General features: G+C 34.6%; 3 protein-coding genes across 3 annotated transcripts; 1 reads left to right on the top strand and 2 right to left on the bottom strand.

Moving 5' to 3' along the window:
- Positions 1-5,011: 5,011 nt before the first annotated feature.
- On the bottom strand, positions 5,012-14,415 carry LOC122302634 (tryptophan N-monooxygenase CYP79A68-like). The gene is made up of 3 exons (XM_043114023.1): positions 13,391-14,415; positions 12,620-12,885; positions 5,012-5,403 (listed from the first exon to the last, which is right to left on the bottom strand). Exons 1-3 carry the CDS (start codon positions 14,413-14,415, stop codon positions 5,012-5,014), a joined length of 1,683 nt encoding a protein of 560 aa, XP_042969957.1.
- Positions 14,416-54,622: 40,207 nt separating this feature from the next.
- LOC122309120 (probable serine incorporator) lies at positions 54,623-62,489 on the top strand. Its single transcript, XM_043122488.1, has 7 exons — positions 54,623-54,736; positions 55,287-55,508; positions 57,240-57,479; positions 60,433-60,544; positions 60,653-60,827; positions 61,382-61,622; positions 61,877-62,489. Exons 2-7 carry the CDS (start codon positions 55,325-55,327, stop codon positions 62,167-62,169), a joined length of 1,245 nt encoding a protein of 414 aa, XP_042978422.1. The 5' UTR covers positions 54,623-54,736; positions 55,287-55,324; the 3' UTR covers positions 62,170-62,489.
- Positions 62,490-63,465: 976 nt separating this feature from the next.
- On the bottom strand, positions 63,466-70,267 carry LOC122309101 (ubiquitin receptor RAD23b-like). The gene is made up of 12 exons (XM_043122470.1): positions 70,068-70,267; positions 69,466-69,627; positions 67,480-67,518; positions 67,319-67,395; positions 67,195-67,239; positions 65,065-65,242; positions 64,860-64,991; positions 64,699-64,773; positions 64,277-64,324; positions 64,087-64,196; positions 63,900-63,978; positions 63,466-63,781 (listed from the first exon to the last, which is right to left on the bottom strand). Exons 1-12 carry the CDS (start codon positions 70,131-70,133, stop codon positions 63,665-63,667), a joined length of 1,128 nt encoding a protein of 375 aa, XP_042978404.1. The 5' UTR covers positions 70,134-70,267; the 3' UTR covers positions 63,466-63,664.
- Positions 70,268-72,089: the final 1,822 nt, after the last annotated feature.

Below are 72,089 nucleotides of genomic sequence, written 5' to 3'. Positions count from 1 at the left end.
TATAGAATTCAATTTCGGCCAAATTTTTATAGGATTCTTGTTTACTTTCGTATTTAATTTTCATGTAATAATTTGGATTTTTTCTTTTTAAATTTTTTTTTTCATAATTTTGAATTTTACATCTTATTAAGCCCAACTTGTTGGCTTCATTAAATAATTTTGAATCTTATCATTAATCAATATTTTTCATAAATTTCTCGTTGTTTTGCATTTTTTTTTTAATTTCAATCCTTAATTTATGTTCAATAATTAGCCATCAGAATAGTCCTGACTCTTTCTAGCATTAACAATGAAAAGCATAAAAACCAAAATAAAGAGAAGAATCTTGCTTCCACTACAAGAAATTTTGCTTTTTACCATGATTTTTTTTTTTTCCAAACTCTACATTTGTGGCAAATACTTAGCTTATGACACGAAAACTCTCCGTGTGGAAAAAAATATGCCATTTTCCACAAGATTATGTATGACGAGCAAGAATTTGTGGTTAAAGCAATTTGTTGCGGCGACTTCATGTCGCCGCAAACAAATCAATAAGATTATACACCATATATTAATTATTTGTTGTTTGTGGTGAGTTACTATGAGGTGTTATGGAGATAATAAATCGCCGCAAATAGTTTTAAGTACTAAGACCCACTTTCCCCCCTCATTTCTTTCTTCCCCAACCAGACACCCACTCTCTATTACGCCATCTCCCCCAACCAAAACTTCACAGCTTACCTCCCAACCAAGCCACGCCGCCGACATCAACGGCTCCACCTCCACTGCCACATCACCCAAGTGACCCTCCCATTCCGATCATCCCTCTCTCTATCGTGCTCTGTTTTCTGTCTACCGAAGCTCACTCCCCTTGTATCTCCCTTCTCCCTTGGTTTCTCTCCTCATGGCAAAACGCCACCAGTGGCGCCACATGTTGTCGGTAAACTTCTCTCCCTCCGATGGCCTTCCTCCATCTGCTTTTTTTTTTCTTAATTAAATGAGATGGAAATTTGTGAAATGAAAGGAGATGAAATTTGGGGTATTTTTTCTCAAGTTATTAAAGTGGATTATTTTTTATGTTATGACTCTGCTATCATATGTGTGTATAGATGAATGTAGAAATTGTGTTGAGTGCTGATTGTAAGAAAGGATAGATGTGCGTATGGTTAATGATAATGAATGCAATGAATTAACCAAATGCACAGCAAGTATTTGTAAAAATGAAGCAAAGACTTAACTTCATATGAAGTAGGTAAAGACAAAGTAGTGATGTCCCCTACAATGGGAAATAAGATAAAATTTCAGTTAAGCGGAGAGAAATAGAAGATCTTGTGCATATTGTGGTGGGTTTGATTCAATAAGTATATGCATGTATTTATTTGTTGTAAACTTTATACCATGTGAAAACGTTAGACTTCATTTAATTATCTCGTGTCTAGTCAAAATGAAATCGAGCCAACCACTTCAAAATTAGATAGCTTAAGGTTTTGGATTTAGGATCAACAAGTTTGTGTTTTGTTCCTTTTAATTAGTTTTGATATGTATTTGGTATGCATGCTTTCTTTTTCTCTTCTCTTAAATTCTGGTTTGAAATCTAGCATTGTGTAAAATGATAATATAATGTATGGTATAAACAAGTATTTGTGAAGGTAGAAACAAGAGAAATTAGTTTTCAACCACTACTTGATGAACACATTTCAAAAACGTCATATTATTTAAGGATGATGATATTTTCCTATTCTTCCATTTTCTTCTGGAATTATTTGACTCTGAAATTTCTTTTTCCTCCAATTATAAGACATGTAGCCTAAGAGATATAAGCTAGTACTCAGAACATAGGTTATGCAGGTTTCCTATTTTCCTAAATAAAATCGTCAAAAAAAAAATCTTTTATTTGACAAACTTACTGCTCCATATGATTTGATGAATTTACTATACCTAACATTTGTTTTCTCTCTCATTCTTGAGATATCCCCAATAAAACTTGTATCATATTCATGATTTCATCTGTATTCTCCTTGGACATTTGCTCATGAAGTAATTATTGGTTATAGATCTTTGTTTTTTATTATTTGCACTTCATGCTATGGCTGATATCTCTCTTTCCTGATTTTATTTAGGTTTTTGGTAATGAAAAAATAGCTAAGGAAGTTCTAGTTCAAGCACTTGAGCATGTCCAACTGTCAAAATCAATTCTTGAGGTCTATACTCTCAGTTTGTGAAAATATATGTTAGGGTTGGTACTTCTCATGTCAGGGCACTATACCAAGAAGCAAAGAAAAATACATGCGTTGTTTAAGCTCTTTCTTTCACTATAAGACTTGCGAGTCATTTTCTTTGTAATAGGTCTGGTTATCCAACTGCACTAACAGTCGTATTGAAATTTTGAAGGTATTGGTTGCTAACCTAGATGCATGGTTGGTGCAAAGCTCAACATAGTTGAGCTTGTTGCTATCAATATGATACGTGATGGGAGAACTAAGGTAAATAGTTCTGGAAATAGAAATCTAAAATAGTTCTTTTCCACTTGAATGTTCTCATTAGTGCCAAAGCACTAAACTCTTTATTGCTCTTGGGTTCTCATTAGGAGTTTTTCTTTAAAACATGTTAGCACAATTTTAGTTCTTTTTTTGAAATTGTTATTAGTGTCAATTTGAATTTCCAAGGTTTGTATATAATTTTTTAGCTTATATTAGACAATTTTTTATGATCATTTTTGGCTCAGCCTCATCTATTTTTGCATTTACATTTTTTTTTTTTTATGGAACAATTATTCCATTTGCAACCTTTGCTAGAAATAGGCCATAGAGTAAGTCTATAGCTGACTAATATTATCACAAATACTGACTTATTAGCTTACTAACAGTCTATAGGCCAATGTCTTTATGTTGTATGTAATGAATACATTTTAGAAACTTTAGATAGTTTAAGAATGATGATATTTTACTATTCTTCCATTTTCTTCTGGAATTATTTTACTCTGAAATTTCTTTTTCCTCCAAGTATATTAAACATCCTGTGTATGAACATCTGTTTATTTCTAAGTATATTTTTTCAAACCCATGTGTTTGAACTTTTACAATTCAAACAACTAAGTATATTTCTTTGGTTATCTTTTCATGCTAGTGCCTTTGGAGTGCTCTTTTTTGTTTGTAAGTGAATCCAACTAGTCAACCATTTTTGGAAAGCAAACCTCAACCATTTTTACACGGGAGCATTTGTTGAATCATGTGTTGGGTGCAATGCCCTGCGGACTTGGTCGAGTGGAGTGGCTTAAAGCTTTGCCGCATGCATTGGTTGCTTGAGTTTGTGAAGACTGACAAGGAATTCCAGAGTAGAGGCATGAACTCAAGTGTTATTTATTGTGTTGAACTCTCAAGTGTTATTTGAATAAAATATCTACATTTTGTGTTGGATTGGATTACATGGGCAGCAAGCATGTTGATATGGCTTACAATAAAAGATTTTAAGTTATATATATGGGAGTGTGAAGTGGAATGATATAAATTGGTACTAAATATTGAAGTGATAAGTTGGTTGGGATTATTGTTGGTGTGTATAAAACTTGAAAGAATATTTGTAGATTGATATTAATAGCTGGACAGACTTTGTTGAAAGTGGTTTTATTGCATTTCATTGTTGTGTTGGTTGTTGTGTATTGAATTTTAATGGATGGTAGTTTATTGCATTTCGTGGTTGTATTGGTTTGTATATAATTTTGCGGCAAATACTTTTTTTTTTTTTTTGCCAATAAAAGTTTTTTCCCACAAATATTGTAGCGAGTAATACTAATACCCACCAATACCTCTCACGGTAATTTCTTCCATTCCCACATTACCAAAAATGGACGTGCTTTTGCGACGAGCTTCATTGGCTCTTACCACAAGATGTGTTATAGGAAAACATAGGTATTACCCACGAATTAAACATTTTGTGGGCTATAATACTTTTTACAGCGAGTTTTACACACTAGTTTTCCACGGTAAGATTTTATGGGAAAATGGTTTTTTTATAAAAAGTCTGCTTTTTGCCATGAATTTTGCCTTTGGGGAAATGCCATATTTCTCGTAGAATTCTATTCAAATTTATTCCAAGATTTTAATATAAAGTGGATTTGTTGTAGAGTCTTCTAGAGAGAGCAAAATGAAAGTAACCATTGTTATTTTATTATGTGGTCTACATATTGTACTGATCCCTTTAAGAGGTTATTTGGATAGTGATATGAGATAAGATGGTTTTAGATTAAAATTAAAAGTTAAATAAAATATTATTATAATATTATTTCTTAATATTATTATTATTTTGAGATTTGAAAATGTTGAATTTTTTATTATATTTTGTGTAAGAATTTAAAAAAATTATAATTATAAGATGATATGAGATAAAATGAATTAAGAGTATTTTTCAATCCAAACAGCGTCTAAGTTAGGTCAGCTCTGGTGTCAAGCATTGACAATAATCTTCTCTCTTGCAGATGGAGTAATTGCATGCCTTTGGATTTTCCCAATTCTACTCGTGTTTTATGGCAACCGAAACTTTTGCCTTTATTTCATAATTTTATCACCTAGCTCTAATCAATTTAATGACGTGGGGCATTTAATCAATTTATAGCTCTATTTTAAAAAGTACTCAGTCAAATGATATATATTGATCAACGTGTTTCTCGATCTTGTCTTCCCACGAAACAAGAGGAGTATTTCATAACAAAATTGTGCTCTGTTTTAAAAGCTAAATAATTTATTGGTAAGAGTTATTTTATTGATTACTCCATTATACATTGCAAGTACTTACGTCCGTACAGAAAATTATTGATTAACACAAGACTCAAGAGCCCATGCATAGGCACTCATCAACCCGCCTAGAAGAAACAAGAAATCCAACTGTGTCCTTCAAACTAAAACGTAGAAATTAAGGACCGACCAACTAAAAAGTATGAACACTACTACATAGATACATAGTACTATGTATAGCGTCCATTTCCTAGACGAAATATCTTTTGATCATTTCCTAGACGAAGTATTTTTCTTAATAATTATTCTTCAGCAGGATAAAGTGAAGCTGCCAAACGTGGCTTTGCATGTGCAAGTAAGGGTTTGGCCATGAAAAGTTCATTCGCGGACTCAGAGAGGTCAATCTCCTCTTGGTTCGGCGGCAAACTCCAGGAAAATCCTTGAAGAAGCCTTGCCAAAAGCATCATAGTCATGGCAGAGCCGAGCGCGATGCCCATGCAACCTCGCCTTCCCGTACTGAACGAAATGAAGCGCAGCTCATGCTCTGCAAGTTCCACCTCCCGATCATCGGCCATTGATGATCCATCCTCCTTCTTCAGATGCCGATCTGGTTTGAACCTAAAGGGTTCTTTCCAGACGCGAGGGTTGCGGCCGAGACCATATCGGCTCAAGATGACATGACTTCCTTTCGGGATGAAATTGTAAGAGTTTTATTTAAACTCTATGTCCCACACACCTATCTTAATAGAATTTGAAATAGCTCAAGTCTATCAGATTAAGGATGAGTGATAACGGGATAAGAGAAATCCTAAGAGATAAGATTAAAACTCTATCTCTAGTTATAATCAGATACAAACTCTTAGATTTCTTGATGGTCAGAAATCTATAAATAGCACTGAGGGATTAAAGGGTTCTCACCTACAACATCAGAGTGCCTTTTGCCATCGTGAGACACTTGTGAGGCAAAGTTGCTAGGGTGATCCTTCTCTCATAGTCAGATTTATTCTTCATCAAATTGATGGAGAAAGGTGCGCATTTATTTATTACTGTTTATTATTGTGGATCATATGAAATCGAAAATCCGTTTATTAATGTTCATGTTAAAATATTTAACATGTGGTATCAGAGCTTTAGGTTGTAGATTTTTTATGATCTCAATAAAATATGCAGTAAATATGTGCTTTCGTATTTTATGATTTTACTATATTGCGAAAGACTGAATATATTGATTTTACGATATGAGAAGAGAATTTTTACGATGGGATTACATCTATTCTGTGAAAGACCCAAAGGTCCCAAACAACGAAGATACGCACATCATTTCGGTGTTTTTTTTTTTTTTTTTTTTTACTTTTGCCGAATTGAGTCTGTGCTGGAGGAAGAAAAACTCCCTCACGTTTTTCCTTCCAATCATGCTTAATGCTTTCAGATCACTTTCCTTTGTTAAATCGTGCATTGTTGTAAATTTCTTTGTTTTTTATACTGTGCTGCGATGGGAAGAAATGTTGAGGGGTGGAGAAAGCCGCTGGGTGTAGGGCAGACCACCGTGTATGGTGGCTAATGGTGGCTTAGCACGCCGGCGGTGTGCAGGAGTTGGCCTTGAGAGGCGGCGTAAAGGGGCTGTATAGTCCCGAATGGGCACCGCTCCTGCTTGTTCAAGATTTTCGTCGGAGATGAGGTGTAAGTTGGCGCTGGGAGGAGGAGTTGAGCTCCTAACCGGCGTCCCTATAACGGTGGCAGAGGGCTCTAAAGCCCACTGCCGCAGTGGTTCCGTGGTTTAAAAAAAAAAAAAAAAAAAGAAAGGAGGTGCAGAGGAGGTAGACCTCGACGACGGGTAGAGGCTGAGAATGCCTTGTCGTTCTCCTCCTTGCCCGCGAGGGCCACTGTTAGTTGCCGTGAGAGGTGGAGCTTGGTGATTGTAGACGGAAGGAACTGGTGCGGCGCTGTTTTTCCTAAGAAGAAGAAGAATAGATATAAGGACTGATAAGGCTAGGTTTTATAAAAGGTTTGGGCTGTGGGCCGTGGGCCTTGGCCCAGTCCAAGTGTTTAAATTGGTTTGAATCCAGAAGGGTAAAGTGCTTGAGCTGGAATTCTGGTCCAGCCCGATAGCATAGTAACGGGCCTATGGGCCACTGATGTGGCCCAACCCAAGAAAAGAACAAAAAAAAAAAAAAAAAAAAAAAAAAGAGAGCAATCGGCCTGTACAGTAGCTCCGGCCGAGTCAACACATCCAGTTGACTTGGTTGCGGTCCAGTTTGCTGAACCGGTCCGATTCAGACCCGGACCGGACCGGTCAGATTAAAATATTATTATTTTAATATTAAAAAAAAAATTCCGAATTTTATTTATTTATTTATACATGTTATTATTGTTATTTACATGTATGAAAAGTTTGATTAAATGTTATGTGCATGTTATTATTGTTACATACATGCATTAAATTTTATTAAATGTTATTTGCATGATATTATTGTTAAATACATGTATTACATTTTATTAAATGTCATATGCATATTATTATTACATACATAAAATACATGTATGAATTGGCTCTTATTATCATGTTATATATATAATTATTTATCCAATATGGACAAATAATTTTCATTAAAATTAAAGAAAAACTTGGTTGCCCAAAGGTACAAGATTTTCTTCAATTTTGGTGCACAATCATTAAATTCCATAGTAAGGTGGATATGATAGAGTGAACAATTTTGTGTGTCAAGATCTATTCCCAAAGGAGGGTTTTGATGACACTACTAGTTCATCCATCAAAAGAAAAGTTTGAGGGAACAATTTGTATGTCAGAGTTTACTCCCAAAGGAGAATTCTGATGATACACTTAGTTCATCCACAGAATTTAATATTGGTGAGAACACTTTGTGTATTAAGATCTACTCCCAAAGGAGGGTTTTGATGACACTACTAGTTCATCCATAATTATTTAAATTCTGATTATTATTTATAAGTGTCTAACTCAAAGCATTATGTGACGAATATTTTCTTGCAGTAAATGTACCGACTTCATTACATTCACAAACTTCATCAGTTCCTGTTTTGAATGGCTCTAATTTTTCTGAGTGGGTTGAGCGAGTCAGATTCACCTTAGGGGTCCTTAACCTGGACTCATCCCTTACAAGTCCAAAACCCCACCCCTCACTGAAGAGAGTAATAGGGATGAGAAAGAGTCATTCAAGCAGTGGGAGAGATCAAACAGGCTGAGTCTAATGTTCATGAAAATGATCATATCTGAAAATATTAAAAATTCACTCCCTAGTGTTGAGGATGCCCAAAGTTTTTTGAAAAATACTGAGGAGAGATTTAAGTCTGCAGATAAGTCTTTAGCAGGAACACTGATGGCTAGACTTACCACCATGAAATATGATGGAGCCAAAGGAATGCAAGAGCATATCCTTGAAATGACAAATATTGCCGCTAGATTACAAACCCTGGGAATGAAGGTAGAGGAGTCCTTTATTGTTCAGTTTGTTCTGAACTCATTGCCACCTCAGTATGGTCCATTCCAGATGCATTATAATTCTATTAAGGATAAATGGAATGTGAATGAGCTGGCAAGTATGGTAGTTCAGGAGGAAGTAAGACTGAAACAACAAGGGCATTACTCTGCTAATTTTGTGACCAAAGAAGCTGGAAAGAAAAAGCACCATTATAGTAAAAAGAAACGAATTGGACCACCAAGAGGAAAGGAGCCTGGAAATGTTAATCAGGTTCAACATAGTAGTACCAAATGCTACTGGTGTGGGAAAAATGGACACATGAAATCTGAGTGTCAGAAACGTAAGGCTTGGTTTGAAAAGAAGGGTAAGCCTCTTGCCCTTGTCTGTTTTGAATCAAACCTTGTAAATGTTCCTACTAATTCTTGGTGGCTAGATTCAGGTGCTAATGTTCATGTTTCTATAACCATGCAGGGATACCTTACAAGCCAAACACCAAGCCCCAGTGAGCGATTCATTTTTATGGGAAATGAGAATAAGGCTGAAGTTTTGGCCATAGGGACTTTTCGTTTAGTTTTGAGTACTGGTCATTGTTTAGACCTTCATAACACAGTTTTTGTGCCTTCTGTGAGGCGTAATTTAATTTTCCTTTCTAGATTAGACTCTGATGGTTATTCCTTTTCATTTCACAATGGTAGTTTCAATTTGTTCAGAGACTCTTTATCTATTGGTTCTGGGTTTCTTTCCGATGGTCTTTATCGACTTTGTCTCGATAATACATTTATTCATAATACCTATACCCATAACCATGAAATGTGTATTGGAACTAAAAGAAACATGATGAATGAACATTCTTATGACTTGTGGCATAAGAGATTGGGGCACATCTCCAAAGAAAGGTTAGAGAGATTAGTAAAAGAATGGATACTTCCGCATTTAGATTTTACTAATCTTGAAGTATGTGTGGATTGCATTAAAGGAAAGCAAACCAAACATACTAAGAAAGGTGCCACAAGAAGTAAAGAGTTTCTTGAAATAATTCACACAAATATATGTGGACCATTCTCCACTGAATGTTTTGGTGGAGAAAAGTATTTTATTACCTTTATAGATGATTTTTCACGGTTTGGATATATCTATCTGCTACATGAGAAATCTCAAGCTGTTTCAGTACTTGAGGTATTTCTCATGGAGGTGGAAAGACAGTTAGATAGAAAGGTGAAAATCATCAGGTCGGATCGAGGTGGAGAATACTATGGAAAGTATGACGAATCGGGTCGTAACCCTGGCCCATTCGCCAAACTTCTAGAACAACATGGCATTGTTGCACAGTACACGATGCCAGGGATGCCACAGCAGAACGGTGTTGCTGAAAGGCGTAATCGGACTTTATTGGATATGGTCAGAAGTATGGTAAGCAATTCTACCTTACCCAAATCATTGTGGGGTGAAGCCATTAAGACGGCAACTTATATCTTAAACCGGGTTCCTAGTAAGTCAGTTCCAAAAACTCCTTTCGAGCTATGGATTGGTAGGACACCAAGTTTAAGACACATGCACGTTTGGGGTTGCCCAGCAGAAGCGAGACTTTACAACCCACATGAAAAGAAATTGGATCCCAGAACAGTAAGTGGATACTTTATTGGCTACCCAAAGAGATCCAAATGGGATAGGTTTTACTGTCCTAATCACAGTCCGAGAATAGTGGAAACAGGGAATGCCAAATTCATTGAACTTGGCGAAATCAGTGGAAAAATAGAACCTAGAGATGTGATCATTGAGGAAGTAGGAGTAGATGTCCCCATACCTACATCCTCAGAAAAGATAATGGTTCCTCTAATTAATCATCACAATGATACATTGGAACAAGAAAATGATCACCCATCTCAGAATGATAATATCACTGATGAACCAAGTTTGGAGTTACCAGAACAGATAGTCTTACGCAGATCTCAGAGAGATCGGAGACCTGCTATTTCAGTAGACTATGTGGTATATCTCCAAGAATCTGAATTTGACATTGGGACAAGTGAAGATCCACTAACGTTTTCACAAGCTATAGAGAGATGTGATTCTAGTAAATGGATCGATGCCATGAAAGAAGAGTTGAAATCCATGGATCAAAATCAAGTTTGGGATCTCGTTGAGTTGCCTAAAGGGTGTAAAAGAGTCGGGTGTAAATGGGTCTTTAAGACCAAACGCGACTCTAAAGGCAACGTCGAACGACATAAGGCCAGACTTGTTGCTAAGGGTTTCACCCAGAAAGAAGGCATTGATTACAAAGAGACCTTTTCTCCAGTATCTAAAAAGGACTCATTCAGAATCATTATGGCATTGGTGGCTCATTTTGATTTAGAGTTACACCAGATGGATGTGAAAACAGCTTTTCTAAATGGAAGTTTGGATGAAGTGGTCTACATGGAGCAGCCAGAGGGCTACTCAGAAAAGGGCAAAGATCACCTAGTATGTAAGCTTAAGAAATCAATATACGGGCTTAAACAAGCTTCCCGACAGTGGTACTTAAAGTTCAATGATACCATTACTGCCTTTGGCTTTAAAGAAAACATCGTTGATCGATGTATATACCTAAAGGTCAGTGGGAGCAAGTTTATATTTTTGATCCTGTATGTTGATGATATCTTGTTGGCTAGTAGTGATCTTGGCTTACTTTATGAAACCAAGCGTTTTCTATCTAAGAACTTTGAAATGAAAGATATGGGTGAGGCATCCTTTGTGATCGGAATTGAAATCCTCTGGGATCGAAAACAAGGACTGTTGGGATTGTCTCAGAAAAATTACATAGAAAGAGTTCTTGAGAGATTTGGCATGAAAAGTTGCTCATCACTTTATACTCCGATATCAAAAGGTGGTAAGTTTAGCCTATCACAATGTCCTAAAACTGAGTGGGAGCGTAAAGAGATGGCAAAAATCCCCTATGCTTCGGTTGTGGGGAGCTTGATATATGCACAGATTTGCACGAGACCAGACATCAGTTTTGCAGTTGGCATGCTTGGGCGTTACCAGAGTAACCCAGGGATGTCTCATTGGAAAGCAGCAAAGAGGGTATTGCGATATCTGCAAGGAACTAAGGATTACCAGCTTACCTTTAGGAGAACTGACAACTTAGAGGTAATTGGATACTCAGACTCTGATTTTGCCGGTTGTTCTGATAGTAGGAAATCTACTTCTGGATATGTTTTCCTACTAGCCGGTGGAGCGATCTCATGGAAAAGTATGAAGCAAACTATCACTGCTTCATCAACAATGGAGGCTGAGTTTGTGGCATGCTTTGAGGCCACAGTGCATGGTTTATGGCTGAGGAACTTTATCTCAGGGCTTGGAGTTGTTGACTCTATAGAATGGCCGCTGAGAATTTATTGTGATAATTCCTCTGCAGTGTTTTTCTCCAAAAATGATAGGTATTCTAAAGGTGCTAAACACATGGAGCTCAAATACCTAAGTGTCAAGGAGGAAGTACAGAAACAGACAGTGTCCATAGAACATATTAGTACTACGCTTATGATAGCAGACCCATTAACAAAGGGTCTAGTAGCGAAACAGTTTAAAGAACATGTTGACAGAATGGGTCTTATGATGTAAACATATTATTGAGCTCGTAGATCTTTTATTTTGTTTTGGACACTTAATGATATCTATTATGGTTGTTTGGTTTCTGTTTTCTTGTCTTTCCAATTCTTTGTACATTGAATGGTTTGGAAGAATGGTGACAAGATAATGTCTGCAATAGACATGAATTGGAACCCAAGGCATTACGGTATTAGCCTTAATTATCCCAATTAAAGATCATGTAAAATTGGTTGCTGGTGTTGTGGTACATGGAAGGGAATTTGTTGATTATATAACAAAGGACCACCATGACTCGCATCAGTAGTTGATTTAACATTGATATTACAGAACTCATGTAATGTACTTTGAGCTATGAAAGTTTCAGGAAATGAATTTGCGCAGTATGGTTAATTCCTGTAATAAACCCATGAACGGAAAATATTATTTTATGGGCGTATGGGCCAAGTGGGAGAATGTAAGAGTTTTATTTAAACTCTATGTCCCACACACCCATCTTAATAGAATTTGAAATAGCTCAAGTCTATCAGATTAAGGATGAGTGATAACGGGATAAGAGAAATCCTAAGAGATAAGATTAAAACTCTATCTCTAGTTATAGTCAGATACAAACTCTTAGATTTCTTGATGGTCAGAAATCTATAAATAGCACTGAGGGATTAAAGGGTTCTCACCTACAACATCAGAGTGCATTTTGCCATCGTGAGACACTTGTGAGGCAAAGTTGTTAGGGTGATCCTTCTCTCATAGTTAGATTTATTCTTCATCAAACTGATGGAGAAAGGTGCGCATTTATTTATTACTGTTTATTATTGTGGATCATATGAAATCGAAAATCCGTTTATTAATGTTCATGTTAAAATATTTAACAGAAATAGCCAGCCACAGTCGCGTCTTGCATTGAGACATGAGGGACGTTAAAGGGTGCAACTGGGTGAAGCCGGAAACCTTCCCTTGCACAAGCCTTCACATAATTGAGCTGTGGAATATCGGATTCTTCAACCCATCTCTTCTTTCCAACCACCCTGTCAATTTCTTCTACAGCTTTTTGTAGGAGCTCTGGTTGGTTGAGCATTTCTGCTAGTGTCCACTCTATGCAGTTGGAAGGATTATCCACTGTTGCAAGCATCAGTTCTTGCACGCACATGATTGAAAACAATTCAAGTAAATTATTGATAGATATTAATTATTGAAAACAATCCAATTAAATCTTATTATTAATGGCGTTTTTTTAAGGGGGAAAAAAGCTTCGAGGAATAAGAGTTCAAATTAGATTTATATAAATCATTTAGTTAAATTTAGATATTTTCTACAATACTAATATTAGTGTGGATATTTAAAATAGGAGAGAAAAACACTATTTAGGATTTATGAAAGATGTGAAGTATCTTGCAATGTTATATATTAAAAGAGTAATGCTGTTTATTATCTCAATTATCATCATTTCTAGCCTCTCATCATCTTATGATATGATATTAGATGATTAAAGACAATTTCTTATATTTTACTTATGAACTAATTATTTAATATTATATTTTAGGATGACGAGAGGATGATGAGAAAATAAACGATGAATAAATTTATTGATATTAAAAATGCATGGTATTAGGTATTCTTATTATATTTAATTTTTATCTTACCGTGATTTGAGCTTGGATCTCTTCCACTGAAAAAGCTGCTTTCCCATTCGAATCCTTTGCCAAAATGAAAGCGTCGAGCAAGTCCTCGGCCTCCGTCTTCTCCTCGTCTCTCCATTGCCGTAGTCTGTCATCGACGATCGGATCTTCATAACTAGTAACGATCTTCATAGCCTCACTTACAATCTTCCCATGACCATCTAAATCTAGTGCTGTTAAGCATGGCAAGTAATCTGATAAAGCAAATGCACTAAGATGGATGAGTATGGTGAAAAGTGATTCAATGTGTTCTACTTCCTCAACTCCAGGTCCTCCATCCTTCTTTCCTTTGCCAAAGTACCTTCTGTTGAATATCATCTTCCCAATGACATTTCCACAGTAATGACGTGTAGCAAGTCTCACGTCCACAAGTGAACCACTAATTGACTGATCATCAGCAAGGCTATGATCAATCGCAGCATTCTTACATTGATTATAAATGAAACGAACAAGATTATTAGCTTCTTCGGTCCTCTTATTGAGTAGCCACTGAGTTGTTTTTGAGTTGATTATCTGAGAAGCCACCAACTTTTTCATCTTCTTATATTGATCTCCCCACGGCACCAAAACTGTCGACTTAAAGCCGCGACTAGCATATTTATTCGACAAAAAAAGAGGTCTTGATGCAAACACGATATCGTGCTTTTTCAAGAACTCCCGGGCAAGTTCCGGTGAAGTTACCGGAATAACATGAACACCTCCTAGACGTATACAAGCGATCTCCGTATTGAGTGATTCCAGAAGGCCATGTATCCACCGAAATGCGGGCTTATTCCTCCACATTTCTGGGAGGTTTCCGACTATTGGCCACGGAGTTGGGCCCGGTGGGAGTGCTGGAGTTTGCTTGCAGCTTTTTCCATGGAATTTCCATTTGATCAATATGAGAGGAAAAAGAAAAATGAGCATGGTAAGAAAGGCTGGGATCATGGTTAAACGCATCGGCAACATTTTTTCTGAGGAACCATAACCATGGTTGATCACGTCCCTCATGGTAAAGATCAGCAAGGAAGAAAGCATGGCTTCTTTTCTAGGTATATTGTTTGCGAATGTACATGCTTGGTAGGCTATAAGTTAATGCATACAGGAGATCAAGAGAACCAACTTTATTTGAATGACAACTTTAGGAAAGTGGAGAGCACTAAGCAGAACTCTTTCTCGAGCTGAGGATTATTTTCTGCCCTGACTTATCTCTGAAATCATGGAGACAAAAGGCACGAATTTATAGAGTAGTATTCTTCGAAGTCGTGTGACGAGGTGGTGATCCTAGGCTAACTGCAGGGAGGCAAAGGCATGTAAATCATGGTATGGTACACGTGAAGCATAAGGAGAAGTGTACGGGCAGGTAGCTTGCTAGGGGCGGTGGATGGCCCTAGATTCTAGTTGAAGATTCTAGTTTAAACAAATTTATTTTATTTTTTGACCTTTCTATTTCTAAATATTTTTTAAAAAAAATAAAATTTACAATACCTATAAAAACCACTTACTTAATCACTAAATTTAAATAAAATACAAAACAAAAAAAGTGTTGGCAAAAATGCTCGGCCGTCCTCTAATGTATTTGTACCTTTTTTTCATTTTCTTAATTTTATAATTTTTTAAACTTCTTTAAATATTTTACAATATATATATATACACACACATTAATATTCACTTCCTTAACTATTAAAAAGACTTAAAATGTAGAGGTCAAATCTAAAAGATAAAAATATAGGGCAAACTAGCATTTTTCTTAATTTAAATGTATATGAAATTGAAAAAAAAAAATATAAGAAGTCGTCTTGATCAGGGAAGTGTTAAAAAGACTGAAACTCGGACCCTCATGAACGCTAATCACGAGTACATGCAAGAAGTCTCTCGTGTCCACGTATGAGCCGTACGTTTGGCACTGTATCATGTATGGGAAATACACACAAAGATCAACCATGCACATAAGTAGGTCGGATGAAAAAGATAAAAAGAAAGAGAAAAGCCATTATCAACTGGAAATTATCTCCACCGGACAGTAGTACTAGTACTACTAACACGTTTTTTTAGCTTATAATTGCATTTTGATCTACTTTAAATTTTGGTCCCATCAAATAATTTGATGGGATCAAAGGACGATGTGTGGTCTATTATTACTGTAATAAAAATGATTTTTCATTTCTTTAGATCAAGTGTAATTTATGTTTAGTGTTCATATTATTTAAGATAAAAATTTATTTTTAGAGTCTTAGAATATATAGTTTTTATATTTTTTTTATAAAATAAAGATAAATTTATATAAAAATATATATATTATTTTTTATTAGTGACCCTTACATTTTTTTTTTCAAAAATAAAATATGTATGAACTACACAGTTCAAAACTATATATAATATTATTGTTTTTAACTCTCTCTCTCTTTTCTTTTTTTTTAACCTTGGATCTGTATGAATAGCTCATTTTCTAGATGAGGTAGGACACCGATTTAATTCTAGATACTAATGTATATAATAAGAAAGAAAGGCCCTTATGTAAAAGAGTTGTGCTCAATTTCAAGATTATTTATGATCATTTTTGGCCCAGTCCCATCTGTTTTTACTTTTACAATTATATTTTTGCTAAGAGAATCATTACCACAACTCAAAATAGCTGATGCAAGACAATCAATAGATGGAATATGGGCATCATGCTCAAGTATATACAAATCATGCTCAAGTATAATGTTAGTTATAAGTCTCAAATAGACAACCAAGCGATTTTTACGTAACTTTCCATATTGGAGCGTTCTCTGCTAGGGTATCTGTTTTCTCGTTGCATGGTAGCCGCTGAGGCCTTGCCTTCACAAGTAGGCAGTCCTCAATCATTTGCTAACATGGTTTTACAACTGCCCCTCAGCCCTTACTGGAGGTGGATGTACCTTTTCGGTCCCCAAAAGTAATAGATGGAGAGGTCTGCTTCCTTTTCTCTAAAGAAGAGATAGATCGTTCAGCTGAGCCATTTCGTTTCTCTATGGTTCTGAAGTTTTTGAGGATGCGTCCGTCCATTGACTCTATTAGATCTTTCATTCGTAGCCCCTGGGGCCTTGCTGGGCAGTCTATGGTTTCAACGATGAGGACACCACGTAATGTTTTTGTTATAATGGCATCAAAAGATGATTTTAACAAAGGACTCTCAAGGGAAACCTGTGAGATAGATGGGGTGCAATACCGGGCTTTCATATGGACTCCTTTCTTCAATGAAGAGGAAGAACCTTTTAGAGTTCCCGTGTGGGTGGTCCTTCCTGGGCCCCCACCAAATTTTTGTCATTTATCGCTGCTAAAGACACTTCCTTCACCGATTGGTAAATTTTTTAGAAGGGATAACGCCACAAGTTGTGCGACGAGTACAGATGGAACTAGAGTTTGTTTGGAAATGGATGCATCGCTAGCCCCTTTACATTCATTATGGATTGGGGCGCCAGGACAGTCGACGAGTTAGAAACAAGAAATCGTCTATGAAACTGTGCCTGCCTTCTGTTGTCAATGTAAGAAACAGGGTCATAATGATAAAACATGCAGATTTCAAGGGGGCCTTAAAACAAAATTGCAGAAAGAGTTGAAAACGTTGAAATTGAAAGAAGTGGCTTCACCGGATCAAGATTTGGTCAAGGTGCCAGATATTGAGTCGAAAGGCAAAGAAAAAAATAGGAGAGTTTGAAGACACGACAAGAGATGAGTCGAAAAAGTTGAGTACACTTGAAATGGTACATGCAAAGTTAGGACATATTGAAAAGGAAGATAGACCTGAGGGGAGGATTGAGGATGCTTAGGAAGCGGGTGTTGGTGTGGGGAAAGAAGGCTTAGAGGGAGTGGGATCTGGTGAGGTGATCGTCAAAGAATATGAGGGTGATCCCTCCCATACGATGGTGAATGATGCTATAGAACGAGAAGAAGAGAAGGTAGAATGACACCACTAGTCATGTGGAGATGTTTCCACCTATTATTTTAGAGGCATCGATGGTTGGTGCAGTGAGAGTGGAGGATGAATTTATTTAAGTTGAGTCTCTGCCTCTGGATGAATTTGGTAATGAATTGGTTCAGGAGGATGGTCCGCATTCAGAGAGAGGGGAAGATGATGACAACCCCTTACTGGTTAATCCAAAAGAAATTGTATCAGATTCGAAGGTTGAGGACAAATCTAGGGATGGTAGACGAATAAAGAAAGAGAAAGTAAGGAGTTCAAAAAGGGTGGTGTCTCAGCCTTTAAAACTTAATTTATGATTGGTCCGTATTTTGTATGGAATATATGAGGGATTGGAACTTCGTCGAGAAGATTAAAGAAATTGATTTTGAAATACAAGCCGAAAGTAGTGGCCTTATTTGAGCCTTTTACAGTTACCGGTAGGGTCCATAATTTTCCTCAATGATTTATGTGTGATCAGTTTATTACAAATGAAGTTCATGTGGGGAAGATCTGGGTCATGTGGTGCAATGACGTCGTGGTCCATGTTTCATGGATGAGTAATCAATTTATTAATTTACATGTAATGGATGAGAGTAAAGATTTGATCTTGACATTTGTATATGGCAAATGTAATCAGATGGCTAGAGGGGAGCTGTGGGCTAATTTAGATGGAACTGGCAATTCAGGTCTACCTTGGGTTGTCAGTGGTGACTTTAACATTATTCGCTCGAAGAGTGAACATAGAGGGGGAAGACCACGGTCGTGTGGAGCCATGGATGGTTTCAATGTATGGATTCAAAGTGGCGGTTTGCTTGATATGTATACGGAAAGGAATTGTCTTTCATGGTGTAATGGCCAAGAAGGCTTAGCTCAGAGCTGGGTGAAATTGGATAGGATTTTAATGGATTCTAATTGCTTAATTCAGTTTCTGCAAGCTACTACTCAATACCTCCCCAAGACTACCTTAGACCATTCGCCTATGGTGATTAAACTGGAGGCTAATCAAGAGTTAAGCAGGCCTGCATCTTTTAGATTTCAACAAATGTGGACTGAGCATCCTGAATTTCTTAAGGTGGTAGAGCTGAATTGGCACATTACGTGTGAAGGGTCTGGTCTTTGGAAGTTTGCAGGTAAACTTAAGAGACTTCAAGTGATGCTTCGGGAGTGGAATAAAATGGTTTTTGGCTGTACTCTTAACCACATTCAAGATCTGAAAAATTGAATTGCTAGGTTGGAGGAATCGCTTCAAGCTGATTTTAATGAGGAGATGGAACAAGATCTGATTGTTTCTAGGCTGGAGCTGAATGTTTGGTTGGGTAGAGATAATTTAAGGTTGTTGCATTTGGCTAAGGTTAAATGGTTGAAGGATGGTGACCAAAATTCTAAGTTCTTTCATGCTATCATGAATAAGAAAAAAAAGTTGTGCATATTAGCAATGAGACTACCGAATGGGAACATGCTTAGTACACCCGAAGATACATTTAGGGGCAGTAGATTATTTTCAAGAATTTTTGTGTAAGGAGAGATTTGGCCCACTCCTGAATCTAAGCCAGCTTATTTCTACTGTAGTTCAGGTGGAGGAAAATCAATCTTTGCTTGCTGCGCCTTCTATGAAGGAGGTCAGAGAAGCGATTTGTAGTATTCCTAGCTCAAGCAGTCCTGGACCGGATGGGTTGGGTCTGCATTTTATATAGCCTGCTGGTCGATTATCAAGGAGGACATGCTCGATGCCGTTTCTGAATTTTTTTGGGGTGCTCCTTTTCCATGAGCCTTCACATCCTCTTATTTGGTGATGATTCCAAAGGTGGCCAAACCATCGGGATTTGATAAGTTTTGCCCTATCTCTCTATGTTCAGTTTGTTACAAAGTGTGCTCAAATATCATTGTTTCACACCTGAGTCTTTTACTTCCAAAGATGATTTCCAAAGAACAAGGTGCTTTTATTTTGGGTAAAAGTATCTTCGAAAATATTACCCTCACACAAGAAATGGTTCACTCGATGAATAGAAAAGTTGCGGGTGGAAATGTTTTAGTGAAAATAGATATGGCAAAGGCCTATGATCGTGTGGACTGAGCATTCCTTTTGCATGTTTTGGCATCCTTTGGTTTTTCTTCACAGGTGTGTGATTTGTTTGAAGTATGTATTTCTACTCCATGGTATTCTATTGTGATGTATGGCATGACAAGGGGTTTTTTTCAGGGGAAAAAGGACTCCGTCAAGGTGATCCTTTATCCCCATATCTCTTTATCATTTTGCAAGAAGTGCTATCTTGACTTATTAGTCAAAGTGGTTTGGAAAGGCATATTGGCCAGTTCTCAGAACCTCGTAATACTCATTTGGTTTCTCATCTTATGTATGCTGATGACGTGGTTATTTTTACTAATGGTGCAAAGAAGTCTCTTCGGGGTTTAATGCGAGTGCTCCATACCTAAGAAGTTTGGTAAGGGCAACGAGTTAGCAAGGAAGAAATGGCTATTTATTTCTCCAAAAGCATAAGGGTTGACAGGAAACGAGTTGCTATGAGGAAGACGGATTTTTCAGAAGGCACTTTTCCTTTTAAATACTTGGGTGTTCCTATTGTCACAGGTATGTTAAAGGCTAGAGATTTGAATGAGTTGGTGAACAAAGTGGGGAGCAAAATCGGGGGGTGGAAAATGAAGCTAATTTCTGCTGGGGGTAGACTCACTTTACTCAAACATGTCTTATCTAGTATGCCTTCCCATCTTCTTGCCATGATGCAATTCCCTAAGGTTACTGTACATAGGTTGAACCAAATGTTTAGCTCCTTTTTTTGGGGTGAAATTAATGCGAAAGCTAAGAAAAAATGTTGGCATGGAGTAAAGTATGTATTCTGTTTGAAGAAGAAGGACTTGGGTTGTGAAAATGTGAAGATGTACAAATGGCGTTTAACTCGAAATTTGCACCAAAAATTATGACAGATGACTCACTTTGGGCGCAATTCTTTAGAAGGAAATATGTGGGTGAAGGACACCCCTCTTTGGTTAATCCCAACAAAGGCACCCGATTTTGGAAAGCTGTTCTTAAATGCATTCCAATGGTTCTTGAGCATTCGAAGTGGTTGATTAAAGATGGGGATGTTTCATTTTGGTATGACAAGTGGGTGGATGACAGTCCAATATGTTATGAATTCCCAGTTTCGGCTTATCCTAAGTTGAAAGTCTTGGGTTGTAAAATTGAAAATGAATAGGATATTGATCTGCTGCATCGTCTAGTGGGAGCAAGTAAAGCTGAGGAGTTGTGCTCGTTTTTGGCAAGTCACAGAGCAGGAAAGGATGTACTGGTTTGGACTAAGAGTATGGATGGGTCCTTTTCATCCAAGTGTGCCTAGGACTGTGTGAGAGTAAGAGAACCAGAATCTCGTTGGTCGGATTGGATTTGGCATAACTTCATACCTAAGAAAGCTTCAATTATTATGTGGAAAGCACTAAATGATTTTTTAAGTGTAGATGATTGAATCCGTAGAGTGGGAATTCCTATGGTATGTAGGTGTGATTGCTGTCAGGAAGGGGGCTATGAGGACTTGAATCATGTTCTGTATGCAAGGGAGTTTGCTAAGGACATTTGGCAAATATGTGGTGGTCATTTCAGTGAAGTAGTTAAGCAACTAAATTGGAAAGAGCATGTTCACTACTAGTTTAGAAATGTGTCGCAAACAACACAAACGGGGATGTTGATGGGTGTCTTGCTGATAATTGTTAGCTGGAGACTCTGGTCTCACCGATGTTTGGCTCGCATGGAGGGTAGGTACGAAACAGTGGAGAATGTCTGGACAGACATCAAGTTTTGGCTTTCATTTGTTGCCAATAGCATCAACAAGGTGGATAAATTGACTAATACAGATCTACTTATTCTTTGGGAGATGCATATCCCACCAGTGGTACCAAAACCTAGACGTTTCAGAGCTGTTAAATGGTCAAAACTAAGTGTTGGAAGGTTCAAATTGAATTCAGACAGATGCAGCCTTGGGAATCTAGGTAGTGCAGGTGCAGGAGAGGTGATTCGGGACCATCATGGGAACTTTCGGTTTGCATATTATGTTTCATTGCCTCCAGGTACTAATAACTACTCGAAAATGTTGGGTGTGTTGGAAGGACTTAAACATTGTAAATGGATGGGATTTAAAGATGTGGATATTGAAGTGGACTCCATGGTTTTGCTGAATTGGCTAACAAAAGGTAAATGTGGTGTATGGCATTTGGAAGACTACTGGGACTAAGTATTGTATTTTTTAATTTTTATGAATTATTCATTGTGCCACATTCTTAGGGAAGGTAATGTTCTAGCAGATTTTTTGGCTAAGATAGGAGAGCGCAAGGAGTAACCAATAATTGGAATAATGTGCAAGACCTGCCGGTGTGGATCAGAGGTTGGGTCAGGCTAGATAAAAGTGGGCTTCCATATTTGAGAGTGGATTAATTGATTATGTATTTTGTTTTTATCGGAATGTCCTGTAATCTTGGTATTCCTCTGCCATTGGTGAGGGTTTTATTTTAAATAAACTTGGGGATAGGGTCTCTCTTGGACATGGGACCTCTAAATAAATAAATAAATAAATAAATCATACTCAAGTATATACAAATCACAATCAATAGATGGAATCGCATTTCTAGAATATGGGCACATTGAGGATTTGCATAAATAACAAAGCCAAATTATTTTTCTCATGTACTATGGTCATTAATAATCAACACCGAATCTCAAATAGAATTCTACCATAGCTGCTAGTCATAAACATGCTTTCATCTTTAAAAGCAAAGTTAGGACCTTTCCCAAAGCAAATCCCTAACACATCTAAAGAAGTTGCTAAAGATATAAAATGTACAAAGTCTAGAAAATATTTTTGCCAAGAGAATCATTACCACAACTCAAAATAGCTGATGCAAGACAATCAATAGATGGAATATGGGCATCATGCTCAAGTATATACAAATCACAATCAATAGATGGAATCACATTTCTAGAATCTGGGCACATCGAGGATTTGCAGAAGTAACAAAGCCAAATTATTTTCCTCATGTACTATGGTCATTAATAATCAGCAAGGAAAACAAGTTAACAAAGTTTATTGATGTTGCAAGGAGATTTACCAAGAGTTTAGCAGGAAGAAGTATAAAAAAAATATATATGCAAATTAGTTTGTAGGACAGTGAAAGATGTATTTGAGTTTCCCTTGGAATAAAAAACAAGAAAGCAGTTATTTTTATTAAAATAGTTCTTCTATTTACAAGTATGCAAACTGCAAAGATTTACAATACGAACTTTGTCCTAGCCTGTCCATTTAGAACAAGTTTATCCCTATCTTAGCAAGACTATCAGGTAGAAATGGCTTTTCACCACCCTTCTGCAAAACTGGCTACTATGAATAAGAACCCATTTCTTTTTTTCTTGAAATGGAATTAAAAAACTAATTGTGCTAGAATTCTAAGATGGCATCAAGTTTTGTTCTTATTTTCTCGGGCTTCTTCAACATTCAATCCTCCAGTTTTAAGAATTCTCCTAGTTTTGCTCCCTTTGAGATCCAAGTGTTTTATCATAACAACAACATTCTTTTAGCACATTAAACTACTGCAGAAAGTTTAGAACTATATATGATTCTATATCCCCCTCTATAAGAACATGAGCAAAATAAAAAAGATGACCAAAATTAAAGCAGTGTAGCAAAAGAAAAACATTATAGTTGATATCCAACTATTAAAGGAGTGTAGCAGAAAAACTTCATCACAAGATTTTAATGAGTTTTCTCTTTCTATTTTTTGCATGATGATACCCATCTTGTGAATTTAATATTTGATTTAATGGTTGTGAGGATATCCAAAAACAAACAGATATCAAAATATCTGGCACCGTGAAGGCAGATCACAAGGCACCATGATTTAATGGTTTTTTCTCCTTTACCGTGAAACCAGACGGTGACTTTTCTCTTTCATCACAAGGCATCATGAAGCCAAATCAAAGAACCAAAAATGAAGAAGATAAAATAAACCCAGATGAAAAAAATACACAACATGAACAATGTCATCAAACAAACACAAACAACATCAACACAATCAAACCTAAACAACATGAGAGAAATAGGGAAGAAGAAGAGAAAGAAAGAGACGCTGGAGATAGGGATATAAAATTTGGAGAAAAATAGTTGAACTAGTGTACATGGTGCATATATAGATCTTCTTTTGCGTCAATACTTTGGACACAAAAACCTAAACATGCGTCAGAATATAATGGTATGGTTTTTGCGACTATCGAAAATTGACGCTTAATGGTCTATTCAAGTTAATTTCTTTTGCAACAAACAAAATAAGACACAAATAAATATAAGTTGATGTAAATAAAATTTACACTATTCATGTGGCTAATTTGACCAATTATGTTGGTTATTTGCAGTAGGTTTAATAAAGATGTAATTACTCATTTATCACGATAATTTATCCAATGACGAAAAAGAATTGGAAGCAAAAAGCTTTTTCTCTTGTAGTGTTTAAATGATATTTGGCATGCCTATTTCTTATTTTTCAATCGATGTAACCAAAGATTGAGTTTTTTTTAGCCAAATGGACAGGAGGGGCAATCATAGTTGACCTCCTTTATTTGGTTTGATTATAATAGCACTATATTTTTTGGGATGCTTGGGACCAAACAAAATGGCCCTAATGGCAAGAAGTCACAACTAAGTCAAGTTTGAGTCATAACCTAGATCTCAACTCTACTAAAAAATTGGATGATGATTAGGCAACTAGTATATACTAAATAGTTTACAATGAATCCTTAGGTGTTAACCCATTTTCAGCATTACCATAGTAACACCTCATGCATTGGGGACCGAACAAGAGGGGCCTAGATGATGGAAAGCTTGCTCTCTTCAATTGGGTTTAAGCAGTAGTGGCACAACATGTAAATTTAACAAAAACATGACACAAAATAAGCAGGTTGAATTTAATATAAATAAATTTGGGTCAAAACATGTTAACACAATAAGATGTGATTAATCAAACTATGAAAACCCATAATCAAATCATATAAGTCGAAATAATTTCTATTTTCAAATTCTATAAATGTTTAGCTTTATATGCATTTATTGTTGTTGCAATGTAATATTAATATTAATATTTGATTACTTAATATCTCAAACTATTAAATCTTTTTTTGTTAGTATGCAATTTAATTTTTGGAGATATTATTTTTCTTATATATTATTGGTATGATTATTTATCATAAAGTATCTTATCATGAATCTAGTTATAATTGTGAATGATTTATATAACTATCTTTAAATTATATATAAAATTATGTTAGTTAGATCAAAATAAATACACAGGTAAGCTGAACCCATTTAAATAAAATGAATTGCGTTTATGTTAACTTAATAAGAGTTATGCATGTTGTATTGTACCATACATTATTTACATTCGTCGTGTTAGAGTAATAGGATCTAACCCGTTTGATTAAAAGGGGTAAGTTCGATTCATATGATTGAATATTTATGACTTGACATAACACAAACATGACCCATGAACACGAATTTTCACCCTTAAGTTTGAGCTATAACCTAGGTCTTAGTTCTTTCTACAAAATCTAACGAATTCTTAAGCAACTAATAATAAAGTCTGAAGTGAATCCATCTTCAAATTAGAATTGAATATCAAGTTCATATCAAATCACATAATAATAGTACTCCAAGGACCAATGAGCTAATTAATCGTGACTAGTGAAGATTGGGACTTTCTAAACCTCCATGTATGGAACCATGCATTTTTTCTTTTCAATTTTATCTCCTCCAACGGCTAATACTAAATAGCTTGTGATAAAGATGCTTTTGTGGCAAATTATTTGGATAATGAAATGCCTTTGTATGAATAAGTGCCTATGTGCATAAGAAATGTAAAGTTATCGATTAGAGCACTTGTATTAGCTTGATCATATGCTAGTATTAGGTAAAATTTAACTAATTAGACATAAAAACCGTCATATTGGATTTAATATAATAATATAACTTTAGTTATGAGCTACAGTGCTTCAACAAATTTGTATGTGTTAAGTAACTTAGTCATCTCTTTGTTTATATAATTTTCTCCCTCTAGAAACCCATCACAAATGTTTATATAGCTACGGTAACTCGAGATAGTTTAACAAATTAGGTTCATTTGGATATTTAGAATATCTCATTACATCTATAAATAGTAATAAAATGATTTGAATTGAAAGGTCTTATTGTGTTTTAAGAAATAAGAGAGAAAAAATAGAATAAAAATATTATAAAGTTAAAAAAATTGTTTGAATATAAGTTTTTAATATTATTTTTACTTTGAAATTGGAAAAAGTAGTATTGTTTTTTGTATTTTATTTTCGAGTTTGGAAAAATTATAATAATTAAATATTGATTAGATGAAAAAGTTCAATATTTTAAATTGAAAATTGCTTTGTATTTGAGTGATGTCTAAGAAAGAAATATCTCAAAATATCTCAAAATACTTGAAAACAATTGTGTTGGCAAACAAATCCTTAATCTTAAGTACTTCAAAGTCATTGAAGATCATTGAAGATTTCAATTAAAATAGTGATTCAATCAGAATAAGTAAAATTACGGTTATGTTATTAAATATAAAACTATAAGAAAAAAGTATGCGGTATAAATTATGATAATTAAAATAAAATTTTATTTGATTAAAATATAATATAAGTATTAGATCTGTAAAATATGATGAAAAGAAATTAAATAAAAATAATAATTAAAAACTAAAAATTAAATAATATTTTATTATTATATAGAGTTTAGATAGATAATTTGTGACATTCCCAACCTCCGCTTGGAATGAAAGAAGACTTAGGAATATGTCAGGATATGTAATACAAGGTTACATATCCCGTACATAACAGTTAACATGCAATGCAACATGTAAGTGCAACTAGCAGAATGCAATATTCGTATCAGATTAAAGGTGACAAAATAAAACTTATGCCAGAATAACTAAAAATATTCCAATTCATTCATAACCATCATAAGTTCAAACCAAATAGTAGCATAATATTAATACAGCTAATCATCATAAAAAGTCTCCAAAATTAGATTAACTGATCTAACTGCTTCATGCATTCTAGAGTATGTAGGGTTAGTGTTATAAACCTCAAAATGAGATCTAGTCTTTTCTTGAGGTCCGGCTCCTCCTCAATTAGTTGGATCCACTAGTCTATTGAGTCCATTCTCGTCAGATCCTTATACAACTTCTATCATTTCAAGTGGAATAATAGTGAGTCCACAAGAGATGAGATTTACTTGAAATCTCAATAAATTAAACCAACGTACACAAAAATAAATTATGCATAATGAATGATAAATACGAAATGTATGCAATGTAGAAAAATCAGTGTCTGTCTCCTATATAGATTCCTCAACATTTTTCAGAAAAATTGAGACACATTTTTTCTTACAGATGACATTTTTCACTTCACTGGCAAAAACTTCATAATGTTTCATGATTATTAGCAATTCATACTTAATCATAATATCATAATATGTGGTATCGTTACAGTTTCCCATATGCACTATGAGTACCTATTTGTGACTATAGTACAAGTCGTGTAAAAATTACGTTGTCCATAGACTCGTTCTCAATGCATTGGTAATATAACATAACATCATAACATGTACATCCACCAACCTTAAGTGTCATAACATTTAACTTCGCTCTGGCGTTTAAAAAAACCCCATTCGAAATCCATTGATTGTTCTTCGTCAACCCAATGGTTACCACTCCATTCTTAATCACTCCAGATTGGACAAAGAAGTTCCACTAAGATAATTCTCCTTTCTAGACTTTGGGATAGTGACAAAAATTATTTACATGCTATGTTTGAAAAATTGTAGTTCATAATATGTGCGTGTGTAGCTTTCGTGCGAAAATGATATTTATATGCAGTATGCTAAAAATAGTAAAAATATCACATGTCATGTAGATATGCACTTAATGTATTATATAATATGATATTTTATGCTCAAAATGACAATTATAACTAATTATAAATAACTAATCAAGGTGTAAGTTACAGTATTTTGATACTTGTTTTTAGAATTTAAGATTATCTGTAACCTCAAGTATCCATTTGTAACCATGATTTTCCTCGGCCATAAGTGAGAGCAGTCAATAAAATTATAGTACTGTCATTTTTTTTAAAAAAAAATGTGTAACTTCGAAGCCAATTTACAAACTTCTTGAGTTTGAAAGGTTGTAGCACCTGAAATCAAAGTACCTGAAATCAAATTCATGCTCAGTTAAGATTTATACCACTACAGAAGATGTTCATAATCAAAAGTTTTCAAAATGGATATTTACAAAAATACCACTAGATTTTCAAAAATTGCCACTAAGGCCTTAAATTTTTCACTATTTGCAAACAAATCTCAAATTTAACCAAACTTCATGGACCTATTTTTCATATTCTAAAACCATCTATACCCTTATAATTGTAAAATTCAAAGCGGAACTATCTCAAATATACCCAACCCTTGGCATGCACTCTAGTTGATGCATAAGTGTGATTTCAATTATTAATCCCTATGAATGCGTCTTTGTGCAATTTTCTTAAATAAAAAATAATCACTATAGTCCTTATTGACATAATAGAAGCAAATTCTTAGGTGAGAAAATTCATCCCAACACTTAATCATGGATAAAAACCTTAATCTTCATTAATCCTCCATTAATCAAGCATGATGCTCTTAGCCTAAATTATAAAGACATGCTTTTCAAAATTCACCCAAAACATGTATTTTTATTCTTATACCAATTAAAATATTTTCTAAATGCTTATTGATCAACCCTAGGTAAAATAAATTTAAACTTAATTAAAAACCATACATGCTTGATGATCAACACAAAGTAGAATTAAAACATATCATGGCATGCTTCTACTCTCAAAATCAAACATTCAATGATCATTCTAAGACATTAATAAATTATATCAAAATATGCTAAGACATGCCATAGCTAAAATTTCCACTTAAAACAATTTAAACACTTAATCCATTCTTAATGAACTTGGTTTTGAATTAAGCATGGTAACCTTTTCTAAACTCAACCAAAATTCACTCCTACACTTGAAAACAAGACTTGAAATGTAAACTAAGATCTAGGGTAAGAAAACTTACAATTTTCATGGCCCACTCAAGCTTCCAACACAAGAACACTCAAACACTCACACCTTTCAATTTCTCTCAAAACTTAGGAGGAAGAAGGCTCTCAATGCTCAAAAGGAACTAGGAGATTAGGTGTGGAGGAAATGAGGGAGTGGAGGGGCTTTTTATAGGTAGCAATCAGGGAGGGGACATTGGCCTAAGCTCAAGAGGATTGGGTGAAGTGGGTAGTGGTGTAAGGAGGTGAGATTTCAACTTGCATGCATCACCTTGTGTCACTTGTGCAAAGGGAATAGTGCCCTAAAACCACCATGATTTCATCAATTCAGGTGCTACAATGACCCTAAGGGTGCTGGTCAGGATGTGGTGAAGAAGTAAGAAGAGGAAAAAAAAAAAAATCAAGCATGAAGATGACGGGTTCAATGATGACTTCTTGGATAGTTTTGACCATGTCTTGATTCATCCTCTTGTCCTCTCTTCATGGATGTTTTGTGTAGGTCATGAGTCATTCTTAGAAGGCTTTTCCAGGTGGCAGAAAGTGGGGGATTGGATTCCAAGAGGTGATGAAGGAGCAGCTCAAAGGGAAGGGGTGAAGGGAAGTGGGTTGTTGAGTGATGGTGGCTTGGTGTCTTCTTTGTGTGGGAAAAATTGGTCAAATACTCATGATGACCACAAGGGTCTGGGGATTGGGTGGTGATAAAGGTGGCGCGTGGTGGTGGCTCAGCCATGGGCAGAAGTGGGGTTAAAATGCAACCAACCCAGTTCCCATCTAACTAGTGCTTAGGGTGCAATCAGTTTGAGGTTTTGGTTTGGTTCTTGAAACCAAATTCGTCCAAAGCTTGTTCTAGTTCTAAAGGGATCATATGAGGTGTTTAAAGACCATAGTGCCCTTGAGAAAAAGGCATAAAAAGATTGGGTTAGGGGTAATTCAGTCCATTGCACACAAGAGCACACGTGCTGATTGGTGTAGTTTTGGATGTTTATCTGGAGTTCTAATATGATCTAAGAATGATGTAATTGAATAATGAAATAAGAAAATTTTAGATCAAAAAGGCTAAAAAGATTAAGAAAGAAAATTAAGCTCCAAAACATGTTTAAAGATCACTAATCAAAGGTAAGTTGATTAATGGTCTTAACCCAATTTCAAAACCTAATTTGAGTTCAAAGAATCACTTAGGGTATGATATGGACTTGAGGAAACTAATGGTATAGTGCATTAGGCTTCAAATAGAAGAGTGAATAGTAGCAAAACAAGGCTTTGGGCATTGTTGGGCTTAAAAGGCCATGAGTGTGGGTTAAAGGTCCATGGGCTTTGGGTGTGAATAGATGGGAGACCCTTACTTTTAGATTTTAAAGGATTATGAGAGGCCTCAAGATCAACAAAGATTAGGCTTGAAAGGCTTGCCTTGACATAATTGGACCATGGGTCAAAGCTACAGCAAGTTAGGCCCAAAAGGCCTTATGTCTTCTTTGTACTTTTAGGCCTTTTGGGCCAACCCTTATCCTACCAACACTTATATTCCTATGAGGGTTGAAGGCTTATAAGTCTTGGCCCATTAACATTTTAAAGTTCTAAGGGCCTTAATAGAATTACTAATGGGCTTGCTTCTCTTAACCTTCAAGATTAATAATTGATGACAAAAAATGACATAATCTAAAATAAGTCTTAACTATTTTCAATAATAATAAAATAACAATACACTAATATAATAATAAATATATATATAAAAAAAATGTTTGAAGCCCAAAATCATAAGCTTAAGTTAAGGGCGTTTAAAGATTACCCCTAATGGTTAATGAAGCGGAGTGTTACATAATTCAATGTGAATTAGTAGGGGTGTAATCGGTCCGATTCAGTCCAGTTTTGTACATATTTTAGAACCAAACTGATATACACCAGTTTTGAGATTTGAAGAACCGATACCGCACTGATTATACCCCTAAATCAGTACGTTTGGTTTTACTAGTTCCAATCCGTTTCAGTCCGATTTTTCTGATTTTAGTGTAATATTAATGGATTATATAATTAGTATAATTATACTGTAGTAATATATAGTGATATAGTATTAGTATAACTATTAAAAATATATTGATTTATATAATTATTTATATATAGTGGATTACTAATGTTATTAGTATTAGTATTAGTATTAGTATATATATACATATTCGTATCATATAGTGATATAGTATTTGATTATATATGTTTGTGATGATATGCTAGTGATAATATGTTAGTGTCTAACTTATTTATATATTTGAATATATATGTTAGTGATGATATGCTTGGTTACATATATATTAGTGATAATATGATGGTTACATACACTTTTTATACGAGTATATATGATCAAATGTGTAACGCCCATCCTTGTGGTGGGACTTTAGAAAATGATTTTAAAAAATAAGACGGGAATTACTAACCATTTTTATAACTTTTTCTCTTTCCTTTCCAAGGTATGAAAGATTCTTAAATTTAAGAATAATAAAATCTACTCTATAGATTAAAAGAGAGTTTTGCAGTGGAAATCATTAAACTAAAAATAAAAGTCATTTTACAAAATATCCTTTCACACGTCACATAAAACTTACCTAGGCTGCATGTCCTGACGCTTCTTCCTCATTTTGTCCTTAGGAGGGGAAGGGATATACATAAAAACTAAAGTAAGTCAAATACTCAGTAAATATTAGTTCATACTGTAAAAATATACTAACATAAGTTTTTATCATATATTCATCATTCATCTACATACTTTATATAAACATTCATTTCCTTTAAAATATTACAAGGTGATAATTTTTCTTTAAAAATGTTTTCCTTTCTCATAAAATATTTCACACATCTCGTACATTCATTTATAAAGAAAATAGAGATTCATACATTCAATTACTCTTTCACTTTTCCTTTGGCCGGTACACACCGTTACACCTCATGTGTTGGGGTTAACGGTCTTTTGGCCACATGTTGGAAATCCCTTTCAGTTAGGGAGTAATACTGGGTGCACTACCAATACTGCTTACCCACTATTGCAATTTGCCTTATCCTTTGATACTATTATTCATTCATTCAGTCATGGCCATTATGTATTTTCATACACTAAAACATTCATTCTTTTCCTTTCATTCATTTAGTCATTTCAATCATTTCCTTTTCATTCCTTTCATTCATCAGTCTATTCATTTCATAAACATCATTTAAAAGCATAAGGTTAAACATCATTATTTAAAACATCCTTTAAAAGCATAAGTATAAGTATAAGCATCATCGTAAAATCAGTTTATGGCATCATTTAAAATCATTTCATAGCCTCACTTAAAATTCCTTTCTTAGCGTAATTTAAATACACTTTCATCTCGTCATTTAAATACCATTTAAAAGCATCAAGCATAAACCTCAACATTTCATTTTATGGAAAATAAGACTAATAAATACTATATATAACATACATTCACATGCATACAACTATTACTTTGAGTGCATAAATAAGGGCTACCAAAGAAGGTTTTTACATACTTATACCTTTAGGCTAGGTTTGGATACAAAGATGTTTTCATCTCATCTCACTATTACAACTTTTTTACATTTTCACACAAAATATAATAAACAATTCAGCTTTTTCAAATCTCAAAACAATAATAATATTAAAAAATAATATTCTAACATTATTTTTATTTAATTTTCAACTTTTATCTAAAACCATCTCATCTCATCTCAATATTTAAACCTCAGCTTAAACATTCATACATAGCATACTTTTATAAAACATCATTCCATTTCATTTCAATAAGCCTCATAAAGAGAAACATTCATTTTTATTCCATATCATTTAGAAAACTCTAAAAGAGTATGAACATAATACTTACGTGAAATCCATTCAATAATCATTTCATGCAGTCCATTCATGTGCATGTCAAATGGCAACCTACATGCATATATAACTTAACGTCACTCATTTCCTCAAGTGCATAAGTAACTTAAATTTAGAAAATACTTAACTACTCTTGACTTGGACTTCCTTCATTCAGACATACTCTACCACTCAAGTCCATTTTCTATATTTTCCTTTATCATGTTTCTTAAGTTTTCAAACCCATAGTTTGGGATCCACTTGAGGTCACATTTCCAAGCACTATAGTCTACTTAACATTCTCATTCTTTAAATTGAACTTCCATGATTCACTTTAAAGGTTAAGATACACTATCACGTTCATCATGATCTTCCTACCAAACCATCTCTTCCGAATGCATAACTTGAACCAACCAAGTTATGCATCTTAATTCTAATCAATACATACATCTCCTCATCATAATCCAACCCGAGCATAATACACAACTTTAAACCAACCTTGAGGCTTAAACATCGTGTACTTATGCTTAAGACAAATTATCCATTACATATGATAAATCTATCCAGCATATGCGTCCATCTAATTTACATGTGTACCACACCCTTTTGTTACCTAATATCAACATATAATCCACTAAAACATCCGCTTGGGTAAACAAGTTTCATATCCATCAACTCTAATATCCAACTCAACCCAACCAATATAGTATTTAACACAATGCAACTAACTATATAATATATCCCAAAACTTCACACGACCCACATGACATACAACCATTTCTGAACTACACATTGGCCCCAACACATCACATGGCATCCAGCCACTACATAAACTATGCAATCAACTCATCCTTAATAAAACACAACTTCACAACACACTGTCATATCACCAACTACATCATAAGGCACAACGCCATGTCATTTCACATTATGCACAACTACAACACACCTTGCACAATAATGTTTATCACTTCAACTATGCAGCCACATCACAACCTCACATCCAATTCCATTGCTTCACACCATGCACAACCATAACACAATCACACCACAAACTATATAATAGCCCATTACTTCAAACTACATAATGCTAGAACATGCTTTACAATTACATAACCATCCTAACATTTCACAAAGCACAACCACATCATGACTACACCACATCCAATCACTTCACACAGCATTTCAAACTACATGGCTCATCCCAACACTTCACAAAGCACAACCATACCAACACTTCAAGCTTAATCCCGTCACTTCACACTACTTACAACCACAACACAACTATACAATAGTGCCCAACACTTCAACTACATCGCCACATCACTACTATTCCATTCACAGTTCACAACACAACACCATTCCAATTTCAACTTCACAAACACAACAATTCTAAATGTAAGGGGATAGAGATTATAACATAGTGAGGGGCTGAAAGCACTATAAGAAAAAGGTCTTTTCCAGTGATTTTATGTTTGACAGAAATAAAATTGCTACAAAAAACCTTTATTTCCAATGATTTTGATGTGGTAGCAAACATTTTTACATCAAAGTTCGAATTTAGTCTTTTGCAACAACTTTTTACTTTTTACGATGATTATAATTTGCTGCAATATTCAAATTTTTTTCCTAGCATGTTTACTTGTTGAGATGGAAAAAGCACTACAATAATTTTAAAAAAAAACTGTTTTACAGCAATGTAAATTTCATCATAAAAATTCAATTTTAATCACTCGGCACAAAACGCCTTCTACTTCACTTTTTCCCTCCCCTCTCTCTTCCCCCAGTGCCATTCTGCTTCTCTACCTCGATCTCTACTCTTCACACCTCCATGCAACTACCACTGGACACCGCCATCGACCCACTGTCACCGTTCACCTCCACCGTCGCCAGCCAACCCAACCAAGCCCCTCTCTCGCAACTTCTCTATCTCCCGCAGATCTCCCTCTCTTCACCCTCGAAGTCCTTTCTCTTTAGAGTTCCCAGTGCCATCACATCCTCAACCGCCACACCACCTCTAGTTATGGGCATAGCTACCCTCCAAAGGTCCCCAGCCCCTCCGCAAGCTCTCCGTCTCTCTCACCATCGATTTGCTCTCCTCTGAATGGATCTCGCTCAAGCACCTCGTACAAGCCCTACGCTGCCTTCCTTCATGGCGCAGCTCCACCACAAGTCAGCCCTCCACATGGCCGCAACGCCACCCCCATGCTCCACCGCCTCCCCTTCAACACCGTAAGCCAACCCAAAATAGAGTAACCCTCTGCTTTTGTTTACCAGCATATAGGAAAGTAGCTTTTATCTCCAATTAAGTGAAATTCTTAACGCCTTGATGGTGGGTTTGGTAGATAGTTGTGAATATAACTCATTAATCTAGCTGCTATTTTGGTTTCTCAGATGTTTGTACTCACTGTTAGATTCATTTTCCTATTTATATATTTTTTGTTCTTCCCTAATTTCAAATTATTGGTATACCAAAATGCTTGCCAGCTGGTCTACTTCTATCAGTATCCATCGATCACGTTGTGAAATTCTTGTACTTGATTATGTAAGAAAATGGTTTGTAATTTTTATGGGGTTTTATTTCTTTAACTTTGATTGAGTTTTATGACATGTGGAATCTTTGCTAACAGCCTAATTTAAAATTTAGTGTGTATTTTTGCTGCCTTTAGCAACTATATCAACTTCATTATTTTGTTTACAGAGTTTTTATCTCATTTAGAATGTAAATGGCAAATACTCTGATTATGTATTACTTATTCAAAATGAAATCTTTTCTGCTTTTATATTGATACTTGAAACACTCTTATATTGATCTGTCACATTGTAATATAAATACTCTATGAAATTATGATGCTTGCTTGCAATTTTTCCTGTTTTATTATTATTCATTAGTGGTGTGGTAGATATCACATTGGTATATTGCATTCTTGAAACAAAAATTCTGAAGTTTCTTGTTGATACTTTTTAATAATTATTCTTCCTTTGCAACAAGTTCATTGTCGATGTATTGTTTTGATTCACACATTTAGTTTCTTGGATCAGGGAGGGATTGAATGCATGAAATGTGCAAGGAAAAGTTTCATTTGGGGACAAATATATTTTTCTTCCTTTATGATTCTTTTTTTTTTCATTAGTTGTTTGTAGTGCCACATTTTGTATACTGTCCAATTTGTTGTCTTGGTATTTTTGCTGATATATTGTTATTATGACTATCAACTCACTAAAAATTATAAGCTTTTTGTCTGCTGCTACATCTTTTTTCATATATTTTTACCAGCTTTAATTTTCATTTTTTGATCCAACAACATGCAATTTACTTCTTTTTTTTAAATCCAGAAGTTTTCTCTAAGTAAAACGAAGGTAAGGCAGCATTTGGTTGTGCTTCCTTAAATGATTCTTTTTAAAACACTCTGTTTTCTTATGGTAGAAACAAGGAAGGCTTATGCACTAATTTCTGAAAGTTTTTTGAGTTGGAGCTTGCGAATGATTGCTTATGAAGTATAACCAAATGCGCCTTTATGATGAGTCAACTGATTTTATATATTTACATTTCTATGTTGCTTGTTGGCAGTTCCTCAAGGTAGAATCTTATATATATATACACATATGTGTATATATATATATATAGCTCTAGAACTAAGTCCTATTATACAAAATCAAAGACAACGCACGCAATTAATGTTCAATAGATAAGAGTTTTTTATTGTGTCCTTTACTTCAATGGCAACTACAGTGTTTGCCTATTAAGAATCATGTGGCAAACTATTTGCTTTGAGGAACTGTTTTAGGTTTTAATGTGGTTTTTCATTATCCATAAGCATCCTAGAACAAATAGATGTGCTATGCTAAGCAAAGTTTCTTGTTGGCTGAAATTAGTCGTGCAATAACATTCTCTAGTATTGTTCATGGTTTTGGTGAGTGAAGTTTTGCGTAATTTGAGCCACTTGAGAAGACTGTAAGACTTAGAGCACTCTTTTTTTGGTTAATTTGAATGACTGATATAAAAGCTCATATTTTCCATTTTCATATGTCAAGCTTCTTGAATAATCTGGACTGTGAAAGCATAGATTTAAGTAGTACATTTGAGAAGTGGATTATGACGGTTTTGCATTGGTACTAAGTGCCATATGTGTGACACCCTCAAATTTCGTTTGGGATTGGATGGACATTTGAAGCATCGAGATATGCAACACAAGGTTACCTGCCCCCGTTCATTACATATAAGATGCAATGTTCCTAACATGCATCTAACAATATGCAATATTCGCAGCGGATAAATTTTTTTCTTTAGCAATACTATGCACCAAATTGAAAATATCTCAAATGCTTAAAACATACTTCATACATAAAAACCCATTGAACAACTAAGATCACAACACGAGTCCAAAATGGTTATGATCCAAAACGTACTAGAGATGCAATTCAATCGTACAAGTAGTAATTTACGTTAATTACTATATTAACATTGATGTCGCACCGTCGCTTAGTCAACTGTGTCCAGTTGATCAGCTCCTGATTCTCTTTTAGGTCCTGTAACAAGATCTACCATTCGGGGGGAATGGTAGTTGGGACTACCAAAGTGAGATTTGATTACAAATCTCAGTAAGTTAATCAAAAACTTCCACACAAGCTAATAATGCATGGATGACAGTAAAAGCATAAATGCATAATCAAATTCATAAGTAATTAAAGCATAACTTGGCGTATAACATAGCACAATTGACATAACTTAAATTGAAACATGAACTGAACTTGACTTGACATGAACTTGATCTGAAACTTGACTTAGCATGAACTTGATTTGAAACTTGAATTAACATGAAAAATACATACTCCACAGTTGTTGTGGCCCCATGTATTCTACGTGTAAATACATACTCCACAGTTGTTGTGGCCCCATGTATTCTACGTGTAAATACATACTCCACAGTTGTTGTGGCCCCATGTATTCTACGGAAACTTATTCTTTAACTGCTTAAATACATACTCCACAGTTGTTGTGGCCCCATGTATTCTACGTGTCACAATTGTTGTGTCTCACGTAGTGTATGCGCCACAATTGCCGTGACCCCATATATAAATAATCAAGATGAAACGTGACTGGAATACGAAATGACTGAAACCCTAACGTAACATAACGTGACTTGAACATAACTGAAATACATGACCAACTTGAGATAGAAACATTTTGTAACATGGCATAACATATAATAGACAACATATTTAACATGACATATTTGCAACAGTGAATATTACATGACTTGACATACATGTAATAGATGGCATACTTAGCATGACGTACTTGTAAGGTACAGTAATACATGACAGAATATATTATGTAACAGATAAAAATTGATGACAGAATAAATTCTGTATAATAGACAATTACGTGATAACTTGGCATGGCATGACATATATGATAACACACATACATACACTGTAGTTCCTTTACTTAGCACACATACACAGTAGACTGCTAGTAAGTTAAAAGCTAACTTACATCGATCTCCGCATTTCTTATAAAACTTCAAGTGCGATCACGAGGAACTGTAATTAGTGATTCTAAAAGTTAGAACTAAATCACTAATAATTTGAAATATGGAAAATACTAATTTAAAGAGTAAAATTTTCATTTTACTCTCTACATGTGGGAAAATGACCGTTTTACCCATAACTTAAGGATTTTGCATATTAATTCCAAAAGTTTCCAAAATTTACATTCTTCATGTAAATTTTGTCCTAAACTTAAATATCAATTCAGAAAAATTTACAACAAAACACAACTATGAAGAACACACTATGGCCGAAACATCCATAGGCCATTTCCCTTGATTTTTGTTACAATTCCTTCCAACTTTAAAACTCATGCTTAAACCAAAATTTTGCAACAAACATCTTCCAATCCTAATTTCAAAACCATACTTAAAACATCCATTTAGAAAAAGCTAATAATTAACACCAAACTTTTTTTGTAAAAAGATCCAAGCACTTGAATCACAAGTTTTGACCTTAAATCAAAACATCTCCAAGAATTTCAAAAATCAAATCTTACTTCTAACATATTCATAATATCATCCTAACATCAACCATGCTTTAAATCATCAAACTAAAGTCACCAAAATCACAAAATAACATTTGGAGTTTTTGGTTTTACACTTAGTCCAAAAACAGAAACTTTTTCCTCAACTAGTTTTGATAAATATCTTGATCTATGACTTATAAATGTATGATCTTCAAACCAAACCATCACATGGTTTAAAAAGATGTCCTAAAATATATATAAGCTTATAATTCAAGATCACATGGTTAGAAATTAATCAAAACATAAATTTAGCCAAGAATATCCACACTTTGGCTTATCTGAATATCTCTTTACATAAAATTTCATATCTTTGAAACTAACATCAAATATCTTCCAAATAATAATATAGCATGTATATAAGATGCTTAGGATCCTCCAATAAAATTATCAAAGTCATTGGAATAGGTTTAGACCACCAAAGAGTTAAACTTTCTCAAAACAGAAACTGTTTTTCCTCTTCCAGTTTCTAAGTTTCTAAATCTAAGAAACTTTTTCATCAAAACCTTTAATCATGCAAAACTCCTCAACCAATAATCATATACACATGTTAACAATACTCCATAAAAATTTCGGACCAATATCTATCCATTAGCTTGGTCAAAAACTCCAAATTATAACATATTCTCCAGTTTATCTCCCAGAATGACATTTTTATAGTTTATACAATATTTGACTGACCAAATGATCTTCAAATGGGACAAATAAGATATCCATGTAAACTAGACTAAAAAAGGAACAACTTATATGAAGGAGACTTTATGATAAAATACTTACAAAAGCTTCGAAATGGGTGTGCAAAAGACCTCCTAAAAGCTGTCCGAGAGAGAGTGTTTGATATCTTTCAATGGAAAGTGTAAATGAAGATAATTTCGTGGGGAGAGGTGGCTGGAGATACTTATGGATGAGATATGGAAGAGATGAGGTTGGAGTTGAGAGTTGAGTGTAGTTTTCTCCTACCCAAAATATCTATAAAAGATTATCTCATAATATTCTATTCAATAGTATCTACAAAAAATTAACTTAAGATATTTTTATCTAATACTATCTATAAAAATCAACTCAAAATATTTTTACCCAATAATATTCATGAAAATTACTTCAAGATATTTCTTTTTATCCAATAATATCTACAGTTTTGAACAGACGTTTTGTCCGAAAATATGAAAAAATGTTATTGTGCCATAAGACCTTAAATAATCCTCCGAGTCTAATGGCACAAACCATAATACATTTTGACACTTCTAACTATCTCCAATAATCAAAAACACACTTCTGATACCATAGTAAATAATAACACTAACTATGTAGTTAGACAAAAACCTATACGATTAATCGATTCGTAAAAACTTATGGGGTTTTCACGAGGTTCCTAAAGTTAATAGAAATTTCACAATTGAATTTCTAGCGGGCTGTTACAATCTCCCCTCCTAAAAAAAAAATTCGTCCTCGAAATTGAAGTAAGAAGAAATAACAAGTTAAGGAATATGTGTTGCTCACCAACCTGGTGTCTATCCCGTAGATATTTGCCTTTGAGATTATGTCATTCCTTAACTCTCTTATTTTAATCAACAATTATATTATACTTCTTTCCACAAGGTTGGCCAAGTTGTATCGACACACTCTCCAAACCTAAAATTTCAAGTAAATAATCTTCCGAAACTCTTCTTTAGAAAAACATAGGCAATATACTTTAAGTGTTCTCGTAAATACCAAAGTTAGTAGAGAATTCATCAAAATTAAGCCGTTATCCTCTCTCTCTCTGTTTTTTTTTTTAAATCGGTGGCCCTCTGTTTTAAACCAGACAACTCTGATGCGCATGATTTTTATAGGTCTTCTGTAGTTGCCAGGCACCGCATAGCTACGACACTACTTTGTTCTTCTGTAATTGTCAAGCACGCAGCTATGATACTACATTGCTCTTGTCTCTTGTAGAGAAATGATTCACGAGAAATGATTCGTCATAATTTTCTCTATAAAAGAATTATTCAGTTCATCTTCTTTCTCATCTCATTTTCTTCACTTTTTTGAAGTTAGTCTACATTCTTACTCTGCAATCTCTTTCTGCATACTCACTTTGCAATGGCTCAGCAATCTTCTCATTACCAAAACATGAGGTATTCTGCACCTTGTTCACCAGTTGTTTATGCTTCTTCCGTAGGTGCTATAGTACAATCCAATAACGATCTGACTAATAAGTCAGATAATGAACTTATCTACGAGCTTGTGAGTCTCGGTGCCTGATACTCATCAGCCATTATCGCATATTCTTAGCGACTGCAATCCAGGATTGGTGGGGTTGACAAACTCGACGAGAGTATTTCTATCCTTCAGAGGCTTCTTATGGAATCCAACATGAAGATAGAAGCAGTAAAGCGAGAGAACAGAGATTTAAAATCTTTGCTTAACTCTTCTTTTCGAGTGGCTACTCCTTTAGATAAGAAAGGCATACAGATTTTTGAAGAGCAAGAGCGCTTAAAGATTGAGGCAAAGAGCCTTAAATTTCTGTAATTTTGCTTTATGATAATAAAATAATACTTCACAAATATTCATATTTGTGTTTCTATCTTCTGGTAGATGTTTTATGTGCTCCATTTTATTTCTTTCAGGAATTTTCATATATATGACATGATCCAATGACTCATATAAATATGCATTTAATCATGCATATCCAAACTCTCAGTAATCTTCAAGTTAATAAAAATCTCAAGGAGTTCTACTGGTCTAGGACAAACTTACTTCTTTATAATCGCAACAATCAGTCCTCTTCCTAGGTGGTACTTCGATAACTGACCAGTTAATAACTTAAAGTTGAGACTTTCTCTCTTATGATTGTCATAACTCTTCTATCTATCATGAGCTATCACTTATTCTAACTCTAAATGATTTGTTCTTAACGTTCACATAAATCCTCAAGACCAAGATTTTACTCCCTATATAATAGTCTCCAAAAGAAAATCGATCTATGTATCCATAAAGATAGTGCTTTGCCAGAAATCATTTACTGGTGACGTGGTAATACTATTATCATAAATGAATCCTACTAAGGCTAAAGCTTCTCCTAATCAAATTACTCTTCCAAACACAATTTCCATCGTATTCTCAGAATCAAAACAATTTTTTTCAAATATGTGGAATACCATTCATCAATCCTACATATCTTTTCTTATATTACTAAAAGGTATTCTATATCTACATTGGTATGAACAATAATGTTTTTAATGAAAATTGTTACTCTTACCACTAGGGTAACAATTCAGCTTCCAAGCTGAATTCTCAAGCACTACCACAATTAATAGAAACAATGACTCGTTTGAATCAAACAATATACAATTTACCAACCCCAATGACTTGAACTACTCCAAAATAACAATAATGCAATACTACCATCAATTGCAATAAGATCAACATTAACTATGTTTACCTCAACTAATCTTTCATTCATCGGGAAATTCTGATTCTCTTGATTGTTATCTCCCTTAGGATTCTGATGTATTCTATCACGAGTCATGTGTCCCTTCTTGAAACACACGAGTATATGTATTAAAACCACATACTACCTTTCATACCTTAAGAAATTCAAGCCTACTGACGATTAAAATTTCAAGCCTAATGTTTGATGCATTTCATAAGGACATGTGGATTTACTGCCCAGAGATGTATTGCTCTGATACCACCCTGTGACGCCCTCAAATTCCGTTTGGGATTGGACAGACATTTAAGCGTCGAGACATGCAACACAAGGTTACATGCCCCCGTTCATGACATATAAGATGCAATGTTCCTAACATGCATCTAACAATATGCAATATTCGCAGCGGATAAATTTTTTTCTTTAGCAATACTATGAACCAAATTGAAAATATCACAAATGCTTAAAACATACTTCATACATAAAAACCCATTGAACAACTAAGATCACAAAACTAGTCCAAAATGGTTATGATCTAAAAAGTACTAGAGATGCAATTCAATCGTACAAGTAGTAATTTACGTTAATTACTATATTAACATTGATGTCGCACCATCGCTTAGTCAACTGTGTCTAGTTGATCAGCTCCTGATTCTCTTTCAGATCCTGTAACAAGATCTACCATTCGGGGGGAATGGTAGTTGGGACTACCAAAGTGAGATTTGATTACAAATCTCAGTAAGTTAACAAAAAACTTCCACACAAGCTAATAATGCATGGATGACAGTAAAAGCATAAATGCATAATCAAATTCATAAGTAATTAAAACATAACTTGGCGTATAACATATCACAATTGACATAACTTAAATTGAAACATGAACTGAACTTGACTTGACATGAACTTGATCTGAAACTTGACTTAGCATGAACTTGCTTTGAAACTTGAATTAACATGAAAAATACATACTCCATTGTTGTTGTGGCCCCATGTATTCTACGTGTAAATACATACTCGACAGTTGTTGTGGCCCCATGTATTCTACACAAACTTGACTTAACATGAAAAATACATACTCCACAGGGTTGTAGCCCCATGTATTCTACGTGTAAATACATACTCCACAGTTGTTGTGGCCCCATGTATTCTACGGAAACTTATTTTTTAACTGCTTAAATACATACTCCACAGTTGTTGTGGCCCCATGTATTCTACGTGTCACAATTGCTGTGTCTCACGTAGTGTATGCGCCACAATTGCTGTGACCCCATATATAAGTAATCAAGATGAAACGTGACTGGAATACGAAATGACTGAAACCCTGACGTAACATAACATGACTTGAACATAACTGAAATAGATGACCAACTTGAGATAGAAACATTTCGTAACATGGCATAACATATAATAGACAACATATTTAACATGACATATTTGCAACAGTGAATATTACATGACTTGACATACATATAATAGATGGCATACTTAGCATGACGTACTTATAAGGTACAGTAATACATGACATAATATATTATGTAACAGATAAAAATTGATGACAGAATAAATTCTGTATAATAGACAATTACGTGATAACTTGGCATGGCATGACATATAGGATAACACACATACATACACTGTAGTTCCTTTACTTAGCACACATACACAGTAGACTGCTAGTAAGTTAAAAGCTAACTTACATCGATCTCCGCGTTTCTTATAAAACTTCAAGTGCGATCACGAGGAACTGTAATTAGTGATTCTAAAAGTTAGAACTAAATCACTAATAATTTAAAATATGGAAAATACTAATTTAAAGAGTAAAATTTTCATTTTACTCTCTACATGTGGAAAAATGACCGTTTTACCCATAACTTAAGGATTTTGCATATTAACTCCAAAAGTTTCCAAAATTTACATTCCTCATGTAAATTTTGTCCTAAACTTAAATATCAACTCAGAAAAATTTAAAACAAAACACAACTATGAAGAACACACTATGGCCGAAACATCCATAGGCCATTTCCCTTATTTTTGTTGCAATTCCTTCCAACTTCAAAACTCATGCTTAAACCAAAATTTTGCAACAAACATTTTCCAATCTTAAGTTTAAAACCATACTTAAAATATCTATTTAGAAAAAGCTAATAATTAACACCAAACGTTTTTTGTAAAAAGATCCAAGCACTTGAATCACAAGTTTTGACCATAAATCAAAACATCTCCAAGAATTTCAAAAATCAAATCTTACTTCAACATATTCATAATATCATCCTAACATCAACCATGCTTTAAATCATCAAACTAAAGTCACCAAAATCACAAAATAACATTTAGAGTTTTTGGTTTTACACTTAGTCCAAAAACAGAAACTTTTTTCTCAACTAGTTTTGATAAATATCTTGATCTATGACTTATAAATATATGATCTTCAAACCAAACCATCACATGGTTTAAAAAGATGTCCTAAAATATATATAAGCTTCTAATTCAAGATCACATGGTTAGAAATTAATCAAAACATAAATTTAGCCAAGAATATCCACACTTTGGCTTATCCGAATATCTCTTTGCATAAAATTTCATATCTTTGAAACTAACATCAAATATCTTCAAAATAATAATATAACATGTATATAAGATGCTTAGGATCCTCCAATAAAATTATCAAAATCATTGGAATAGGTTTAGACTACCAAAGAGTTAAACTTTCTCAAAACAGAAACTGTTTTTCCTCTACCAGTTTCTAAGTTTCTAAATCTGAGAAAATCTTTCATCAAAACCTTTAATCATGCAAAAATCCTCAACCAATAATCATATACACATGTTAACAATACTCCATAAAAATTTCGGACCAATATCTATCCATTAGCTTGGTCAAAACTCCAAATTATAATATATTCTCCAGTTTATCTCCCAGAATGACATTTTTATAGTTTATACAATATTTGACTGGCCAAATGATTTTCAAATGGGACAAATAAGATATCCATGTAAACTAGACTAAAAAAGGAACAACTTATATGAAGAAGACTTTATGATAAAATACTTACAAAAGCTTCGAAATGGGTGTGCAAAAGACCTCCTAAAAGCTGTCCGAGAGAGAGTGTTTGATATTCTTTCAATAGAAAGTGTAAATGAAGATAATTTCGTGGGGAAAGGTGACTGGAGATACTTATGGATGAGATATGGAAGAGATGAGGTTGGAGTTGAGAGTTGAGTGTAGTTTTCTCCTACCCAAAATATCTATAAAAGATTATCTCATAATATTCTATCCAATAGTATCTACAAAAAATCAACTTAAGATATTTTTATCTAATACTATCTATAAAAATCAACTCAAAATATTTTTACCCAATAATATTCATGAAAATTGCCTTAAGATATTTCTTTTTATCCAATAATATCTACAGTTTTGAACAGACGTTTTGTCCGAAAATATGAAAAAATGTTATTGTGCCATAAGACCTTAAATAATCCTCCGAGTCTAATGGCACAAACCATAATACATTTTGACACTTCTAACTATCTCCAATAATCAAAAACACACTTCTGATACCATAGTAAATAATAACACTAACTATGTAGTTAGACAAAAACCTATACGATTAATCGATTCGTAAAAACTTATGGGGTTTTCACGAGATTCTTAAAGTTAATAGAAATGTCACAATTAAATTTCTAGCGAGCTGTTACAATATGGTTGTGTCAAAGCTGCATGAAAATCCTGAAGAAATCAATCAGTTGCATCCCAGGTAAATTTTCTCCTGCGAAGTGTTTGGAGTGAGCTAAGATCACTCTGTTTTGCAAGACTCTCATGCTTTTTTAATGTGGATTCACTGCTTAAATATGTAGTTGAAGTCAGATTTTCACACTTGTTTTTTTTTTATTCAACTTGTCAAAAATTTTAACACAGTCCTGTCTATCACCCACCACCTTTAAAACATAATTTATGTTATAAGTTTCACCTTCCTTTTCTCACATCTTTCTTCTATATCATTGTGTATTTGAGTGGTTAATCATAATGAAGGAAAATAGGATCTGTAAATGGGATTAAACCCACCTGGTAGAGCTCAAAATACATCAGGAAATTTGTGATGTTTTCTATTTGTGCTACAGTAGTTTCCCCTTCATATTTAGCTTAGGGTGCTGCTACATACAGTCCCCTTTAGGGGACTGATTTGCAGTCCCAGCATGATAAATGTCTATATTATCCCCACTTTTGAGCATAAATTTACAATATTACCCTTACAACCTAAACCCAATCTGAAAGTGAGCATTTGAACGTGTACTGCGTGACTGACTCCTGGACAGGTTTCCCTCCTCTCCCCTGTGTGTGACTGAACTGAACCCATTTGTTGAAGGCAGCACACGGAACCACCACCTGCTCCACCATCGTTTGCCGATTACTTCCTTGGTAAAAATGTAGTTTTCTCTTTACTGATTTACATTGTAATAATTTGTCATTTTTGTAATGTTTTTTACTAACATAAACTCTCAACATCTTTTTTCTTCTTCTTCTTCCTTTTTATTTTTTTTATTGTCGTTTTGGGAGAGGGTGGGAGGCAGTGGCTAAAGTTTGGTTCTTAAACTTGGATGTTTGCATGAATCTGTGTTTGGTAAAACAGAAGCCAATTAGTGGGTTAGTGGGTTGGGTAAAACATTTGTTTTTTATTGTCGTTAGTGAGTTCTTAAAACTGTCAACATCTTTTTTTTTTGCTTTGAATGTTGTATAGGCTTTCTATTTGCCCTTTTTCTAGTCGATTGTCTCATAGTTGGTTTGTCAAACTTATAGTATTGGTTTGTGCATAGATGATGTGTATTCTCATCTTTGAAGAAAGGAAATGTTATGCTTATATATTCGGCATAATGGGAGGAGCAAGCAACAAATTATTTATATTTTTTCACAATTCCGAGATATGCTAAAAATTTGCTTCATTTCTACTAATGCATAGTAGGTTATGTGTTTTTCTTCCGTTGTTGTTTTTGCAATTCTTATTTGCCATGATTTTTTGAGGGGTGTTATATATACACAGTGTATACATGATTGTGTATTAAGCTTGGTTAATGAGATTGGATATGTTGTCACGATATGTCATGAAGTTCATAAAATAGACATTTAGTTTCCTTTTGAATTCTAATGATTTTAAATGTTGTGGAGAACTGTAATTTTTTTTTATTTTGATTTTTTCATTTTCATGTTGTGCTTAAATATATCAAGATTGTTCTTGATGGAGAAAGAGGAAGAATGCACTTCTGCTAGGCGATCGCTGTTTGGAGTGGAAAACAGTAATTATATGGATATGCCAACGCCGGGGGATGATGAGGTAGTGATTGATAATCATGGTGTAGTATTGGGGAATGATGATGATGATGTGGTGGTTTTAGAGCCAATGCTGGGAAATGATAGAGAAGGTATTTCAGCAGAGCCAACCTCAGGAAATGATGATGATGGGGTTTCAGAACCAACGCCGGGAAATGATGATGATGGGGTTTCATTTCCAACGCTGGGAAATGATGATGGTGATGGTGGGGTTTCAGAGCCAACGCCGGGGATGTTTTTTAAAACTGAGAAAGAACTCATTTACTACTACAAGCAATATGGGAGACAGGCTGGATTCGGCATAATGACACAAAAAAGTAAAAGGGAAGATGATGGGAGTGTTAGATATGTAACACTTGGTTGTGCTCGTGGTGGTAAGGCAAGAAAACGTATTACCAACATTTCTAAACCCTGCCCAACAATGAAAACTGATTGTAAGGCAAGAATTAATGCAGTTTTGGCTGATGGTGTCTTACGTATAACTACTGTCTGCAATGCACATAACCATGGGTTAAGTCCACAAAAGGCAAGATTTTTTAGATGTAATCGCGCAATTGGATGATTCCGTAAAGAGGCAGTTAGATATTAACGACAAGGCAGGCATAGGTATGTCCAAAAGTTTTAACTCATTGGTTGTCGAGGCCGGTGGTTTTGAGAAACTTCCATTTATTGAAAAAGATGCCCGGAATTATATTGACAAAGCTCGACACCTTAGACTTGGCAAAGGAGGTGCTGATGCACTTCGTGGTTATTTCGAGAGAATGCAGTATAAGAATGATGGGTTTTACTCATCGATGGATTTAGATGATGATGGTCGATTAAAAAATGTCTTTTAGGCCGATGCACACAGCAGAGCAGCGTATGAGTATTTTGGGGATGTTGTGACATTTGATACAACATACCTGACAAACCGATATGGTATGTCATTTGCCCCGTTTGTTGGTGTTAACCACCATGGTCAGTCTATACTTTTGGGAGCGGGTTTGATATCAAGTGAAAATACTGAAACATTTGTTTGGTTATTTGACACTTGGTTGAAATGTATGGATGGGAGGGCGCCAAAAATTATCATTACTGATCAAGACAGGGCTATGAAAAATGCTATAGCAATAGTCTTTCCAAACTCTTGACATAGATACTGTTTGTGGCACATAATGAGAAAACTACCAGAGAAGTTGGGTTCACATGCTGAATTTAAGTCTGGTTTAAAAAGTGGATTGCAGAGATGTGTTTATGATTCTTAGACTTCTGACGAGTTTGAGAAGTCTTGGGAGGTATTCACTGATACCTACAATTTGAAGGAAAATGCATGGCTTCAAAGTCTCTATAGTGAGCGAATGTATTGGGTTCTTGTATATCTGAAAAATACATTTTGGGCCGGGATGAGCACAACTCAGAGGAGTGAGAGCATGAATGCCTTCTTTGATGGATATGTACATTCAGGGATTACTTTGAAAGAATTCGTCGATCAATTCGACAATGCACTAAGGAAGAAAGTAGAAAATGAGATGGCAGCGGATTTTCACTCATTCAATGCCACAGTACCTTGTATATCTCATTTACCATTGGAGAAAAAATTTCAGGCAGTGTACACGAATTCGAAATTTAAGGAAGTGCAGTCAGAGGTAATGGGGATTATCTACTCTCACTGTGTTATCATAAAAACAGAAGGGGCTATGACCACGTATCAAGTTAATGACAGTCGACAGGTTGAAGACGGCATCAAGAAGTCAACTGTGCAGGCGTACTTTAATGAAGAAGAGTGTGAGGTGAAGTGCATGTGTGGGTTATTTGAGATGAAAGGAATTATATGTAGGCACATGCTTTCAATATTCGCCGCAAGGGATGTCCAAGTGTTGCCAGAGAAGTACATTATGGAGAGGTGGAGGAAGGACATTAAATGTAGATATGTTCTCATTCGAAGCAGTTACGATGACTTGAGTGGTAAACCAGCCGCTACTTGATACTCTGGATTGATTAAAATATGTTATGAAGTTGCTACAAATGCATGTGAAAGCGAAGAAAATTCCCTGGATATGACAGAGAAGCTTAAGGTAATGAATTCGATTTATACTAAATCAAAGCCCCAAGCGACTATTGCAAGCACTCATATTTCCGCTAATGCTGAAACTGGAAGTTCGAAAAAAGTGTTGAGTCCTCGTGTTGTCAGAGGCAAAGGTAGGCCCCCATCAAAGAGGAAACAACCTACCATAGAGAAGTTGCAAACCAAGAATAAAGTTGGTGGCAAGCGACAGAAAAAAAGTGTAAGAAGATTTAAAGCAGTTACGATTTTGATATAGTTTTATAGCATTTAAGCATCAGCTGAATTTTAACCAATGACTATTTAAATGTAGGCAACTTCACAACTGAAAGATGTACTAAACGCCGCAGATTCAGTAAACCAAATTGGTACACCACAAAATGTACCATCGCAAGGTACACAACAAAGTGTTATTTCCCAGGTACTTTAGCTTCATACTCCCTATTGCATTTGTCTTTCAAACAAATCATTCTCAAAAGTGTTGATTTTAAATATTGCATGAACTTCTTGTAGGTGAACTTCGACATGCATGGCCCTCAGGTTGATTAATGGAAGACATTGTAGACTGCTGTAGAAGACAATGTAGACTTTTGTATTAATGAGATTTGATGGGTTTGGATTGTGTATTTACATTGTAGACTGTTGATGGGTTTGGATTGTGTATTTACATTGTAGACTGTTGATGGGTTTGATTTATTTAATGAAATTTGAAGACTTAGATTCCACAAAGTCTGTTTGTTGTTTAAAAGTGCACGGTCTCTTTAGCTTGGTGATTTGCCTCACTTCTTGTATTATTGTGACGTTGGATATAAGAACCAATTACAGGAAATTTTCAAAATTTCGGCATGAACTATTTGCCATGGTAAACATTTTTACCCTTGAATATATAGTAATCCAAAATACATAGTGCAAAGTTCACATTAGATAACACAAAATCATACAATTTTCATACATAACTGCTGGGTTTGTCCCTTGTACACGGATTCAAAAAGGTGACAAACCAATCGATTACAACCTACTTAACAACATTACACTTGAAGTTACACTTTACTTAATCTTCAATTGTTCTTGATCCTATCCAACAACAAAATAACAGAATTGCAAGTCCCCAATACACGCACGGTCGCATGCGTGGATTGTTATCATTGTTTATTATAGCATGAAGCTCATCCCGATCGGAGGCGAGTTCTTCTTCCATTTTTTGGAGTTCTTCCTCCAATTTTCGGAGTTGTTCTTTTTTCTCTTCGAGGTGACGTTCTCTTTCACAGGAAACTTTAGCTTCATTTTCCACTTCGATATCTGCCCATAAAAAATACTCGCAATATGGCCTTTCCTGCAGCAGCAAACAACTTATGATGATTAATTATGGGAATTAAAATATCAAGTTCAATATCTGAAAAAAGATAGCACAAACGTAGTATTTACCTCTCTATTGTAATTGGGACACGAATAAAAAGTCGCCTTGGATTTCTAGGGGTGTTCGACAATTTTAGACGTGCCATCTCCCCGCATAAACATTTTGGAGGGGTGTTCGAAGATGATGAAGCATGTGATGAGGACATTGCATATCAAAACTTTGAAAATCTAAATTAAGAGAAAATACCAATGTTGATAAGAGCATTCAATAAATACCAAAGAATTTTGAAGATTTTTTTTTGGACTAGGAGATTTTGTATGTAGGACTAGGTTTTAATTTTTTTTGGCAGCATATATTGTTTTTTGTAATCGTTTTCAACAGTAATAGTCAGTTTGTTGGTTCTTTTTTTCCTTGAAAAAGTGAATTAAAATAGTCAGGGTGAATTAAAAGGTAGATAGTTTGCAAAGACTTTGCTCATCTTTGGAGCCTCTTCTCCGCAAAATTGTGAGTCATAAAGTTATCAATCAATCACCTAATGGACGGGAGCCAGAATCTAATTGTTCATATCGTGCTTGTTTCTTTACTTTTAAGCCCTATGAAATGGCAAATCATAAGAACAGAAAGCAGTTGCTGCTCTTTTACTTAATCATTTTACAGCATCCACAACAGATCAAGGAATATACCACATTAAATCGATAATATTCTTCCATGGATTGTACATTCACATGTATAGACCAATGTGAATTAAGTCTAGCTTTTCTTAGGCATCAATACTTCCACATTGGCCCAACTATGTTGAGGTTTCTCATTAATTCTGCTATTTTCATAAAATACAGGTCAGTGAAGAAGTGGAGCGTGCTTTGACAAAGCTAGGACATTCTCCACTGGCTGGAAGGTGAGTTCCAGCATTAAAATTTAATGATAATAGTTAGAGAATCAACTGAAGTCACTTTAATGAGCCTGCTAAAGGTTCCTCATGGAAACATGCATTATCAGGATTTTTTTTTAAGATCGATAAACATCATGATGAACCTGATACCGAGACTGTTGCAGGACATAGAATGTGTATCTATAAAGTTAATTACAGAGGCAAAGCCAGACATACACTCAACTTCCTGGGTTTCATTGACCTCTTTGTGATCTTCCTCATGACTCATGAGTGCTGAGGCAAGCTTATGAAATAAAAGTTTGTATAACTTATCCAAGATATGATAGACACACATGTAATGTGTCCTCTAATATGTTTTGAACATTTAATATTGCTCTCAGGACTCACGTACATGAATAACAATAAGCATATTTAAGCATATTATCTGACTCATTTAAGCATATTTCTATCTCTTTTTCTTTGTGGGTCATAACATTTAGGCAGGACATCTAAAAATATTAATCAGACTAACTCTGCCTCCAACATCCAAATCTTAATGATGCAAAGAAAAATAAAAAGTGGAAAATCAGAATTTTAATGAAAGATAAGTCAGCGGATTTTGGATAAATTGACCTTTGTTGTAAAATAATGCAATTATAAGAACAAGCAACTAAACAAAGGCATGTGCCATTGAAAGCTCTTTGTTTACTTCCACAGCCTTTGAACTGAAATCCACAATAAATTTCCCTTCAAGATTATCACTAATGATAAATAAATAAATAAATAGATAAAGCTGTAACTCTAGGATCAGTACAGATAAAGCTGTAAACCCAGCTGGATTGAGACAAATTCTCTCTACTAAACATTTACACAAACAGTTGGCATGCATTACGGTAACATTTTGGGCATCGATGGATTCGGCAGTCTCTAATCACCCATTATACAACAATGTCCAGTCCAAGTGTTTCTAGAATAACATAGATTAACAATACACAAAATCTACAAATTTTGTTAAATATACTCATAGATTTCGAAAATTTTTTGAAATCAAAATCTACTATCCACACGGATTCACATTCAATACCACAATTTCAGGAATGGGAAGGGATACCCGAAAGGATTTACCGTATTTTTAAACCTTGAGCGAACGGAAACCGACGTACCAAGTGGAGACGGCGACGGCGACAGTGACGGGCGAAATCTGGGCAGTGCCGTGATGGGGCTAGGGAGGGGAGGGCCGTGGTTCGTTGATGGGCAGTGATATCTGGGCAGATATCTGGTGTTTGTGTTTTGAAGATCGATTATGGGGGTTTGTTTTATTTCTTAAGTGAAACGGTGAGTTTCATTTAATATAAATGAAACACACCGTTTCATTTAAGGCCTGTATTGCAGTCCCGTATACGGGGCTTGCAACCAGAATTTTCCTTTAGCTTATATTTTCACTCTATAAGGCTGGAACTTTAGCTTAAATTTCATTTGTAAGAAGACTAAGTTCATTTGTCAAAGGATTGACAACCATATTAAGACTAAGTTCATTTGTCAAATGATTGACAACCATATTTTTACTTGTTCTTGAACTTCTAAAACTTTGTAACATGGTTTTATGTGTCTGATCTATGCAGTAGGGAAGTCAAAGAAACCTACTTGAAATGCTCACATCAACCATGCATCAAAAGTAAGTATTCTATATATTTGTGTTCCTTGGATTTCTTATGCCTGGAATTGAAATACATTAATCTATGGATAATACATCCAAAAAAGGTTTTACCTTCCTTGTTATTAGCCATATGTTTTTTTTTCATGTTCTCTCCTATTTCTATCCAATACCTCTTCTGACACATCATTTCTAGTATTTATCTATAAATGAATAACTTCAGCTATCCCAGCCATTTGGAGTCATTACTAAACTTGTGATGCTTTGTGGGAAAACATCAGGTCGTGAATTAGCCACCATGATAGGCGTTTGTTTGTTTTTTCTTTTTTATTTTTCTGCTTGATAACTTGAGATAAATCATGGGTCTAATACATTTTTATGCCTTCCATGCTTATAGGCTCTTATCCATGCAAGATATTCCTTCAAAAATCAATGCTATGCAATTCTATGTCAATGTTCAATAAAGCATAAGGTATACATGAATTGTTTGCTTTTGTTTATGCAAATCTTGTGGGAAGACATTACATTTTTACAAAGAAATTATATTCTATGCATGCAAACCAATTCACTTATAATGTGTTTCCAGTCTTTTTTTTTTTTTTTCAAGAGAACATAAATTGTACTGCAAAATTCTCTCCAATTAAATTTAATTTGTGTATATCAACAACATGCTTTTTATGACTTGAAGTTCACCTAACATTTTTCATTATCCCTTGTGTATATGTTTACCCCTGCATTAGTTAGGGCTGAGCTTTTTTGTGGTTCTTTGGTTATTTCTTAACACCATATCTTTGGTTCTTTCTTAACACTATACACTAGCAATGCTGTTATGGTATTTTTATAGGGCAAATAGGTGCATAAACTCATTATATGAAAAATATTAAAATGTTATACTAAAAATTAAGACCCCTTTCTTTCAAGTTGGGGATTCAAAATAATAAAGGAATGAAAATATGGAATCTAACTCCATCATTTCTATTGCTACACAAAATATCATCACTTTTGTCTTTACCTAGCATCACACTCTGCATATCCATAAAATTAGATGGCACCAACTACTTTAACTAGGTGTCACAATTTCTTTCCCATTCTCATAAGTCATGAACTCATGGGTATAGCTGATAGCATTGAGTCAAAATTATCACAAAATTGCATAGCATTTCATCTCATTTCTTAATCTAAATACACAAACTTTTTTAAAATTATCTTATCTCATTTCAACTCAACAGTTTCACTACTATTCAGAAATAATTTCAATTCATCTCATCTCACAATCTAAATGAACACTTAGGTGTTATTATAGTGAGTTGAGATGAGATAAAAATTGAATAAAATATTATTATATTATTATTTTTTAATATTATTATTATTTTAAAATTTAAATAGATTGAATTATTTATTATATTTTATATAAAAATTATAATAATAAAAAAATAAAATAAAATACTTCTTATATCTAAACGGGACTCAATATTTCTTAAAAAATAAAAAATTAATTAATTAATTAAAAAAAATCCAATTGAACTTGCAACCCACCCAAATATCCGGTCAAAAATATCCACCCGAACCGCCTATGGAGCTCGCTTTATTTAACTCCAAAACAAATAAATATACGAGCCTCCACTGAAAAGCAAGCCTCGGTTCTTTCTTCCGTCTTCGTCTCCTCTCGATCGAGGTAAACGCCTAACCTTCTATTTATATATTTTTTGTCTTCCCTTTGATTTGTTCCCTTTTGCGTGCCTAGAAATCGGAAAGGTAAGAATAGATAAATAATTTTCTTCCTGTTATTTTCTTGGCAACCAAACGAGGGGATTGGGAATTATCGTCACCTTCACAAGCATGTTGAATTATAAAGGATGATTAGGGTTAGGGTATGCGATGAAATCTGGATTCTTCCAGTTTTTTATGAGATCCGTAAAATAAAAAATCTTGAGAATCATTGATTGTTGACTTTAGGGTTTAATTAGATGCTTTATGTAAATTACCTACTTTCAATTCGTAAATCGAAATTAAATTTATAAGTCAGTTGAGTCGGAGGTTCTTCCTTTGTATCTTATTATGAGTTTTCTTTTCTTTTTCCCTTCTTTGTACGATTTCAATCTGGCTTGTTCGTTTGTTCTCGTACAATTATCGGTTTTTTAATTTTAATTTAAAAATAGAACTTTGATCAGGTTTTTAAATGTTAATTTCTCGTTGATGATGATGATTAAGTGTTGTTTTTTTAGAATACTTGAAACTGGTGGGTTGATTGTGAAAAGGGAAGATGTGGGCAGCTTCTTGCCTCGCTTCATGCTGCGCAGCTTGTGCATGCGACGCATGCCGGACGGTGGTGTCTGGAATTAGTCGTCGGTCTGCAAGGATTGCGTACTGTGGCCTCTTTGCACTTTCTCTGATTGTTTCCTGGATTCTGCGTGAGGTTGCTGCACCTCTAATGGAAAAGCTCCCATGTAAGCCTTCTGAAAATGCTCTAGGGCGTTTGCTCTTTTGCATCTTCTTTTTTTCATTTTTTTTTTTTTTTTAATAGTGGTCTTTCTCCATCTGCTGGTGAATATTAGAAGCTAAAATATGCAAAATAATTTACTTCCGATCTATTTAGAAGGAATATCATAGCCACCTAACAAAAAAACAAAAAGGAATATCATACCTGAAACAAATGCTAGCATCACCTTGGCTGGTTTTTTCATTTAAAAGGAGGACATGAATGCTTCACTGTCAATGGTCTTTGCATTGTTGTACTTAAATTACTTAGTTTTGAATCCCATGTAAGATGTTTGCTGGTGTCCTCGAATTCATTATCCTGTGTGTGTAAACTCGCTGAGGGCTAAGGGCTTGCTTGCCCGCAGAAAGTTCATGGATGGCATATTCAGAAAACAGTTCTGAAAATACACCACAATATTGAAAGAAACCACGGAAATGTCTGAACATATTGAGAGAACCTAATCAAATGTCTGTGGAGGAGTAGTGGAGCTCAATGCACATACCAAGAAAGTGTGATGAGAGCATTAACTTAGCTAGATTTTGTTAGTCAAAAAGAAAAATGTTACTGAAGCACCAATCAAGATTTCTTTGTATTTTAAAGAATTTAATGTAATAGAATAGGATGCGATGATGGTGAAAACACTAGCAACACTAACTTTTTTTTCCCTATTTAAGTTAAAATTTTAATTAATATCAATAAAAGTCAAATTGGCGTAGCCCAAGTACCTGGGACGCATAGATGAGAAATCTAACAAGGCAAACTTGAGTTAGAAAATTTACTTATGTGATGCTATATTTTAAGAGTTTTTTTATTTTTTATTTTTTATTTGTCACCGGGCATCCAAGAATAAATTTCAGACTAATCCCAGTGGTGCACAGCTCTCAGCAAGTAGTTCCCCGCAAGTGCACCTCAGGTAATTCAAGGGGAAGCTCCTCCAGTCCGATGGCCCCTAGAAATTGTTTGCATCCAAAAGGATTCAAATCGTAGACTTGGAAGGAGCATTCCATCAAGACCAAGGCCTTTACAACTTGAGCCAAACCCTAGGGTTTTATCTTAGAGTTTTAGCTATTCTTATAATTTTTTTGAATAGAATGAATTGCAAAATAATAAAATTTACAATATTGATGTAGATGGAATGTAGTTCACTCGTCATTTGAGGAGGCTGTAAGATATTCTGCCAATAGAAGACTTTTGAATAACTGTCATGGTTTTTTATTTTTGACTGTAAAGAAAATGGCCAAGTTTTAATAGTTAACTGCTATCACATAGGATGTACCATTGAGAGCCCTCATCCTGATTCAATATATTGCTGATTGAGAGTGAAGCATCTGTTTCATAAAATCTTCCCAGCCAACTTTCCAGCATAGGGGATTCAATATATAAGAGGGTACCATGGTCCTATATCGCCTTTTTTTCCTGGGCGTTTTGTTTCTTTTCTTGTTCAGGTATTCTGTAGTTTCTTGACAGAAGTCTGCAAGTGTTTGATGTTCCATCATTCTTTATGTTCTTTCATTGTGTTTCAAGCATTTGAATATTCATAATGGTAATGGAATATCTGCAAATGAATTCCTCTTCGTATGGAGTTTGATAACACCTAGCAAGTAGATGGATTCAAAACTAAATGTGACCCTATAATTTTTGGTCATGTCATTAGTGACTGTTAAGGATGAAATCAATCTCAATTTTGTCATCAATGCAGGGATTAATCATTTTCATAAGACACCTGACCGGGAGTGGTTCGAAACAGATGCTGTGCTGCGAGTTAGCCTGGGAAATTTTCTCTTTTTCACCATTCTAGCTATTTTAATGATCGGTGTAAAAAATCAGAAGGATCCTCGTGATAGCGTGCACCATGGTGGATGGATGATGAAAGTTATTAGTTGGTTTCTGTTGGTCATCTTTATGTTTTTCCTTCCAAATGAGATTATCAGCTTCTATGGTGAGCAGTTTTTTTTTTTTTCCAAGTTGGGATATAATATATGCCATGCTAAACCGTTCTAGTAATTTTATTTGTTTTGGCAATGCTAAGCATATAAGGCTGCAACACATGGTCTCATTGGTTGGATAACATTGTAATGTATTTTGGATTAGGGAACCTTTTTGGACCAGTATTGGTAAGGCTTTAAAGGTTGTATATGGAACTTCAAGTCCTTTTTAAGTCTTTTAAGGACTACTAGTTCTTGTTGCACTCTCCTTACCAATGAAAAAAAAAAGGACTACAAGTAGTTTAGATAATCACATATAGTTTTATTGCAAAATTGGAGGGAGAGACTTTGATGTACATATAAAAGTAATACCCTCAAATACAATTATATGTACTACAAATCCGAAAACATTCTATTATGGTTGATAGGATACTTCCATCTAAGGACATTCTAAGAAAGGGAACGGAACAAACAAAGCTTATGTCTATCAATAAATAACAGCTCCCCAATAAATAACACTTCCCAATAACTGAGCTTGTAATTCCTTGCTACTATGCCTGACCTAGATCAGTTCTAAGTAAGCAGTAATGCACCTATTTGGCATTTCTTAGAGTGTCACTAGCAGTGTTGGTAAAAGTATGCTCAAGTGCAAAGTACTAAGGCTGAAGCAATTACAAAAGTCCACTTTAAGCAAGCTATGTGGTGGTTTTGTGTAAGCTTTAAGTGAAGAAAAGCTTTCTATTTAATAAAAAAAATATATAAATCCCTGTTCAAGAAAATGACATAAACAAATATTGTTAAGTATTTAGTTGATATTGAAGATAATTTATGTACCATGGCGCCACATGTTATCATAGGCGATGTATATGCTTTGAGCTCAATATGATAGTCCAATTGGCTTTCTGGTTGGATTAATATTTGATTGTTTATGTTAGCATAGAAGTCGGTCCCTACATTTCTTTGAGCATTTTTGGAAATGGAATTTTTGGTACATTTTGACTTAACCATGTACTTTACTTTGATCATGGCTGTCAAATATCATAGATGTGTATATTTAGTAAACCACGAGAAATATTTAAATTTTATGCAATTGGTGTGGCTAACCAGATTGAAGGTAGACAAAAGGTAGGAAGCAGGGTGGCTGGATGGAAGAGGTTGTACTTGTTAAAAGGGGGAAGAATCACCTTAATGAAAAGCACTCTTTCTAATCTACTTTCTTTCATTGTTTCCCCTACCAATTGGCATGGCTAACCAGATTGAAAAGATGTTTCAAGACTTGTTGTGGGATGTTTCAGGGAGGAAACCAAGTTTCATTTGGTTAGTTGGGAGAAGATTTGTACTCCAATGTTGTGTGGAGGGTTGGGGGTTCAGAAGTTGAGGACCTTCAATAAAGCCCCTCTTGGGAAGTGGTTATGGAAGTATCATCAGGAAAGTGAGTCTTTGTGGAGGGCTGTGATTGATGCAAATATGTGCTTGGGGAGGTTGGGGAGGCTGGTGCTCTAATGAGGTTAGAGGTACACATGGCGTGGGGGTGTGGAAAAATATTGGGAGTGGTTGGGACGATTTCGCCAAACATGTTAGTTTCATGGTTGGTGATGGTTCCAAGATTAGTTTTTGGCATGATCCTAGTGTGGTGTTACGGCCCTTAGTATTGGATTTCCAGGTTTTTTTCACATCACTCAGGATCAGGATGCTTCAGTGGCTGATGTTTTGGACTGCTCTAGTGGTTTACCTCAATGGAGTGTACATATTTCTAGAGCAGTGAATGATTGGGAAGCGGATGCAATGTCTTATCTGTTTGGTTTGTTGTATGCTACAAATCTTGGCCAGGATGAGATAGATTAGATGGTCTGGATTCATACTAGATATAAGAATTTTACAGTTCGTTCAATGTACAAGATGTTGACTAGTCTGAATGTGGTACACTCATTTCCTTGGAAGTGTATTTGGAGCAGTAAGGTGCCTTCAAAGGTCGTGTTCTTCGGCTAGACAGCTTCTCTAGGGAAAATTCTGACCTTGGATAATCTTAGGATGCATGGATTAATTGTTATGGATTGGTGTTACATGTGTAAAGAATGTGGAGAATCGGTGGACCATGTGTTACTTCATTGTGAAGTGGCAAGGGAGTTATGGTATGCTTTGTTTAATAGGATTGGAGTGGTGTTGGTGATGCCTAGGAGGATGGTGGATCTTTTAGCTTGTTGGAGAGGTCTAAGGGGTAACTCTCAAATTACCGTTGTTTGGAATATGATCCCTTTATGTCTTGGGTGGTAAATCTGGTTCGAGAGGAATGATCGGTGCTTTGAAGATAAGGAACACTCAGGGGATGAACTTAGATGTTTCTTCTTTAGTACCTTTTTTCTTTGGGTTTCAGCCATTGTTTTTAATGGAACCAGTGTCCATGATTTCCTTGTTTCTCTCTCTAGTTCTTGACTTGTAACTAGGTTTCAGCATTTGTATATTTCCTGTGTACTGGGGCTATGCCTTTTTACTTGTCTTAATAAAATTTTCTTATCCATAAAAAATGCAATTAGTTGTTTAGTTGATTTTCGTGTTGCATAATACTCTAGTAAATTACTTCTAGAAAAATACTCTAATAAATTGAGTTAATAGGCTACATATATTATCATCTTGCTTTTTAAATCTTTTTTATTTTCTTTTATGTATTGTGTGATTATACATCATTTTTTTTTTTAATGTGCGCTTTCCTTACATCAAGCATGTGCTTGTGCTTTGTACTTTCCACCTAGTCTCTGGATAGCGTTTGCGTTTAAGTGTGCCTAGCGCTTTCACCCCACTAGAGGTAACAACATTCTAATATTATGGCATAAATGTTTCCACAGTGAATGGCCTTTTAAGAATAACAGAATAACATAATCATATGATTGAGATATTTCAATTTCTTCATTTCATGAATTTATTTTCATTAGTTGACCCAAGTTGACTGTTAGATTTTGCATTTTGCAGAATCTATATCAAAGTTTGGTGCTGGATTGTTTCTTCTTGTTCAAGTTGTGCTTTTGTTAGATTTTGTTCATGGATGGAACGACAAATGGGTCGGATATGAAGAGCAGTTCTGGTTTGTTTTAGCTTTCTCGATGACCCTGTGTTTTCTTTTCAAGCATATTTTTGCATTCCTCAGCCCAATTTTTAACCCTTTTTTTTTTTATCTGTTTTCTATCTACAGGTACATCGTCCTGTTTAGTGTTTCACTTGTGTGTTATGTAGCAACATTTGTCTTCTCGGGACTTCTCTTCCATTGGTTCACTCAAGCTGGACAAGACTGTGGGCTCAACACTTTCTTCATTGTTATAACCTTGATCTTCGTGTTTGTTTTTGCTATAGTGGCCCTCCACCCTGCTGTAAGCATGTAGTTTATTATTTCCTGTTATAGTTAACTATTGAATAGAAAAAAGCTTGCTTGGAATTTGCTTACATTGTAACAGATTGAGGAGGATTAACGGAGAGCAGTGGCATAATCCATTCATTAAGTCTTAGTTAAATTGTAGGTCAATTGTCTGAGGGGTGTTGTTTCTCCAACCTTTTAGCTTCTGAGTTTGGAGGGGGAAGCTATTAAAGAAGAGGATGGTTTTAAGCATGATCAATATAATATTGGAGTATAGGGCAACCATCTTTCATTTGTTTCCTATAATTAGAATCAAATGAAACTAGGGGTCACCGCTTTCCCATTATGCATTAAGGCGACCCCTAATGCAAGTCTCTTTGTATATCTCCTGTGTCTTGCTAGTTGCATATTCTTCTTTTCTTGTTAGTTTTTAGTTTGCCTTTTTCTTATTTAGAATTTGTTATTAGTAAGTTCATGTAGGTGGCTTAATAGTGTATAGTTGTGCTACTAAGTTCATTCCTATTGCGTGGATGCTCTTGGTTTCTTGTCTCAATGTTATTGTGTTTTCAGATAAGTGGAAGCATTTTGCCCGCCTCAGTTATTTCTCTGTACTGTGTATACCTCTGCTACACTGGTCTTGCTAGCGAGCCAAGGGAATATGAGTGTAATGGCCTTCACAAACATTCAAAATCTATTTCTACTGGGACTCTTACTTTTGGCCTGCTTACAACAGTTCTGTCAGTTGTCTATTCTGCCGTCCGTGCTGGATCATCTACAACTCTTCTCTCCCAACCAAGTTCACCTCGGGCTGGTAAGTTTACTTAAAAGTGTATGATTTTTGCAATGCATGTTTTGTGCAATCATTTAACATGATGTCTTTGTTTCAAGATTTTTAGTAGTCGTGAAATCAGCTCCATGCCACCAAGAATTTAATTTTGATGTTAATGTCAACAAAGAAAAAAAAGGCATTTTTATGTTGATGTTTACATTAATAGTAAATTAGGGCCAACAAGCGTTTCTAAACTCAATTGTCCCAAGAACTGACATTCTGGTTTCCCAATGAAGGTGCAGGGAAGCCGCTGCTTCCATTGGACAGCAAGCCTGACGAGCAGGAAGAAAAAGAGAGGGCCAAGCCAGTCACATATTCATATTCCTTCTTCCATATTATTTTCTCCCTGGCTAGTATGTATTCAGCTATGCTTCTAACTGGGTGGTCGACTTCAGTTGGGGAGAGCGGGAAGTTGGTCGATGTTGGCTGGCCGTCTGTATGGGTCAGGATTGTGACAGGGTGGGCAACTGCAGCTCTGTACATCTGGTCTCTGGTTGCTCCTATTATGTTCCCAGAAAGGGAGTTCTGAGCACCTCCAAAGAAACGGTTTGATATCAATGTCTATATAGAATTATTATTAGCAATCGCCAACTGAACTTATGGCATGTGTGCTGTTTCGTACCCACTACGGAAGGATGTTTGTTTAATGTATAAAAAGAATGGTTTGTCATCGAGGTGGCATGACCGATATGCCTTCGTTTCTTCTTGAACTTGATTCTCCGAATAATTTCTTCATGAACTTGAAAACCGCATGAGACTCGAGCCAAACGATGAACATGTTCTTTGGGACCTCAGATTGTGGTGTTAAGTTTCAGATGGTAATGTGATAAGTTCCACATTTGGTAATTAGATTCTGAATGCTTACGAATTCCGCTATAATTGGCGTAGCCAGGCTTTTACTAACCATTCTCTTAAGTTCTTTTAGAATCAGTGTGTAGGTGTACCATTCATATCATTTAAATTGTAAGATTTAATTTATAAAATTTAAATATTAAAATGAAAAATGAATGAAGAATTTTATATACAGTTATGGAATACACAAGAGCCATGCAATCGTTTTGAAAAATAGTAGGTTCTATTATTAAAAAATTTATCTTTTATTGTATGAGTTTTATATTTATTTATTTATTTTAAAATGATTGCATGGTATTTGTACATTCACTACTGTAACTATTATGTCTAATTGTGGAGACAGTGGTTGGGCAGGCATAATGATGATGAATATGAGATCAGTCCGATTATGTTCATGACAGGAAGATATTACCATCTACTCATTCTGAACGCTTACTTCCTCACCACTGATTTTTGCTTCATCAACCATTTTTTCTTGCAAGATTTTGTTTCTGATTTAAAAAATAAAAAATACAAATAAAAATAAAACTTTTACTTTTGTTGTTGCCTGTCTCGTTTTCTAATTTAGAAAATTATGGCATGAGATCAAGAAAAAGGTTAGAAACTCTTGAAAATCATGAAGTCTTCACGAATGGTATCAAAGCCATTCTTAATTGGGTAGTCGAATAATTAGTTATCGCCCAAAGCTAAAACGCTTTCATTTTTTATGCTAATCATTCAATTACTCGAGCCAACTCTCCACGCAATCCTTACGGGACAACTTTCATTGTTAAGCTAATAGTTCACTAACCACACTTTTATTTTCTTTTTCTATAAGACAAGACAAGACGAGACAGACAGCGTTGCCAAACTGATCGTGACCTGACCATAGGCTCCAAAGCTCATCATTGCCACCAATTATATATATATATATATATAGAGAGAGAGAGAGAGAGAGAGAGAGAGAGAGAGGATGGTGGTGGCGTAGTGATGGTTGATGGGGAAAAATTATTTGTGAAACTTATATTATATTAGATGCCACTTTTGCCACACTCTATACTCAAATAGATCAATTTCACAGAATTAATTGCCAGAATTCATTATTAAAGTACATGATTTAATCCAAGTAAAGAAATTATATCGAGAAATGAATCCAAGAAACCAAAACTACGAACCCAATGAAGGTTCACCATTCAATCCTCAAAATCTCCAGCATTCTCCAGCAAGTAGTTGGCTGCCAATTCCTCATTGCGATCACATGCCAAAAAGGCCTCGATGACCAGTGCTCTATCAAATCCCATTGCCTCTAGCTATAAAATGTGAAACATCAAACGATCAGTACATAATGATAAACATTTTAGAAAAGAAAGAAGCAACCGTGAATGAAGAATAAAGTGAGCATATATCAGTTAGTAAGAAAACACATACTCTTTCTATGGCCTCTTGCTCAGCCGGGGTGACATTGATGGCATGGGGCATATCTTGCTCAGGCTCCTCAAACGCATCCCTGAAAATAAGATGAGTACTCATGTCCTTGTAATCTTTTAGCATTTCCCTTTTGTTTTCTCTCTTTTAATAAGTACGGATTTACTGAAGATGCCCATAAAGTACTCACCCTTCAGATCCCTCGAGATGTTCATTTATCAACTGAAGAAACTCCGTATGGTGCTCCTGAATTAGTCTTAAAAGCTGGGGATTTTGCTTTCCCAGCTCCTGAAGCATGGGCTGTACCGGAAGCGGCAGTTTTAACTCCAAGTCATGGGAAAGCCAATAGGATTTGAATATTATAAGAAGATGGTACATACCTGTAATATCTGTGGATTTGCTTGCACCATTGAGCGCAATGCTTGGAACTGAAATGCAAATAAAGAAATTCAGTATGATTGTAGAAGTTTAATAAGCAAAACAGAGTCCAAACCAGACAGCATCATTTGGTATCACCACTGTTTGGTCATAATGTAATCAAACATGCAAAATATAATTTCCTCACATATTAACCGGTAAAAGCTCAGATAACAAGAGTGATGTTTGCATTTTCAGATAAATGTATTCTTTTAATTTTTTTCTCCTCTTAGCCTATACCATATGTATTATATTAGAGTTAAGGTTACTAAGAAGAGATGAAGATGCTATTAATGAGAAATTCCAGCCTCCTTAGATTCTCAAACACAGAACTAAAGGCTTACTAAATTAAAAGGAAAAATATGAATATAATCAGGAACCCCACCTGTGGGTTGTTTCTAAGAAATTCAAGGGATCCAAGTCCTCCTCCTCCACCAGCAGCAGCGGCAGCAAGGGTCTCCTGGAAAAGTACATCTTCTTAAACTTGAGAAACACATACTAATGAATTTAGATGATGGGTATCCATTACACAACTGAATTGGTTACCTGAGGAAACATATTCAAGGGTGAAGAGTTAGGTGCTCCAGACACAGGTGCAGCTGCTGCACCTGTTTCAGTTGCCTGACCTGCAGGTAAATGAGCCACCGGTACTGCAACTTCTGCTGCTTCTGGAATACCCTGAAGGTAGGTCAACGTTAGTATCTAAATCAAGACTATGGTTACAACAGAACACCTAGAGTTTTCAACATACAGAATATAGATAATCTACTGCTCGCTCAGGGTTGTTGTAAGCTGCTCGAAGTGCTCGGGTAACTGTTTCTCTGTCCCAGTTGCCACCACCCATATCCATTATTTGTTGAACAGTCTGCTCAAGATTACTACCAGCAACTAAATTTGAAGCAGCTTGTCCATAGGTATCAGTGGGAACACTGTCATTATAGAATATGATACGTGTATCAGCATTTTATCCTATACCTCAAAAGAAATAAGACCTATTGTTTTAGAACCTAGAAAATATATATACTGAAGGACAAAAGGAACATTAGTTCAAGCCCACCAAATTTCAAATTGTTGGAAATATATCTATGATGTACAAGCAGTATAGCATCTGAAGCAGACCATATACTTCATGATATTTCGAAATAAAAAGTCAAACAGAGTGACCAAATAAATTGGAGTTCAAGCTTTGATTGCAGAATTCGGAATTCGTCCAAGCAATATAATCCTTAACTGAGCTTCCATATTTTCAGCCTGCCAACTATTTATTCAAAGGAAAAAAAAAAAAAAAAGAAGAAGAAGAAGAAGCACAAAATATTACCTTCCATTATGATAGGCTGATTCAGGTTTGATGCTTTCTATAGGATTACATCAGGCTACAAAAATAAATATTCTCAAGGGTCATATTAGCCACTTCAAGCAGCTAAAGTGACAGTAGAGAAACGTGAGCTACTGGACTTAACAATAAACTATACTGGAACTGGTTTTAGTTCTTGATTTTTTCGTGTTTTTTAGTACTTGAATTAGGGAAAAAGCTAGACACTTCAATGTTTAGTGTTCAATGAAATAGATGCCAAAGAGATGCATCATAGTAATCGGCACTACCAAGCATGCACGGTAGATTCAGCTTAATGTCTGATTGCATGACTTGTACCGTTCCCACAAACTTTTATAAAATCAAAAACTTCACTTAGTAAAAGATATATGAATATGGAAAATTCCAATGAGAAGACACATTCCTGTTCAAACCATGTTCGCTGCTGTTAAATTGTACAACTGTAGTAATGAAATATCATCATCTTGTATGTAATCTTAACATTTATTTTTGATAAGACAGTCTTAACAAATTTACATACAACAAACTCAAAAAGAGAACATGGACACCCTTGTTACATTACATGCATCAGAGCACATCTTCATTAATACCATAAAAAATAAAAAATAAAAAAAAAAACCTGTCCCTAAAGAACAGCTACTCCATCCTAACAGATAAGAATTCACATCACTAGAGATCCTATTGCCTAAAGTGTGGCTTTGAAAATGAATGTTCAGAATAACTAATTGACAACCACATCTCAGGGAAAGGAGCATTAAATGTAACCTATACCATTCAGATGGAGCCTCTTCATTGAACTCTCAATTATTGGGTTCTGTCCAAAACAGACAACATCTACCCGCCTCCTAAAATCAAGTTTTGAACTTCAGGTAATTAACATTCTCCTAAAATGTTGTTTATCACCTTAACCTGCTTGTAAGATGTTAAGCTCCAATTATAACGTTTAGGCTTGCACCCACCCCAGTTGGAAAGATAGACAAAAACAGATATATATATATATATAGAGAGAGAGAGAGAGAGAGAGAGAGAGAACTCTCTTTCATTGTATCCCATGTACATGGTCTATGCCTAGTTCTCATCAATAAAATTCTTATTTACCGATAAAAAAAATAAAATAAAATAAAAACTCTTTCATTGTATTCTTATGCTCCTCTCACAAAGAAGTCATGTTATAAATAACAGTATCATTTCTTCATCGAGACCATTAACATGTGAAACAGTTTACAAATCATCACGTGGTAACAAACACAAGAGAGAGATACAGAGAGACAGAGAGAGAGGGCAAAGACTGAAGTCAAGCTGTTTAGATCATTTGCTATCTACAAGTCCTAATAAAAACATAGTAAAGCAGTCTGAATCTTTCATTGAGGTTATAAACCATGATTCAAAGAAACTCTCAACTCCTCTCCACCTACAAGGCAACTGATCAAAGGCAGTTTTCATGTCTTGATTATCATGAAACCTCGGTTCACCAACTCCATGGTCATTTATTCCCACAAAATAGTCTCACAAAATTTCAAGAGAAATGTCATAGAATAGAGCCCGTACCTAGCTGTTGCAGTGTCTGAAGCTGATGCGGTGCTCTTTGAGGCCCTGCAACACAACAATCAAATTCAGCCAAATTCAGTCGATACAAAAACAACAATTGAAGACGCATGCCATAGAGACTCACGGTGGTTGTACAGAAGCTTCAGGTACAGGAGTAGAATTAGAGACAGGCGCAGTCATAGGTGGATTTATAGAAGCAGGCTGAAATAAAGGTGAACCAGTGGCTTATACAGAAAACATGAAACCAGAAGTAATTGTTTAAGACCAAAATGTTAGCAAGAATACCTGAGTGGATGACGCCCCTGCTGAGCCCAACGTTTTACTCTGCAGGTGTGGAAATAAAATTGAGTTAGGGTAAATAAAGTCTAAAAAGAGAGTCAGTATCTGAGTTTATGCAGAAAAATTAAGCCATAAATGAAAATGAATCTTTTCGAAACATTTAGCAGCCTTGGATACAGCGAAAAAGAATGCATTGGAATTATAACTTCCATAACGAGAAACTAACACGTCCATTGACCAAAAAATATCAAAATGCATTTTGAAGAATTTTTTATAAAATAGATGCAAAGAGATAATGAAATAGGTAGGGGGACCAATTCCTCTTTGGCAGTTATAGCTAGGTTACACCCAGTACTCTAAACGGGAGTGCTCAGGTCTTGGTCCAATTATTAACACATCTTCATTTCCAAAAACAAAATTAACCATTGCACACACAAAACTATGATATCAACACCTGGCCAGGAAAAGAAATATCAACACAAGAATTCATCTTTCACATCTAATGCAATATTGGAGAAAAACATGATGCTTCTCCAGATTCTTTGTGATAGCTATTCGAGATTTCTGGTCATAGGTTTGTACCGCACATGTTTTTAGGCATCCAGAAAAAAATATCCTTTATTTTATAGGTACAAACCCACCCAAAACGTTATCACAACACATAAAGATATGTAAATTTCCAATTACACTTTCTCCAACACCAATTCATAAAAGCAGACTGCTGCCCAATTTGTGTCTTACAAATCATAGTGTCCACAGCTAAATTAAATAGAATTACAACAAAGAGAATGGAGAACCCTTTTACACTAGCATAAACATATCTTTTTTTTATCAGTCTTGCATAAATATATTTTTTTATAAGTATTTGCATAAATATATTAAACTCAAAATAAATCACTCTTAGTAAAAGTTACACCTCAGGAGGGCACAGACTACATTTGACTATTTGCATAGCACTATTCTAAGTCCTTTGTAGTAAACAGTTAACTGCTTTGCTGGTCTGGTACAGGTAGGACTACCATCTTATATTAACTGGACACCAGTACTATACTGAAATGAAAAGTCGTTATCAAACTCAATTTAAAGATCAAAGCTTGTACCCACATTTACTCGATTTTTCACCTGTGGTTGGGAGTATCTTTTTCTTTTTCTTGTGACATGTACTTGGGCAGTTGGGCTATGCCTATCATTCTCATCAATAAAATTCTTACATACCAACAAAAAAAAAAAAAAAATTCCTTTTTTTTCCACAACAGATTATCCTCTCTGGTGATTTGCCTGAATGTATGTATTGTGGAAATAGTGCAAAATAGCCAGAAATAATGCCAATAATACCATCTATAACAACATATTTACAACACATAACTGGCAAACGCGCATTGCCTAAAGCTTATTCAATTTGTAAAGTAAATGGAAGAGCGTTTAACTACAACAGGATACATTCAAAACATAAAAAATGCACTATCATACACCTCAGTTTGAAACATGAGCCTCAAAATTATAACAAAAAAACTTTTAATACAACCTCTTTTGGGTGCAACCCAAGTACACAAGAAGTAGAGATCCATCTAACTAGCAAAGGATTTATTGAATATTTCCCATATACAGGGTACATCCTCTTTATGTATATATAAATATTGCCATAATTATAAAAAGAATCATAAGAAGATCAAATTTTCCAAAATCTTGCATTCAAGAAAGGCTGGAGAAAAAAATCAATCACCACCAGTGTAAAAAAAATATATTCATTTGACACCTAAAAATTGGATCCAATGATGCCATTTCGTAATCTAATGATCCAAAAATGGCAGGCATCTTCAAAAAAAGGAAAGTGATATAACAGGAAAAAAAAAATATATTAGGAATTAGCATTATTCACCAGATGAGGAGGTGTAATTAACCAGCAAATAACAGAAAAAAAATGATATAGTCACAACAGAAATAAACATGCACAACATTTCAAGAAAACTTACTGAGACAAGGAAAACATACCTTACTAAGCATGACAACGAGAAACCCATCCTCAGAGACCTTATTCTCTGCCAGGGTTGTTTCATCTTTCAAGACCTTCCCATTGTGAATCAACAACTGCTGTCCACATGGGTAATTATCTTTTCCCTGTACATCCTCAATGTTCTTCTTTACAGCCATAACCTTTTTTCAAAAGCACCCGAATATCAACTCTACAGTCAACTCACTTCAAAATGAACCCATATTGGCACACAATATTAAACTTTTCCCAGGTATATCCCATTGCATTAAAACTAAAGGTATTGTCTTGATATGCATAAGTAAAAAATATCGGGTAATAAATAAAACATAAATTCCATTACAAAACGAGTTAGTGCCTGACAATCTTGATATACAATGTTTGGTTGTTGAGAAAATGTGAAACTTCTACAGCTCATTTATTTGGCCCCCGAAACATAAAAGCGAAATAGCACAATCATTTTTCCCGCATTTTCACGGTTACCAAGAAGATTAAAAGAAAAGCACACACAAGATTACAATAAAATCACAAGATACAATGAAAGCACAAGAAATTTGAAAATTTAAATTAAAAGAGAGAAGAAAAGAAGAAAATCAGAACGCACGGTGTCGGAGGGCTGAACCGTGATTTCGAAATGGCTGCCTTTCAGAGTCTTCACAGTGAGCTTCATTGCGGCGACTTGGCAGCAAGAATCGGTCGAAACGACGGCGTTTCGAGGGGAAGAAAACCCTAGGAACTGCTCCGAGAGACCGAACGAGCTATAGAGAGAGAAGCGCTCTTGGTGCAGGAAATGAAACACAACTAAGTAACAGTTTCACTATTTGGGCCTCGGCCCCTTAAAATAATTAATTATTTAAATCTATTAGATATTAGAACATAGGGCACTCTCAATAGTTTCTCTCTCTTATTTTTTAAAATAAATTATTAAATTTTATATTTTTATTTTACATAATAATTTTTATAATATATCATACATCAATTTATTTATTTTTTCTTCATATCATTTAAATATTATACTTTTATTTTTTTTATTCATTTCAAATATTTTTAAAAATATTTACATATAAGAAAGAAATGAGAAATCACATGAAGAGGAAAGAGAAAGTAATTAAAAATATTTACATTTGATGAATAGGATCCTCTATATGTAGCAAAATGTATAATGCTTTTAAAATACAAAATCTAATGAAGTAACATTTTAAGAACATTTCTTTATATTTTGAAGGAAAATATATTTTACAAGAGTCATTAGGACATAAATATTTTTAATTTTTTAAAGGCAGGGTCGAAGAGTAAGATAATATTAAAATTTTATAAATAGTAGTAAGATAGTTTGTGAATAGTAATGAAATAGTTTGATTAGAATATTTTTTAGATTTTGAAAAATGAGAAAGAAAAAGTTGAATAAAAAATATTATAAATTAAAATATTATAAGAATATAGTTTTATAATATTATTTTTATTTAAAGATTTGAAAAAGTTAGAATTTTTATTATTTGAAAATTTGGAAAAGTTGTAATGATTAATTTAAAAATTTTGTATTTGAATTATGTTTGTAAATAAAATGGAAAAAGTTTAGAAGTTTTTCAAATTAAAAATTCTCATCTCATCTCATTTCATCATTACAATTTTTTTAAATTTTTACATAAAATATAATAAACAATTCAATTTTTTCAAATCCTAATTCAATTTTTTCAAATCCTAAATTAATAATAATATTAAAAATAATATTTTATTCAACTTTTATCTCAAACTAAAAATTCTTATCTCAACATTCAAACATAATTTAATGAGATCAAATGAAAATTTTGTGTCTTAATCTGACATCCCTACCTATATCAAAAAATTTTAAAACAATAAAACAAAGGAAATAAAAAGAGTGTTGATTTCCCTTTAAATGGATCGATAAAAATGGTAAAAAAGAATTTTAATATATATATATATATTGGCCGTCAACATTCATATTATTGTTAAATTCCAAATTTAAAGTGTTAAATATGGTAAGCAACGAGACTATAAATACTTGAGGCCTTTTTTGCAAGAAGTTATGTACGACAAGATTCAGAAAGCAACTTCGAAGAAGTTAAATACTTGGGAGCCACTTATGAGGACCATCCCGGGACTGCACGTCCTCAGGCTACAAGGCATCGGCATAGGCAAACTGTTCTGGTAACATGTTTAGCTCACGTGTCAACCCGGAAAGTGCAATCAGAGCGAGGTGTGTCGATGGAACGATGACCGCTGGAGAGGATCAGGGGTAGACGACAATTCGGCAAGTGACAACGGGAACCTCATGGATGATGGATGGAATGAAGAACCTCCTCACTCTCCCGATATAACCTTTTATTAACAGTCCTAATTTCATATTGAAATCTTAAGTACACAAATATTTTATCCATCAAAATATTATATATAAATAAATTTATAAATTAATGTGATTTATTATAATATATAAATTTATTTTTATTATAAAATAAATTTAATAGATTCTGCTATATATAATTATTTTTATATATTCTATTAAAATAATTAGTTAAAATAATTATTTTATATTAAAAAATAATATAATTAATTATATTAATATAATATATAAAAAATATATAAAAATAACTGAATATAAAATTTT

This window comes from Carya illinoinensis, chromosome 1 (genome assembly GCF_018687715.1).
Source record: "Carya illinoinensis cultivar Pawnee chromosome 1, C.illinoinensisPawnee_v1, whole genome shotgun sequence".
Taxonomy (NCBI): domain Eukaryota; kingdom Viridiplantae; phylum Streptophyta; class Magnoliopsida; order Fagales; family Juglandaceae; genus Carya; species Carya illinoinensis.
Note: the sequence above shows the minus strand (reverse complement) of the source record. Positions and strands in the feature narration are given on the sequence as shown.

Coding starts and splice junctions, on each gene's coding strand:
- LOC122302634 (XM_043114023.1), bottom strand. CDS start 14,415: ATGAGGGACGTGATCAACCATGGTTATGGTTCCTCAGAAAAAATGTTG. Junction 12,886..13,390: donor GAGATCCAAGCTCAAATCAC/GGTAAGATAAAA, acceptor CATGTGCGTGCA/AGAACTGATGCTTGCAACAG. Junction 5,404..12,619: donor GACTGTGGCTGGCTATTTCT/GTTAAATATTTT, acceptor CTTACAATTTCA/TCCCGAAAGGAAGTCATGTC.
- LOC122309120 (XM_043122488.1), top strand. CDS start 55,325: ATGTGGGCAGCTTCTTGCCTCGCTTCATGCTGCGCAGCTTGTGCATGC. Junction 55,509..57,239: donor TCTAATGGAAAAGCTCCCAT/GTAAGCCTTCTG, acceptor TCATCAATGCAG/GGATTAATCATTTTCATAAG. Junction 57,480..60,432: donor TGAGATTATCAGCTTCTATG/GTGAGCAGTTTT, acceptor TGCATTTTGCAG/AATCTATATCAAAGTTTGGT.
- LOC122309101 (XM_043122470.1), bottom strand. CDS start 70,133: ATGAAGCTCACTGTGAAGACTCTGAAAGGCAGCCATTTCGAAATCACG. Junction 64,774..64,859: donor CCTTGAATATGTTTCCTCAG/GTAACCAATTCA, acceptor GTACTTTTCCAG/GAGACCCTTGCTGCCGCTGC. Junction 63,782..63,899: donor AGCAAGAGGCCATAGAAAGA/GTATGTGTTTTC, acceptor CACATTTTATAG/CTAGAGGCAATGGGATTTGA.